This window comes from Dipodomys ordii, unplaced genomic scaffold, assembly GCF_000151885.1.
Source record: "Dipodomys ordii isolate 6190 unplaced genomic scaffold, Dord_2.0 Scaffold8, whole genome shotgun sequence".
Classification (NCBI taxonomy): Eukaryota; Metazoa; Chordata; class Mammalia; order Rodentia; family Heteromyidae; genus Dipodomys; species Dipodomys ordii.
The window spans coordinates 24,975,022-25,029,235 of NW_012267224.1; the positions used below are offsets into that span (position 1 = coordinate 24,975,022).

At 39.7% G+C, this 54,214-nt stretch overlaps 2 protein-coding genes across 2 annotated transcripts; both read right to left on the reverse strand.

Annotated features, from left to right (window-relative positions):
• Window positions 1-5,196: 5,196 nt before the first annotated feature.
• Lrrc66 (leucine rich repeat containing 66) lies at window positions 5,197-21,731 on the reverse strand. Its single transcript, XM_013008919.1, has 4 exons — window positions 21,133-21,731; window positions 14,666-14,835; window positions 9,086-9,275; window positions 5,197-7,729 (listed from the first exon to the last, which is right to left on the reverse strand). The coding sequence occupies exons 1-4, from the start codon at window positions 21,620-21,622 to the stop codon at window positions 5,949-5,951; spliced, it is 2,631 nt and encodes an 876-aa protein (XP_012864373.1). The 5' UTR covers window positions 21,623-21,731; the 3' UTR covers window positions 5,197-5,948.
• Window positions 21,732-26,670: 4,939 nt separating this feature from the next.
• Sgcb (sarcoglycan, beta (43kDa dystrophin-associated glycoprotein)) lies at window positions 26,671-39,169 on the reverse strand. The gene is made up of 6 exons (XM_013008949.1): window positions 39,118-39,169; window positions 36,583-36,792; window positions 33,125-33,310; window positions 31,680-31,871; window positions 31,289-31,420; window positions 26,671-27,794 (listed from the first exon to the last, which is right to left on the reverse strand). The coding sequence occupies exons 1-6, from the start codon at window positions 39,151-39,153 to the stop codon at window positions 27,594-27,596; spliced, it is 957 nt and encodes a 318-aa protein (XP_012864403.1). The 5' UTR covers window positions 39,154-39,169; the 3' UTR covers window positions 26,671-27,593.
• Window positions 39,170-54,214: the final 15,045 nt, after the last annotated feature.

Genomic DNA, 54,214 nt, shown 5'->3' on the forward strand with positions numbered 1-54,214 from the left:
TTTCCTTTTTCAAGATTTTAAAGTTTTCATCATAGAGGTCCTTCACTTCTTTAGTTAAGTTGATTCCTAGGTATTTTATTTTTTGTGGGGCTATTACAAATGGAGTTGCTTTCCTAATTACAGCCACACTTTTCTCATTGTTGGCATACAGAAAAGCCATTGATTTTTGGGGGTTAATTTTATAACCTGCTACTTTGCCAAAGTAGTATTGCTTATCTTAAGTGCAAACTTTACTGGGCTTCCTGGATTTTTATTTGCTGAATGTGGAGGCCATAATGAGAGCCTGTCACAGTGGCTCTCTGCTGATCTTCTCCCTCAGAAAACTGGGAGGGTTTTCGAGGAGGATTTCTCTTCAACATTTTTTCAACCAATCTTTCCTTGTGAAACACACAAGTGGAGTCTGGGAGTGGCTAAAGGGGGAAGGGTTTAGATTAAAAGGGGCACTGCCCGCTGGGTTGAGGTTGTCTTGAACAGGGGGCATCTTTCTTTATTTTCCTTTTATTACAGTTCTTTTTAAATATTTTTTATTGTAAAGATACTGTACAGAGGGGTTACAGTTACATGAGTAAGGTAATGAGCACATTTCCTATTGAGCATTGTTACCCCCTTCTTTGTTTTTCCCCTACCATCTCTTCCCTTCCCACCTCCCCAACTCCTCCCTCCTCCCCAAGTTGTAAAGTTTGTTTTCAACATAGTGTCTTATACATCTCATTGTTTCAATGGGTCAACCTGTATCCTTGTTTCAACATTTTGTTATTTCCCTTCCCTTCCCCAAATTAGAAAAATGTATATACAATATGCAGGGCACCAGAATCAAATACAGTGAAAACAGGGGTTATACCATGGGGGAAGAACATACAAAAGAAACAAAAAAAATCACATAATACATTATAAGAACATGAAAAAACAACAGCAATGAAAACCTCTTATGTCCCTGTCTTGGGATTCATTTCACTTAGCATCATCTTATCTGGTCATATGTACATAGCCTTTGACCTTTTCTGCTTGTCCTAGACATATACTAGTTATTGCAGATAAGGGAAACCATGAGACCTATGTTTCTTTGGGCCTGGCTTACTTCACTTAATGTAATTTTTTCCAAGTCTTTCCATTTCCTAACAAATAGGGTGGAATCATTCTTTCTGATGGAGGCATATTTTCTTTTCCTTAAAAAAGAAAAAAAAAAGGAAAGAAAACAAAAGGCATTTCAAGGCTAATTTTGTTGTCATGCCCCAATGGCTGTGGAGATCCCTTGCTGCCAGCTACAGTGCAAGCCCAGGTAAGCCTGAGGGAAAAACACAGGAAAGGCATTGTGGGAGGCAGGAGGGGACAGTGTAGGGTTCCTCTGGATCTGGAGGGAATGACAGAAAAAGAAGGTGGAGAAGGCCCTGACGTTTGAAGCTGATGGTGCAAAGAAGATAGTTCAGGCTGGGACTGTGGCAAGCACAGGGCTAAAGCCAACTGCACGACACCACCTGCTTTCACAGTGAGGGAGCAGTCAGGATCCAGCTGTGGCATCTGTTGCCGCAGGGGACCTGTTCTTCTGCGAAGGAGTCTGCAAGGCGTCAGCTTGCTGTGGCCTGTCTTGCTGACACCCATGATCCCATCCTGGTTTCTAGTCTTTAGTCCATGTACACTCATCTTTTTTGCAGGGCTTTGCTTTCTGTGATTACTCATAGTCAAGCATGGTCTGCTCTTTGTTCTGTAGGGAGACAGGCATGCTGCCCAACCATTCTTGAAAAGGCATTCCAGAATAGATGCAATCATTGGCTTTCCGTGTTCTTCCTTCACAGTCTCCTCACTCTCTCCTCACTCACAGCTGTCTATGGAAGACAGGGTCATCTGTACAAAGGTGGGTTTCTCAGGTGCTACTATTCCCCACATCAACAGAAACACCAGGAGAAGACCACTGTGGAGCCCAAGGCTAAGTCCCAGTCATGGGGCCACCATTTTCCTTGGTTTATGTGAATTTTCACTCTCTAAGATTGTAGTCCCTAGCCATGCCTGATGGGTCATCCAGGATAGCTTCTTAATGTTCTGGTGACAAGGTTGCATACTGTTTTGGTGGTCTCCTCAACTTTATTTGTCCCGCAAGGCTTTTGGCTTCTAGAGTATGATTTAGGACCAGGAGGCTTTTTAGTAACACAAATTTCTTATTACAGTAGCAACGGCTGAACTATGTATTCTCCACTAACTGAGAGCAGGGCTCCTTAAAGTAGGCTAATTTCTATTTTGGAGGTAATATTCTGGTCTGTCTTTGAATGTTTATTGCTAAAAAAAATAATGCTTTAGAAATTCTGGAAAAAGACCAAAACTAGCTTAGGGGAGATGGTATTCATCCAGCTGTAATGATTTGAGCATCTAAAAATAAAACAAAAATCTTACGTTGAGTCGTGAAAAGCCAGAGTCAGGAATGATATCCAATGAAAACAATGAGAATTTTCTTTCCAAATACAAGTGTTATGTGTAGGTTGTATTTATTCAAATGAACAAAGATGTTATTCATGTTTAACCCTATGAATAGATTCATATGAATCTATGAATAGACTCAAGATTATAGATACACACAGATACATACAGACACACACACACACCTACAACATACAGAGGCAGATGAAAAACATATGTGCCAAAGGCTAAAAAGATTGCACGCTTACATTTGGGATGTCTTTGTCTATTATGGTATCTGAGATCTATTCATTATATGATAAAATATTAAGAGTTTGAAAAGCCTTGAAATGCAGTAACACTTTGATTTTTCCATAACCTCTAGAATTTTCAGAATGTGAGTGAAATATTAGGACAGAAGTTTGAAAATAAAATTAAACTAGACACAGTTTGTGCAACATCTAGATTCCGCTAGTCAGAAGCCTTTTTCTCAAGTTCTTGGGAGCATGAGATTTCCAGATAACAAAAAAATGAGATCCACCTGACTCCTTACAAATTAGCAGGCTCCTGAGGCCCCAAGTTCAAATGGTAGTGTTTATTTAAAGATATACAGAAACAGGCTATCCAAAGAAAAAGACACATGTTACAGGTCATTTATGTAATAGCAGAATTTGAAACCTAATCAGCATAGGTGCAAGTAAAACAGAGGGAAAGCCAAAGAAAAGAGGCTTGCTAGAACTCAGCTAGCTTACAGTTTTGGGCAATTTGGGAGGGACTCAAGGTAAGATATTTTGAAAACCTGGAATCAGATCTCACCCATATCAATCAACCATCGCCAAACCAATAGTATGCATATTCAGAGGGGGTATAAAAATGTATTTTAACAAAAAAAAGTAATAGGATTGCTTACCTGCTGTCACCGTGACATTTATGCCACATCATCGGAAGTTTGTTTTGTTTGAAAGTCTGAATAAGAACAAGCAAATAAAATACTCAAAGCTTTATAAACTTCTTTCTCTGTGCAGCTGGAGAAACTGCTTTTCTTCTTAAGAACTTTCAGCTCTTACAGGAGCATCTTCATAGACTCCATGTTGGAACTGAATTCTACCCAGCTGCCAGAAGTTGACTGACAGGAGACTAGTAGGTCTGTCAGGTTATAAGAAGCCTCATCTCTTCCACTATACATACATGGTCCAGTGGAGGTCTAAAGAAATAAGTGAGCAATTCTACATGGGTGGAATGAAGGAAGAAAGGTTTACAGAGGAGAGGAGCTTATACAGATGTGAAATACAGAGAGTAGACAACAGTATGGGCCAAGGCACAGTGGAATGACATAGGCCCGTGTAAGGTACAGCTGGTTTGAATTTTGCATGTGAGAGAAGGGCAGGATATAGTGAAATGAGATCAGGGTCCAGTTATGGACTCTTTGTCCTACACTGAAGAGTTTGTGCTTTCACTATTTATTCAACAAATGCATGTGTTAAGAACCTATTAAATGCCAGGCCTTCAGGGAAGAGATCTATTGATTCATGGAGCTCTCAGTAGAGAAGGGCCAAACACTAAGCTAATAACTACACAAATGCTAATTGAACTCAAGATGAACTCTCCTATGTGAAGAGTAAGGCTGTGCAATGAGAGTTTGTACTAAGAATATTGAACTTAGTCTAGGCTCCAAAATTTCCACTTGTCCAAAAGTGAAGCTGAGGTCTTAGTAGGAGCTAGTCAGTTAATTGAAGGGTTGTTTAACAAGAGCATTTGGGGCAGATGTTGAACCAGGTGAAGGCTGGGATACAGTTATTGTGAGTGACAAATTACAGTGAGTGATGAATTTACCTTGTATGAGGTGAAGAAAAGTATTAAAGATCATAATAATCTAGACAAGAGGTGTGCCTTATTTGAGCATTGAGAACTGGTATACCAAGTTGAGGGTTACCGAGGAGCTAGATCCCTTAGGACTAATGATGCAATGAGGCAGACTGACAGACTCTTTCTCCAGATTCTATCACTTTATTTTCTTCTCAAACTCTGATCTGACACAGTTTGGCCAGCTCCTATCCCTACCTTTGTGCCTATTTCTCTGAATAGGCATCTAGGAACTCCCATTGCATTCTGCTCACAGGATTCTGTCTCAGAGGTAGGAAATGAAAGAGAAGGAATCAGAACACAGAACTTATAACCAACTTTCTTGGATAAATGTCTTAATAGTATTGACCAAGAAAGGGACAGGGGAAAAACAAGATGAATGAATGACCTATGTGTATTTGGGTGACTAGAGCTAAGGATTTGAATCTGGAACTTGGGAGGGAGGTTGGGCCATCTGTATGGCTGTAGAAGCAGCAGGGCCCATACTTGTTAGAACATTGTTGGCAGTATTATTTCCTTGCCATTCTCAGTGCCGACAAAATGGTTGTAAAGAAAGACTGGAGAGAAACTCTTGAGGAGACTGCCTTTATGTGAACATACACAGAAAGAGAGTTGGGAAAGGAAAAGAAGAAAATGTCAGAAAAGGTAAAGATAAACAGAACAGTTCATGAGAGGCCAGACTTGAAAGTTATACCAAAAAGAGCTTGTTTTAAGCTAATGGAAAAGAATCCTTATCTTTTACAGAAAGCATCATTTCTTCTCTTGAAGACTGATTATTTATTTTTTTTGTCTGTCGTGGGGCTTGAACTCTGGGCCTGGGCGCTGTTCCTCAGCTCTTCAGCTCAAGGCGAGCGCTCTACCACTTGAGCTACAGCGCCACTTCTGGTTTTCTGGTGGTTTACTGGAGATAGGAGTCTCACGGTCTCTCCTGCCCGGGCTGGCTTTGAACCTCGATCCTCAGATCTCAGCCTCCTGAGTAGCTAGGATTACAGGCGTGAACGACCAGCACCCGGCGAAGACTGATTTTTTAATCTACATTTTGTTCTAGGAAATGGCCACTCTTTTAACATAAATTATTAAAAATACTTAGAATTGATCTTAATTTTGTAGTGTCATAATTGATCTCCCAAAACATTGTAATCTTCGTGAAGAATTTGTTTCTGTTCAGCATTCACAAATAAGTGCTCCAATGATTACCAAGACGTTCTTTGGTTCTCAAGATGAATGTCCCTGTCTTTTGTCACAGTGGAGTTGCTCTTAACAGACACTCACATTCACCTCCCATCCCATCTCTGGGTCTGTGTTTGAGCATGAAAGTTAGAATCCTTTTCTTTCTACTTGTAACAGATTCTCCCCCTGAATATTCAACCTGCTCTATTTGGCTGGAATTGTTCTGTGTTCTTAATGAACTGCATTTATCTGGAAACTCTTATAATAATAATAGCATTTAGTCCTTAAAACTATCTTCAAAATATTGTCCTTTTTTTTAACCGAGGGCTTGCTTATCACCAGAGACTGTAACACTTTCTAGAATCATAGTCCTCTGGTGAGCATATAGACACCTCATTTATATCAGTGTCTATCTGGTTGGGACCTAGGTCACTCCCTTGAGAATCTTGCTGTGGAGGTCTTAAAGTCTTCCCCTGCTCTGACCTTGAAGGAATATCTTTTTGAGATGTGTCTGTTCCTTGAAATGTCTAAGTCCTTTCCATAGCAGGTTCCTTGGGATCATCAGTAGAAGGTGGTGGTGTCGGTGATAAATTGTCCACATTTGAAAACTGCAGGTCTCTAAGTGAGCATTGCCATTCCACTGCTCCAGGCTGAAGAACTCTGTCATAATCACAAGTAAACACACCAATTTCATCACTTAGAGGTGGATTGTCCAGTGACCTGGGCCAGATCAATGCATCCTCAGATACACTGATGTTAGAGGCACTTTGCAGATGTGCTTCACACAAACCAGAGTCTGCCCTAGAAATTGGAGGCTTTCCAAAGTGGTCTTCCTCCGTTTCATACTTCTCCAGAATCTTTTGGAAGGTGATGCTGTCTTCGAGATGTTCCACTGAAGTCACATTGTCCTTGTGTTCCTCTGAGTCCTCGATCTGCAGAGGCTGGCTGGCCCCACCACTGCCCTCACCATGTTCCTCTTCTTTAGTCACATTCCTTGTATCCTCTGAACCCTCTGAACTGAGAGTAAACAAAGACCCTTCATCTGAATCGTAGTCAGATTCCAAGCCATACTGAAGGCCAAAAGGGACATCTTTTTGCACGGGCTCATCAGGAGCAGGAATGTCCTGCAGGCCACTGCGCCATCTTGGCAGAAGGGTGGATGGTTCTCCATTTTCTGGTTCACTGTATATATCTGCACTGCAGAGGTCTGGGAGTTCTTTCTCAGTGTTGGCCCCAAGGAGTCCTGGATGCTGTGTGTAAGGCAAGCTGATAAAATTGTTCACCTGTATTTCCTTAGAACATTCCATGTGTGGGCCAGTGGTCTCCACAGACAGCTGTTCAAGACACCTTTTTTTACTCTCTCCAGATCCCTGTGTCCTTTCATTTGTTGCTATTCTGGAGGGAGAATCTGCTACTTTTCTTAGGTCTAATTCTTTCAAGTTGTGATGGATTGTGCCAGAGACAGTTCCAAATGTGCCAGCCATGGGAGATACATTCACTGAATGCTCAGGAGGAGAATATTCCTGGGCCACAGTGTCATAATCTGATTCCCAGATCATATCATTCCTATAAATGTGATCCTGTGCTGAGGAAATCAGTTGGTGATGATCAATCTTTGGATGCCTGCAGAGAGGGGAAAGGTCTGCCTGGCCATTTGGAAGCATACTGACACTTCTACTTCCTGCCTTGTTCCCACATTGTTCTGTGCTCTGCCATCTTCCAGGCTCTTTTCTGCCATTTCCCAGAGTCCCATCAGGAATGATAGTAGTGTGTGAGGTTGGCAGTGTCACCTGGGAAGGGTTCTGATTCTTACAGAGGTTCTGATGGAAAGCTGGGTGCAGATCTTTCCTTGGGTGCCGTGTGCTGCTTGAAGCTTCGATTTCATCATAGAATCCCTCATTTGAGTAGGTGTTGTTGGAGCTAGGACTTTTAGTGCATCTTTGTGCCCACAGTCTGTCAATACAGGGTCTGATGAAAAACCCCAAGCAGAAAGCTAAGATAAATGTGATGAACACTGAGAGACAGACAGCCAGGGCAAGGTCTGGGGTATTGTCATTATCCTCTTCACCAGTGGCCCGCACATTCCAGGTGTTTCTGATCCCTCTTGGCCACAGTGTCTGCTTCTCCCGCAGATCAGAGTCCACAGGTGCATCCTTCATCAGAGGGGAAACGCGCAGATACATTCCTTCCCCAGGCCTCTCTGCTTTGCTCCTTATGAGGCTTTTCACAGGATTTTGATTTATGTGAGAAAGGTGTATCTCCCTGAATGTTCTGCTTTTGGGAATCTCTGAATATGAGTCCTCATTGCCTGCAAGTGACAGATAAAAACCATACACTGAGAACAACGTAAGATTCCAGGTTTTCAAAGCTTCTGCAAGTTGTTCTCAGTCCTAATCTAGTTAAATTTTTAGCTGTGGATAACCTGGTGTCAAGTAGCTTCGTTTGTTCCAGCTTTCTTAATTCAAGATTCATTTGTGCATTCGCTCACCCATTCATACCCTTTTTCTTGTCTAACCACAGATGACTCTGGGCACAGGTACACATGACTGTTAGCCATACATTTGCTGCTCACAGACCCAGTAGTTGGGTTTCTCAGGCTTCCTCTCTGACAGCTGGACATGTGAGAAAAAGGCTAGACTGGGTGGGCAGCCTCATTGCTCCTCCTTCCTTCATAACCTTGGCTACTTCATATTTGCCAAAACACTGTATCAGTACCCCGCAAACAAAACAGCAACAATAAAACAAAACAAAACAAACCCCCTATCTCTGCCTTACCTCGGTCTGTACGATTGTTTCCTCACCATTCCAGATGCTGATAATGAGCAAAATATTCATTTTTCTCTTCTGTCCTCCACACTTGAATGCCAATGTGGATTGTAGAAAGGAACGAAACAAGCATGGATGACCACCTTCAACCCTTAACTGTTCTTTGTGGATTTCTTCTACACTGTCTGACAGTGCTGTGATTCTACTTTGATGGCAGTTCTGAACAGAACTAAGTAAGGGTGGAGCTCTGTATATTTATTTGTCTTTTTTTCCAAGATAATTAATATTGGGAAACAAAACCTTCCCAGATTGTTCAACCCCTGTAATAACTCAGGAGAGGGGCAAGAAGCAAATCAAAGGAAAATACACTGTGAAATGTGAGGGATTTTTGTGTGTGTGTGTGTGTAGAATGAACATGTATCACTTTGAGAAGGTTAGAATGAATTTAAAATACATTTCAGATCTTAGAAATTAAGACGTGGGATGAAATTGTGATAATTTGGGCAAAATTCTCTTTAGTGAAATTTCTGTTTACTTTTTCTTTCTTCCCTCCCCTTCCTCTTTCCATATCTCTCCCCCTGTTGTTTTTCTCCTCTCTCCTTTCTTCCCTCCCCCTATCTCTCTTTCTTTTTCCTTCCCTCCCTCCCTCCATCTCTCTCTGTCTTTTTTTCTTTCCTAAATGCAATTGAGGTGATTCACACTAGGTTTCTTTGACCACAAGAAGAAAATTTCCCATGAACTGATGGCACCATGATTGATGACACTAGACATTATTCTGTGACACAGCTCAAGGCTGTGGTCAGAACTCTTGCTTTCAAAGGAACTGTCACTGTCTCAAGCCTCAATTTTTTATGCATTAATGGTACCATCCCAGGGAAGAGAGACATTACTGACATACCTATAGACTTGTTGCAAATTACATCCCATGTTTTCCTCCAAGATTCAGAAATGCAGCTTTGGAAGACTGTGAAGCTATCATCACACTGCCATTTGTTATCAGCCACGTTGACCTCCAGATGGGGAAATTCTAGAGCAATGATCATCACTGGTAGGATGGTGGTCAGAGCATTGTTGCTGAGGTCTACCACCTACAGAGAACAAATTTAAGGCAGCCTATAAACCAAAACACTTTAGGAGTAAAGTAGGTTACAGAAAAATACATTCGTGGTATTCAGAAGTGAAACAAATTTAGGAATGATTTGAAAATCAACGAATAGTGGGTATAAATCTCTACTCTGCTTATAAAAACTCCTTGAGCTCACCTGCTCAAGAATTAAGTGCATGTGAAATCTTCCATTAAGATTTTTTTCCTTACTAGCTATAATTTGTACTGTTAAATAAATGTGGACTCTTGTGTTATCAGGGTTTAGGATTGTAACGGTTTAAATAGGAAATGTTCCTCATAGGCTCCAGTGTTAAAATCTAGGTCCTTAGCTAGTGGCACTATTTTTGGTGGATCTAGGGTGAGATCTAGTAGGAAGAGCTGGTTCCCTTGGGTGGAATCTTTGGGGGCAGGGCTTGCATCTTGCTCCTGGCCTCTTCCTGACTCTCGTCCTTCCTGTCTGTGCTGAGGTGATGAAACTCCTCACAACATGGCTCTGCAGCCGTGATGTTCTGCAGGCACATAGGCCCAAGCAACCATGGGCTAAAAGAAATATTTTCTCTCTTATGTTGTTTCTGTCTAGTTTTTTTTTGTAGCCATGATAAAATCAATTAATGTAACAAAACTGAAAGCAAAACTGGAGTGAGAAATGAAAACTAACAACAGGAAGAATGATTCCTGAGAAAAGATTAAAACAGAATAGTCAAATGTGACTGAAGAAATACCTATCTACCAGCATTTCAAGGGGGTTATATATTACAAAAGGACTGGAGAAACATATAATAGTGCTTCACAATTTACTGCATTGAAAAAGAATGAAATAAGATTAATACTAGTTTTGAAATGTTAGTGAAATTTATTTCATTCCCTTTAAGCATGATGAAGACTTTACACTTTGAAAAATCTATCTGGCCTCAGAAAATATCCCCACACGGAGAGATTAATAGAATAGTCAAGTATTAAATGTATCACTCAGAAGAAAAACAGTGTTCACTGTGATACATGAGTACTAAAAATGTTCATCAAGTTTCAAAGCTAGTTTCCCAGTTATTTTCAAACATGTAGAAGGCATATAGCAAAGGAGATCATGTGTGATTATTGGCAGTTCCAGGGGGTATTGAGAATTACTACTGTACTTTAAACATTCTCAGATGTGGAAAATGAACTATACAACTTGTGGAGGAGGGGGGGTCAGGAGGGAAAACAACTGGGAGAAAACAAGGGAAGACATGACAGTGTTCAAAAAGAAATTTACTTAATACCTGATTTATGTAGCTGTAACCCCTCTGTACATTGCCTTTACAATTAAAAAAATTCTCAGAGTAGATTCTTAGTTTGCCTGTGGAATCCATTACCTATGAGCTGCAGAAGACTCATAAGGAACAATAAATATGCACAGAAAGTAAAATAGGCATACAGCAAATTATATATAATCAGATCAGTATACAACGCACTAGATAAGGTTCCCCAGCACTTTTACATATATTCTTGGTGAAGATAAGTAGGCCTTCTCATTTGCTCTATTAATGTCTGTAATAGCAGACAGAATCCTTTGTCCCCAGGATCGCTTGCTGGTATTCAGACTCTTGAGCATTCCCCCACTGAAGTGTGGGCAGGACCTGTAACTTGTTTCTAGAACACACTGCAGCAATGATACATAACTTCAGGATTACATATAAATTAGCCATTTTGTCAGCAGGATCCCTGGCCCACTACTTCTGAAGCAAGCTAACTGCCAGGTCCTAACCAGTTCTACTGGAAGGCCACAGGGAAGAAACCTGAGGGCAGGCTGAACCAAACGCTGGTGAGGAGCTGAGCCTCCAGCCCAATAGCTTAGTAAGGAACTAAGTCTGCCAACAGCTGGTGAGCTTGGGAAGGAATCTTCTTCCAGATGGATTTCAGGTATGACTGTAGCCTGGGCCAACACTGGTGCAGCCTCTGGAGAGACCATGAAGTGAAGGCCCCAGGAACTGTGAGGCAATAGGCGAATGTGATTTAAACCTGTGCAAATTCATGATGCAGCAATAGTTAATGACTTCACCTATTCACTAGCTTTATTTATTCAGTTAAGTAAATGTAAATGTCTTAAACACTGGAAAACAAAGCAGACACAATGTCTATAAAGAGCGTGATGACTGTCATGTCATTGTAGGGTTAGGAAGCATAGACATTACCAAGTAGCCACAACCAAGGCTATGGTGCCTTTTTGTGTAGGGGTTGAGGATAAGTTAAAGCACATTAGAGGTGTGTTGAAAGGAGACCCAGGAGAATCTCTCTTGATAAAGTAACATCTGTTAAGATCTGGAAGGACTAATAACAGTTAGCTTTTGCAAGTAAAGGATCAGCAGCTAGGGTTGGCCTGAGGTGAAAACAGAAGGACAGCAGTAAGCCAGGGACAGATGGCTTGGAATGAGGCTGGAGAGGCAGGCAGGGGTCAGGCCCTAACTGAAATCTTGTAAGGGTTTTAACAAAGAAGTGGCATAATAATCCAGGTGGTATATTAAGAGAGAAGGCATGGTGGTCACTTTAAAAATTATTTTTTGTTTGTGGCTTCCTTCCAATTTCTCTTTCTTTCTTTCTTTCTTTCTTTCTTTCTTTCTTTCTTTCTTTCTTTCTTTCTTTCTTTCTTTCTTTCTTTCTTTCTCTCTTGTGTCAGTCATGGGGCTTGAACTCGGGGCTTGGGTGCTGTCCCTTAGCTCTTCAGCTCAAGGCTAGTGCTCTACTACTTGAGTCACAGTACCAATTCCGGTTTTCTGGTGGTTTATTGGAGATAAGAGGCCTTTCCTGCCAGGGCTGGCTTTGAACCATGATCCTCAGATCTCAGCCTCCTGAGTAGCTAGGATTACAGGTGTGAGCCACTAGTGCTGGCTTATTTATTTTTTATTGTTATCTTTAAGTAATTATAAAAAGGAGTTGCCATTTAACAAAGCAGTTTATGAATACAATATATCTTGATCAATGTCACCCATTTCAACACTCTTCTTAATTTTGTAGGATATACATTGAATTTGTGACTGCATTTCCCCCTTCTCTTCATTTATCTATTCCTTCCTCTTCCATCCACCCCTTTAAAGTCTTATTTTGCTGAGCTTTGATTCTGTAAGTGGCCCTTGGCTCACATTTGTAATCCTAGCTACTCAGGAGGCTGAGATCTAAGCATCAGAATTAGAAGTCAGCCTGGGTAAGGAAAGACCATGAGACTTTTATCTCTAATAAACTGGCTCAAGGGATAGAGTGTCAGCCTTCAGCAAGAAGAAGCTCAGGGACAGGCATGCCCCATGGCTGGCACACACACACAACACACACACACATACACAAAATTCTATAAGTGGTACAATGTTTACTGTACCCTAAGTACTGTCTTAATAAATTTTTGTGCATCAAAACATGTAGTCCTCATTAAAATAGTCTATAAGACAGGAACTAAGTTGTTTCTATTTTACAGATACGAAAACAGGCACAGAAATCTGGTAACTTGCTGAAGATAGTGTGACTGGGAAGTAGCAGTGCCTTGGTGGAATCTTAGCAGCAGGCTTCCTAACTTTCTTTCTGTGAAGCAGGCTTTCAAGCTCTATTGGTTAGAAGGGGGAGCTGGAGCTTTGTCTCACAGGTACACTTCAACAGTATTTCACACCAGGCAAACAGCAGCTGTTCATGTGCATGCTGCCTTAACAAGACAGCTGTGAGCCACATGTGGCTATCGGGCAATTCTGTGGGATGTAAGATACACACAAAAAAAAAGGTGTTGAAGATCGTAAAAGGGGGATGCAAAAAACCCCTCAGTATTAATTGATGTAATTTCATATGTAAAAAGCAGCATATTGGAAACAGCCTGGATACCCTACAATAGATGAGTAGGTCCAAAAAGTGTGGTTCCATGGAATTTCACACAGCCATTAGAAAAAATAATGTATGTCATTTGTAGGGAAATGGATGGACTTAGAACAAATTATGTTAAGTGAGGTAAGCAGGCCCAGAGAGACAAATGGCACGTTTTCTCTCATATGCAGAAGCTAGATCTAAGATATAATGGACTAGGATGAATTTCACAGGACTCTAGGCATTCACAGGGAGACTAAAGGAGGATATTAGGGCAGGAACACAAAAGCACAATGCTCATATGCCTCTGATCATATGAAGTAATATTTATCAAAATGAACTCCAGGAAAATGAAACAAGAGGATTTTTCTTTGTTGTTGTTTTCTATTTTTTTTTTTTGGTCTTGTTTGTTCATCTGTCTTTGGGACGCCCAAATGGAGGGACAAAGGTGAACAAATTGCAGCAGTGGTATTCACTAGACGTGATGTTGAAAATGAACTATGCAACTTGTAGGTGGGGACGAGAGGGAAAAACTGGGAGAAAGCAAGAGAATGGATCACATTGTCCAAAAGAGAAATGTACTAATTACCTGATTTATGGAATTATAACCCCTTTGTATATCACCTTTATCATAATAATAAATAGCTAGTGCATTGGGCTAAATAATATATTTCAATAAGATGAAATTTACTTGCTTATTTTTGTTTTTTACATTTGGCTTCTACAACACTTCAAACTACATCTTGCTAGAGAATAATATTGATCCATATAGAGAACAGTGGTGGGTGACAGAGGTTATGACAGAAGTTTCTACAAGATCATTTCTGGAGGTCCCTCTGATTGGTCTAAATGATTAGTGAGGGCATTTTACACTGTCCTCACAAGGGGGACGGTATGCTGAAAAGGGCTTGAAGCAGACTTTGGGGTTCCTTATACTCAGCTACTAGGAGTTTAGGAAGATTAACTACAATGTGTAGAGCTCCAGAATGTGGCACAGATTCCCCCAATCTGGTTTGATGTTTAGGAGAGTTGTGGCATTGGTAAGTGCCAACCAAGTATGTACGGTTACTATTTCATTGCTATTTTTCCCATGTCTAATTTTGGCAATGAAGCAGTATGGTTACGGACTCACTCTACGGTCTTGAGTTGTTCACATCTCAGTGTTGGCTAGCGATTCACAGCCACCTTTGAAATGTCCTAGTTTACATAGGACAGTGACTGATCTTGTAGCTTATAAAGACAGACTGAAAAATCACATATTTAATTTCTTGCCAACTGGTAACTGGGATTTTGGAGTGTGACTCAATTTGATTTAGAGGAATAATGTGCCAATTCTTGCTGCTAAGTAATATGTTTAAGCTCATGTTGATTATTGAACGTTTTGATTTTTGAGGCAAGAAATCAACTCTTTTCAGGGATCTTAAAATAGACTTAGGTGTTCAATCAATAGCTAGGAAGAACTTCTTCTATTGAAGAACTTCTTCAATAGAAATAGTCTTTTTAAGGTAATTACCCATATAGCTGCATATTTAAGATAGTATAGACATATTTCAGAACCTTTAATTTTTTGAGGTCCTTGAAGGCTTCTGGGTGGATTTTGAATATCTTGTTACTCTTTAAATAGATGTGCTCCAGTTGCAGGCAGCTATGAAAATCAGAAACCCCAACTTGCAGTATTCCATTGAAGGACAGATCCAAACTCTGCAATGACTTCAGTTTCCACAGACCTGTTAAAATTAAGAAGTAAATGAAAACTAAAACCAGTAGTATTTATAGCAGTATTATTCATAATGGTAGAAAATTGGAGACAACTTTAACGATCCACAAATGAAAAACTGTAGAAATGTGACATAAAATGGTACTATAAAATAGAAAGTAGTCTTTAAAGTTAATAGAGTGGGGTCAACCTGTGAACTGATTCAACAGAAAAAAAAAGTTAAGTTTTAGAACACTATATAGTTCAAATGTTTTGGGTAAAAAAGAGTCATACACAAACTTAACCATATATTTTAAGTTAGTCATTATTAGTAGTCAGTGCATTGAGAACTAGGGTGGCTGGGAGAAGGAAAGAAAGATATGAGAGGGAATTTCTTTTTTTACGTTATATACTTTTGGATTCTTTCTTTCAATCAGTGTGTTCTACTTTTAAAATAAAAGATTCAATTTTAAAAATCCAAACATTTCTTGGCAGTACGTAGGTTTGAACTCAGTGCTTTACATTTACTAGGCAAGCACTCTACCACTGGAGTTACATCTTCAGCATTTTTCTTTACAGACAGTATCTTAGTATTTTTTGCTCTAGGGTTGGTCTTGAACTGTGATCCTCTACCTCCACTGGGATCACAGACATATTACCACGATATCTGGCCAAACCTTGATTAAAGAAGGTGATGAATAGATAGTTATTGATTTAGATAAATGATTCTGATATATCAGGGAAAAAGCTGTTTTGATGCTTTAGTACATAGATCATTTTTTTTTTTTACTTTTAAAGTTTTTGCAGCAATGTCCTTTCTTTTAACTACTTATTGTTGGACCTATTGCTATTTTCTAGATATTCTTGTATTTTTTTCTGAAGTCAGTGCATTACAGCTAGATTTTGTTTTTTTCAGCACAAAAATTAAATTGCATTTTTGTCTCTGCCTTTGTTTCACTTGGTTCCAGGGAGTACCCAGAAGGCCCACTTGGCACTCAGAATGTAGGTTGAGAATAAGGTGCCAGTCAAAGCAGACTCCCAATTTTGCTTTCCCAGATGGGTCTTTCAAAGAAGTGACTTCAATTTTACATTTTTTTTTCTGTTCTGTTCACGCATGTGGGCTATGTCTTTAACTCACTACTGCATAACAGATCAAATTGGTTCAATTCCATAAGGGTTTATTACTTTTCTACTGTCTGCAGAGTACTGATTGCAATACTGATTATGCAGAGATGATGACTTAATTGAAATGACTGTAACACATAAATTGTCACATATTCATTTGTACAGATTAAGCAAGAGACTTTTAGGGCAATAAATCAATCAAAATATTATGAGCAAGGTACTTGGTGCTAAGGACAGAGTACAGAATCTTCACCTTAAAGCTTAGTCTGTTGGATTGGTAAAACAGACAAGAAAAAGTTTATTTATACAAAGTAGTACATCCAACTATACAATTCCCTATTAATTGCCTGTCTATTCATCAAATGATCAAGTCCCTTCAGGGCAGAATTCACATTTTTGAAATCTTGCATTGCCTCTTATCCAATATACATTCAATAGGCCAGAGGCAATAGTATTTGGCTTACATAGTGATTTAAAGGTCTTTGAGGAAAATTAAAGATTCAATAAAAAATCTGCATTTCTGGTTTCTCTCGAAGAACTGGAAGTTCTTAGTGGCATAAGACAGCATTAGCTAGAGCTGACTAAGAGCTACTTGCTTTAAATGGGGGGGTAATAAACTCATAGAAGACTGTGATTTCTTTGTACTCATGTTTGTATAAAAAGCAAGAAAACAGCAGATAGGCCAAGAAGACCACATGTCTAAAAAACAATGAAAGAAAACCAAAGTTAATATTATGTTGGCATAAGCTAGTAAGAAATACTCCTGCAATAGCAACTCCAAATGCTGGAGTCCCTGTGTACTGCCCACTGTACTTAGACTTGTCCTCAACTCTTCCCAATGCAGTTGGACACTGCACCAGTACCCTAGTTAGGCTGCATCCAATGGGAACTCACCATGAGGGCTAGTTATTAAGAATTTGAATATAAATTCTGGAGAAAATGTTTCTCTTTACAGAGGAGAATATCACTGAATGTGTTTTTCTTTCTTTTCTCTCTCTCTCTCTCTCTCTCTCTTTTTTTGGTCGGTTGTGAGGCTTGAACTCTGGGCTTGGCCGCTGTCCCTCAGCTCTTCAGCTCAAGGCGAGCGCTCTACTACTTGAGCCACAGCGCCACTTCCGGTTTTCTAGTGGTTTATTGGAGATAAGAGTCTCATGGACTTTCCTGCCCAGGCTGGCTTTGCACCATGATCCTCAGATCTCAGCCTCCTGAGTAGCTAGGATTTGCTCACGCCTGTAATCCCTGAATGTTTTAATATACAAATACATAGCTCTAGGAGAAAAGATGCAACAAAAGCCATTGGTATTCTATAGGTTTCCTAACATTTTCATGATACCTTTCTGGCCTACTTGGCGATGTGAACTCTTATTTCCTACAATACCTCAGTACTTAATTGAATGGATTAAGTACCCTAGTTGCTCAGTAGGGAAAGCTCATGTCCAACTCTGAAGTGAAAGAAAGAAACAATTTTAAATCCCTATTTATATTCTTTATAAATTCTTTATATTCTCAAAACATTTCACAATCATTTCAATTTTTAATTTTCACAAAATCCTGAGGCTTATCACTATTTTCAAAGGAAAACACCAAAACCCAAGAAGGATACAACAAAAAAGAAAATTATAGACCAATTTCTCTGATGAACATAAATGTAAAATTCTCAATAAAATATTTACAAATCAAATTCAATAACACATTAAGATTATTTATATACCATGAACAAATTGGTCTCATTCCTGGCATGCAAGGTAGCTCAACAATATACAAATTAATAAATATAATACAGTACATATACAAAATTGAGGACAAAATTATATGATCATTTCAATAGATTCAAGAGAAATTCTGACAAAATACCAAATCCTTTAACAACAAAAGTGATAAAGAAAACAGGAATAGAAGTACTATATCTTAACATATACTATAACAAGTACTATATCTTAACATATGTTAAACTTGTGCCAACACTGAATTGGGGGAAAGAGGGAACTATTTTCTCTAATGTCAGGAGAGACAAGAGTTTCCACTCTTATTTTACTTTGCTTGAATCCTTAGCCACTATAATAAGGCAAGAGAAAGAAACAAAGGAATGTAAAGGGGAAAGAAAGAAGTAAAATGATTCCTATTTTCAGATGTGATACCATACTAAAAAGACCCTACCAAAAACCTCTTCGATCTGAAAAGCACTTTAGCAAAGTAGTAGTAAACAACAACCAGTAATATTTCTATATATTAAGAGTGACTAAGCTGAGAAAGAAATCAGGAAAACAATTCCATTTACAATAGCCTGAAGAAAAATTAAGTACCTAAGAATAAACTTAACTAAGGAGGTGAAATACTTCTATAATAAAACTATAATACCTTAAAGAAATTGAAGGAGACACTGGAAGATGGAGACTTAATGTTCACAGATTGGCAGAATTAATATTGTGAAAATGGCTGTGCTACCAAAAGCAATCTACAGATTCAATGCAGTTATGTTGTTACAGATAATACAAGGTTCCATTTTTAGGACACTTGAATTTAGCAGTGACATTATCACCTACTATATTAGTTAAAAATGCATCGTGGCCAGGCACTGGTGGCTCATGCCAGTAATCCTAGCTACTCAGGAGACTGAGATCTGAGGACTGGTTCAAAGCCAGCCAGCCTGGGCAGGAAAGTCTGTGAGACTCTGATTTCCAATAAACCACCTAAAAACTGGAAGTGGTACTGTAGCTCAAGTGGCAGAGCGCTCACCTTGAGCTGAAGAGCTCAGGGACAGCGCCCAGGCCCAGAGTTAAAGCCCCATGACTGACAAAAAAAATGCATTGCGCCATATGAATATGTATACATAAAATGATGTTCATCAGGGAAAAAAATACCTTAAATGTTTGAGTAAACCAATTAAGCCAACTATTAAAATACTATTTGTAAGGCAGGTGCAGGTGGCTCAGGCCTGTAATCCTAGCTACTAAGGAGGCTGAGATCTGAGGGTTCTGGTTCAAAGCCAGCCTGGGCAGGAAAGTCGGTGAGACTCTTAACCTCCAATTAACTGCCTGAAAACTTGAAGGGGCCCTGTGGCTCAAGTGGTAGAGCACTTGCCTTGAGCTGATGAGTTCAGTAACTGTGCCCAGGTTCAGAGTTCAAGCCCTATGATTGACAAAACACACACACACACACACACACACACACACACACACAACCAACTATGTAATATTTCTCTGTTATCTTTCATCCATCTACCTAACATGATATAAAATAAAAATTATGGAACATAATAGTAATCTCTAAAATTTTGGAAGGAACAATATATAGGTAAAAAAATAAACTTGAGGGGCTGGGAAGGTGGCTCAGTGGTAGAGCGCTTGCCTTGCATGCCTGAGGCCCTGGGTTCGATTCCTCAGCACCACATAAGCAAAAAGAAAAAAGCCGGAAGTGGCGCTGTGGCTCAAGTGGTAGAGCGCTCGCCTTGAGCTGAAGAGCTGAGGGACAGCGCCCAGGCAGAGTTCAGGCCCCATGGCCGGACAACCCTCCCCCACCAAAAAAAAGAAAAACAAAACAAAAAAAAACTTGAGCTGGGTGCTGATGGCTCACACCTGTAATCCTAGCTACTCAAGAGACTGAGATCTGAGGATTGTGGTTCAAAGCCAGCCCAGGCAGGAAAATCCATGAGACTCATCTCCAGTTAGCAGCCAGAAAACTGGGAGTGACACTATGGCTCAAAGTGGTTGGCTGCTAAAAGAGCAAAAAAGCTCAGGGACAATGTCCAGACCCCAAGTTCAAGCCCTGTGACTGACAAAACAAAAACAAGAAAACCCTTGAAGAATGCATACTGCATGAATAACTTTAATTTCCCCCTCTTTTCCTTCAACTCCTAAATAATAATAGGCATTCCTTTTGAAATATGAACAATAAGATAAAAATTACAAAATAAGATCAAAACTAGTTTACACTCTACGTGAAAATGCTACACATGGTTTTATGGAAAAGTCAGGAAGGGAAACTCTCACCTTCCACACAGCTCTCTAACACAGTGACTTGAGGACTTACACTACCTGTGAGGCTGTTATTGTCAAAATGATGCTTATGGCATGGATAGATGCTATTAAGAGGCAAAAATAAAGATGTGAATAGTCAAAACTGAAAAATGAGGAAAAATGGTGATTTGTGATAGAGAAAAGATACAATCCTTTTTAAAAAAGTAAAATTGTCATATAAAGTAAGTGCTTAGCAAATAGTGAAGGTTAAGAACAAAGAGAAAGTGAAGTGTCTAGGACTCCAGAATGTTTTGGCAAAGGAAAATCCCAGTGCTGGTGGCTCATGCCTGTAATCCCAGCTACTCAGAAGGCTGAGATGTGATGGTTGCAGTTCAAAGCCAGCCTGGGCAGGAAAGTCCATGAGACTCTTACCTCCAATAAACCACCAGAAAACCAGAAGTGGTGCTGTGGCTCAAGTGGTACAGTACTAGCCTTGTGCTGAAGGGCTGAGGGACAGTGCCCAGGCACAGAGTTTAAGTCCCACAACTAAGAACAGCAACAAAAAAAGGCAAAGGAAGTCTTGCTTCATAAACCTGATATATTTTCTAAGTAAAATCTGGCCTATTTGTGAAGGAACTCTAACATGTACACTATTGGGATCAGATGAGTATTTATTACAATAAGAAGAGAGGTAAAGCATTCTGTTAGAAGGTAGGACAAGAAATTCTGGTTTTGACTTGATAATAAAAAGTGAATGTACAAATTCATAATACTGATTCATAGTACTGATCTACATTTGGAGTACAACTAAGTAAGAAGAGACAAAATGTATTCCAAGAAGAAAAAAATCACAAATATGTCAACACAAAATTGCATTGCTACATATTAAAATATCCAAACAAGTTATTTCTCAGTGTTTTTTCTGTATTAATATACAACACTCAGAACAAATAAGTTAAAAATCATACATTATTATTTAGTACCTAGATACTTTCTAGTATCTCTTGACAAGTGTACCTAACATTAATGTGAGTCATACTAAATGGAGATTAGATTGGATTTCATATCGGTTCCACACTATATATCCTAATTTCCACACGTAGGACCTTTCATTGTATTTGCTCCAATCATATATTGACATTCGGCTGCTCCCTTAAAACTGAAAATAAGAATTTGGTTGACATAAAATAGTAGTTTTCCATAAACTCACTGTTTCTCTGATTCATTCGACTTTTAAAACTACTCACCCGTGGGTATATCTCTGAGTTTATTTCTTTGAAGACTGAGCACCTTTAGAAATGGAAGCTCATGTTGAAGGCTGCTTCTATGTAGTCTCAGCTGTGAGGAGTGAGGTCCTGGCAGATCCAATGAGATAGAGTGGATTACACTGTCACTGAGGTTTAATATTTCCAAAGCATGTACATGCTCAAGAGGGCATGAGATTATTTTCCATATGATATCATTACTGGGGTCCAAATGCTCTATTTCCTGTCCTTGTTTTGTAGGAGAGTGGAAGAGAACTTTAAGGAAATGGAAGCTCACATCCACTGTGGCTACTATCTCTGATTCATCAGGAGGTGGAAAATGTTCTTCAGTAAAAGAACAATTTGTCAGAAGATACTCATTCCATTGGTCCTCAGAATTGGAGAAAATGCTGCTTTCTCTTGATGGCTCTGCCATTATTCCAGTGAAGACAAGACTTGTAACTAGGGTAGCAATGCTGAGGTTCTTCATCATGCCTGAAAAAAGTGAAGTAAGATGACTTACTCAAAATAAATTGTGTAAACACTAACAGCAAATAAGAAGCAGGAATTTAAAAATTTAAGAATAAAGAAAATGATCTTGACTATCATTTTAAGTGAATGAGTTCTTAGAAGTCGGGGTATTTTAATGTAGCTAACAAACTGAAAGCTATAGTATAAGAATTACACTTCTGTGACATTTTAAAGGACCCCTTGATTTTTCAGAAAATATACATTCATTAAGGCCTCACCTGTGCATCTGTTTTTCCACTATCATTCACCCAGCAGTCTGCTTCGGAGTGACTTAAACCTACTCAGACTAGACTTTCCTTTGCTGGTCATTAGCACAGGGTAAAGTCTATTGCGCTTATCTAGAATACTGTAATCATCTGTGTGGTTTATTACAGGAATGACATCCAGTTTCTCGAAACTGGGAACCTCCCGTATGAGTAGAAAGTTCAACTGACAAAAGAGACAACTTGATTTTTAAAAAAATGAGTCAATGAACTAAACAAAGTTCATCTTTGTGGCTTTGACTTTCAAACCATTTTGAAATAATTTAAGTGTAAAGAACATAAAGTAAAATGGGTCAAGAAAAGGATTCTCTGCCTCAGAACATGAAGATGTAATGAGATATAGAAACATGTATCTTTTTTCACCAAAAATTCCAGGAGAGCAATAAAGTTCTTGTAAGTATACACAAGTTATAAATATTAAATGTAAACACAAAATAACCTGAAATGATTTGTTCTAAGTTCTATTTTAAAAACCAATGTGTACACAATCAGTAATATTATTCTGTATTCTCTCTACAAGTCAAATAAATGGCTCCTTCCTTTTTGGTCTAATAACATGCATACTAGTCTTTATCACTACAGTCTAAAATATGAAATGGCTTAACTGCCTCTTCTTGAGGCAGTTAATCTACCCTAGGTAATTCCAAGGATACTGTTTTCTGTTTTCCTTATATAATTTCCTCATTTAAAATCTTTTAAGACCTTCCTTAATTATCTATAGCCCAACTCCTTTGGGTTGCCATTCAAAGCTTCCCATTATCTACCTAGTCTTATAAATTAAATTTGGTAAATTCATGTGGAGCAACTGCTCAGATGTGACTTGGGCAAAAACAGTTATGTTTCAGCCAATAAAACATTGCTTATTTTCAAGTCCAAGCAGAATCCTTTTCTCTACTCAGCCTAAATCCTACACATACTTTCAGACTTACCTAAAATCTGATGGCCCATTGCCTCCTTTCCTGCTCTAGTGTCTATTTTGTCTGTTTCCACCCATCTTTCAGTCAACATTTACTGAATGAATGGATGTCAGTAACATTTAGAGTGTCAATACTATGCCTCATTGCCAGTATTTTGCCTTATAGCTGTTTTTGAACTCCCCAAAAGATAGTAAGGACTCTCTCTCTCACACACACACTATATATGTAATATATATTCTATATAAATTAAAAATATATATTATATATAACATATATATATATATATATATATATATATATATATATATATATAAATATATATATGGAGGGGGGCTTGAACTCAGGCCTGGGTGCTGTTCCTGAGCCTCTTTTTGTGCTCAAAGCTAGTATTCTACCACTTTGAGTCTCTGGTTTTTGAGTGGTTAATTGGAGATAAGAGCTTACGGGGACTCTTCTGCCCAGACGGGCTTTGAACCATGATACTCAGATCTCAGCCTCCTGAGTAGCTAGGATTAGAGATGTGAGCCACTGATGCCCAACACATTTTATATTTTTAACAGTCAATACTCTCATTGGGATACCTGTGTGCATGCATGCAGAGTGAATTAAATTCACAACATACCTCTTACATTTGTTTCACAGGTCAATTCTCCCAACAATTGAAGGACACCTAAGTTCAGGTACACATGGTCATAAACTTCAAGGTGCCTTACAGCAAGGAGGAGATTTCCACTGTGCCCTATGTGCAAGACTCTGAAATGGAATTAACTTGCTCAGCTGGAAGATATTTGTTTATACACTCAGAGCTGCAATCATTATCTATACAACTGCACTCCAAGCTTTGACTATAATACGAGCAACCCTTCAGAAAAAAAAACCCAATACAGTCATTACTTTGCAATATTTAACAGAGAAAGCTACGGTTCAAAACGCCTTTTTAAAAGGAGATTTAAGTTAGATTTTTTTTATTACCTGGTTTCAAGTTGAAAAGACTGACAACTGAAAGTCTGAACTCAACACAGTAGGTAAGGATAAATCTAAAGTTAAAAGCATTGATTTTATTTATACTACATTCAAATTTATCTGTACTAGGTAAGAAACCACTGAGATCTCTTAAGTTTCTGAGGAAACTGTAAACAATTAGGTAAAATATAGTCCTTAGGGTGACAAATTCCAGCTGAAGTATGAGGAAGCAGTTAGAAATACTTGGATATGTATGTATCAGAGTGAGTCAGGGGAAGGCAGAATTAACAATGCAGAAATAAGAATTCATTCTTTCATCAAGAGAAGTTGGAAAAAGTCAGGAAAAAACAAGATACTGATGACAAGCTATGGAAAGACACAATGTTACTACTTGCACCTGAAGCATACCTTAAGATCCTTACAGATCCTTACCGGTTGGCAAGTGGGTTGGTCTACAGCTGGGTCACGCCAGGTGGAGATCCTAGACCTGAGCCCTGGAGGCTCCGCCCATCCCATCAGCTTTCTAGGTGGAGCCTTCACTCTTTCATTTCCAAGCTCTTGCCACAGTGACAGTGCACAATCCCCTGGGCCATGGAAGCATACAGAAAACTCTCCAGCTGGGACTAAACAACTTTTCTAACTTTCATTCCATAGAAACATAATAAATATGGGTCCAATTCATCTCGTGTGTGTGTGTATGTGTGTATGTGTGTGTGTGAAAGAGACAGAGAAAGAGAGATCAAGCAGAAAACTTTTAACCATTAAAAAACAAAGAGCAAATAGTTTACAGAACTTTTATTGTAAAAAGAGGTCATTAATCATTATTACAAATGAATCAACTAACACTCAAGTTAGCAACCAGTAACACATTTATGTTTTTTTTAATATGGCATAATTTGAAACTTTTGCCTTCTCAGCATTTTAAAAAAATTAATAGAATTATCAGCATGTCAATGGTCTCTTCAAGTGTAGCACCTTAACAACAGTTTTACTCCTTTAAAAAAACAGTCATTCAGAACTGGTAGAAGTTCACCTTTTCATCATTAAAACAATCATACAGCTTTATTTTGGTTTTGTTTTCATAATGCAAAAAGAATACATGTAGGTAGACTTCCGAATATTGCACACTGTGGATAGTCTCTGTTTTGTGATATTTTCATTTTTTTCCCAGGTGCCTGGTAGTGACTCCCTAAAGTCTTGCATTTATTTATTGCGCCCCTCTCTGCCATTGCAATCACTTCGAGAATGCTGTCCTTATTTAAACAAGGACCATCATGCCTCTAATGGGGTCCTTCCTTTGTCACCTACCTCCACGTGGCTGCTTGTCCAGTGGAGGTCAGTGCAAAGAAATGAGCACACAGCAGGAAGAGACAAACTTCTGTTTATTGGAAAGATACCATCTGGTGGAGAGACTGAGTAGCTACGCTTTACTGGGAATCAAAGTCATGGGTAAAATGGATGGTTCATGGTTGTTATGTTTCTCAGTGAATTTTCCAGTTTCCCATTCAATGGAAAAACTAAGACCCTGCAAAGTACCCAATAATACTATACCAGGAAACAATCAGCTCTATAAAAACATCAAAATATCTTCTGTCAAAAGCATTTAATGAAGATGTATCAAAAAGACAAGTATTTCTCAAAGAGAAGTAAAAATAGATTTCATGAATTATATATTCAATAAATAATATTTTGTAATATAGTGTTATATAGTTTTAGTAAAAAATATTTACTGAAATTCCCAAAGCAATTTAAATAGAACAGTAACAAATGCACAATTTAAAAGTCTAAACAAAAATTCTATTGACTTAGTTTTCTGAGCATCATTCAGATATTAATGATACTGAATATATCCAAATGGTTCACATACTGCTATAATTAATAATACTCAGAGGTCAAAAGGCTTTCTCCCTTTCCATTTAAAGACTGCACTCAGTGTTAGTCAATTCCTTTTTTTCAATATAACTTTTTGACTTTATAATCTTTTAGGTATCTGGTTTTCCTATCAGAGCCAATCATGACAATATTGAATATGAATTGCATTTTGTATTGATTTTCTTAAGAGTTTCAAGTGACTATAACAGAATGTGGTTACATTTTGGTGCAGTTGGGTTTCTGCTACATCCCTACTTCCTATTTTACACCAACCTACTTTGGGATCCTAGTCTTTGATTTTCCATGTATCTTAATGCCAGAGTTCCTCTCAAATAAAATAGGAAATACATTAAAATTAAACTGATTTAAGAGTTATAAATAATTACAATGAGATAATAATATTAGAGGCAGAGATAGTCTTATACTTATTTAAAAATTACTTGCACCAGGTGCTGGTGGCTCATGCCTATAATCCTAGCTATTCAGGAGACTAAGATCTGAGGACTGTGGTTTGAAGCCAGCCTGGGCAGAAAAAATCTCTGTGAGACTCTTATCCCCAATTAACCACTCAAAAACTGGAAGTGGCATTGTGGCTAAAACTGGTAGAGTGCTAGCTTTGAGCAAAAGAGCTGAGGGACAGCACCTAGGTCCTGTGTTCAAGCCCCATGACCCCCCCAGCCCCCCCAAATTATGTGCATTATCTCCTGTATTAGCAACCTTTGGTCCAGTGCATCCTGGTGCACAGGGCATATTTAACAGGGTGATAGTTGTGTGGCACACAGAAGTAAATGCATCCTATCATTCCAGGACAACAGAGCTTATCTGGACCCACTGCCTCCTCACTTTCCACTGGGCTATAAATATCCTGGTATCTCTTTAACCCACTCAGGTACTTGTATGCAGAGGACAACTGTGTAGAAAATGGGTAAAAAGTCCAATTAGATCTTCCCACTGAATATTTTAAGTCTAATAGTGATTGGTGGGTTTTTTTTTTGTCTGACATGAATTTTACTGTTAGAATAGCACAGGGTTTTTTTTTTTTGTTGTTGTTTGATTATTACTTATTACCTGCTTAGCTAAGTTTAGTCTTTTTATTCAATCTTTCAGGAGGTTTAAATAATTGAAAATTAGTACAGATTATAAAAGAAGATGACATTTGAAATCCCATATCTACGATGTGCTGTGAGACAAATTAACTTCTCTGTTCCTCAGTTCCCTAATGGGAAAAGATCGAACAGTAACACCTACTTTACAACTGCAGTGCAAATTAGATTTTAAACATGCAATGCCTAGGACACTATCTAGGAACCGTAAGGTGCTCAGCGAATGGCAGCTATCATTGTGTTTTAGTGGTTAGTGTTTTAGTGTCTAACACTTTGTGAGCACTTAATATTAACCATTATTTCAAATAAACAATATATTGCAGAACAGGATCTTACATGTATTAGATTCCTTAATGACTTCACTTGCATGGAAGGGTATGGCTCAAGATTAATGCACAAGATTAATGTGCATCTTCCCTTTTAGCAGCCAAAACAGCATGGACCATTGATGGACTATCTTTTAAATGTCTCTTAGGGTCTATCCCCAAAAGCTGACTGATGATGAGTCTAACTAGTTTGTTTCAGCCCTTTATCTTTTAGATAAAGGATAATAAAATTTAAAAAAATACTTCTTTAAAGATTAATTTTATTAACTAAGTTACTTAAAGAACTATCTTTTGAAGACCAGTGCAACTTAATAAAATCTATTAGAATTCAGGCACTGAAAAATGTTTTAATTAAGGAGACTACATAATACAGTAGTGACCTCCAGGTAAAATAATTACGAGTTATCACAAACTCTGTAAAAACATGATTTGCATGCATATTTTTTAAAAAGGCAAGATATGAATATACTGACAACCTCTAGAGTTCTTCTAATGTGTGTTTCCACAAGGATTGTCTGAGATCTGGCAGCCCATGTTGTGGTTGGTTACTTGCACCTTGAAGAGTGTCCCGTCAGCACACATGCAGAGCTTGAAGCGCACCCAGTCACCCACTGGCTGCTCTCCACTGGACGAACTTGGTAGACGGCTTGTGCTGACCATCACAGTCCCATTTAGGATGATGCTGTTTTCCTGTGGGGAGGATAATGATATGATTTATTTACCTTCACAAATATCTACACAACAAAGGTAACCAACAAAACTTACTGGAATGTTAACAAGAAAAGAAGTGAGAGAGTAATGTCATGACCAAAATCAAGCACAGCTGACAACAAAAACCAAAACTAGTATCAAGATTCAACTGATGACTCTGCGACTCATTCTGTCCTTACTGTATGTCAACAAAACAGCACCTAACTTATAATTACTAGTTAAAATGACATCCGACTCCTAAGTGTATTAAAAAAGTGTTGTTGATGAAGTCTCAGATCATTTTCCCTTGCTAACTTCTAAGAGAATTAAGTTACTAGTTGATAAATTTGTGAAAATGAGAAGACTATCTTAGAGGAAATTAATTTTAATGGATAGAAATAAGTTAATAATTTAGAAGGCAGCCACTCAAAGAACACAGCCTGGAGGTTCTCTTTTTCAAGCTCACTGCTCAAGTAACTATTTTTTTCTTTCTTTCTTTTTTTTTGGTGTGCCAGTACTGGGGCTTGAACTCAGGGCTTTGAGCTTGCTCAGCTTGCATTCTACCATTTGAGCCATGCCTCCAGTCCAGCTATTTGCTGGTTAAGTGGAGATGAAGTCTCTTGCAGACTTTTCTGCTGCCCAAGCTGGTTTCAAACCTTACTCCTTAGACAGGATTGCAGATCCTTAATACTGTCTTTTTAGGTAGTACCAACCTGTTTTCTTCTTCCTTCTCCCCTTTCTTCCTTTCATTCATTTAACAAATATTATCAAGTACCTACTATGTGTCAATTCTAACTGTAGGGTACACTAGTAAATAGGTTAAGTAAAATCTAAGTTCTGATATAGCTGATGTTGAATGGGATGGAAGCAGATAATAAACAGATGAACGTGTAGAAACATATAGAACACTGGATGGGACAAATGCTATGGGGAAAAATAAAACATGGTTATACGCAGAGAAAGGCTGGGGGGATTCCATTTTCCAGAGGGTTGTCAGGGAGGGTCTTTCTGATGAGGTCATATCCAACAGGAACTGGGAGAAGTGAAGGAGCAGGATATGTAGGTAACTGGGGAAGGGTGCTCTGTGCAGAGGAAACAATGCATGCCAAGGCTCCACAGTATGTGCCTGGTTTTCTAGGCATGGTACGGGGCCAGTATGGATGCAGCAATGAGAATAAGGGGGACATCTGGTGTAACTGTAACAAGAGACAAAGAAATAACTAGGAACCATAGCTCTACATCCAGGGAATGGATTTTGAATTTTATTTGAAATTGGATTGGAAGCCATTTAGAGGTTCAAATAAATAAAGTGAGATCTTTTTAACTGGTCACTCTGAGCCAGGAATGGTGGCAAATTACAAGTACACATTTATAATCTAGAAGTCTGTAATCCTAGCAGTTGGGAGAAGATTAGGAGTTTTAGGCCAGCCTGGGCTATAAGGGCTATTGAGGTTTTAGATTTAGGCCTGTTAGATTTCAGACACCTGTTAGGTATGGAAGGAGACAGGTAAGCAGGCAATTGGGTGAGTGAATAGTAGTTCAGTGGAAAGGTTCAGGCAGCAGCTCTAAGGCAGTCATCAGCTAACTCACGATGTTTACAGGAATTAGAGAAAGTAGGTTATAAAGCAGTAGAATTGATTCACTTATTATGTAGTGGTAGTCCAAGTTGAATACCCTTTATCAGAAATGACTGGGACCATAATTTAGATTTCAGCCTTTGTACTTTGGAATATTTCATAAACTTCAGTGGCTGAGAATTCCTAATCCAAATTTTCAGTTTAGGAATAAATCTGTGTAGAATAAATGTAATTCTTAAGGGTCTATTTTTCAAATTTTGTTCCAGTGCTGCCATCTTGTGGTCACTGAGTTTCACTTTCTTTAGTCTTGCACAGCAGGATGACTATGGTGAATACTACTGTTTTGGTGATGAAAAATTTTGAATGTTCTCACCACAAAGATAAATATTTAAGATGATTTAAGATTCACATCTGATCATTGTACATTGTAGCTACAGATTAAAATATCACACATTACACTTCATAAATATGTACACTGCAAGTCAATTAAAAAGAAAATGTAAAAAATAAAATTTAAAAAGTAGCTTGATAAAACTCTTCTAATGATTAGCTTATATACTTTCACTATTGGTATTAGCTGAGTTATAAAACTAAGTCTCTTTTCAATTCTGGCTCCTTTTCCCTTAATAGTATATGTATATGTGTATTTCCATATTTTAACATTTCTCTTGTTAAGAACAAGGTAGAATGGCATGAGAATCTTCCTGTGGAAAGAATGAAAGGTTTAGAAAACTTTCCATAGTCTCTATGCAAACGGCACAGAACTGTTGCTAATTTCTAGTGCAGATAGCAGCCCTGGTCCCTGGTCAGGCTGTTTATCCACACATCTCTCAGAACAATGGCTTCATATACAATGCAAGTGACAAACTGCTTAGCACTGATGTAGAACTGACAAGAGCCACACTGGTTCATCATTATAATTTAGAGATGGAAGTCTCTGCTGTTTATGAAATGGAAGTGACTACTTCACTAATTATTTGTAAGAACTGTAAAACTGAATTTTTTTACAAAAGGAAGAATTACTTCTAACCTTAGGCTAAGGGGCTAATGCTTGGCAAGGACATCTCTAATTAGCTTTAGATATGTTGTATACAGCATTTGCCCAAAGAAAGGCATTTCAAATAAATGTGTTTTGACCAGAATTGGGAAGGGTATAAAATGTTTAGACTTATGTCTCTCTTGTACAAAGTAGGTATGGAACCTGCTAAATTCAGATGTAATTTGTGCAACATAAAGAATATTTCACTTTCAACAACACCAATAAAGGCAGAGATATTTTTCCTTTTAAATTAATACATGGCTAAATACAAACATATTTTATATATTTACTAATTGTTTTTTCATATCATTAGATATGAAACAGAAAAGAATATGAAAAATCTTTATTTAAAACAACAACTTCAGGGCATAGTCTTATCTTTCAGAATTCTCTTTTAAAATTTTTGGATTTTACTTTTGTGATTTTAAAATGAATAAATATTACTGACATTTTTGACAAGTCTTTTAGGTTATTATAAATATATATGTCCTGAAAAATAAAAATTAATATATTTCACAAATTGATTTATAATTCTTTCACTACATAATATATTTTGAATATTTCTCCAGGATGGAAAAATATACTCACTTTTAATAATTGCAATATATGAACTTATCTATTCAAGAATTTAGTATTCTCCTAAATTTTTAAAATAAGTAAATACTCACAGCTTTTTTTTTTTTTTTTGGGGTCCGGTTGTGGGGCCTGGCGCTGTCACTCAGCTCTTCAGCTCAAAGCTAGTGCTCTACCACTTGAGCCACAGCGCCATTTCCGGCTTTTTTCTTTTTGCTTATGTGGTGCTCAGGAATCAAATCCAGGGCCTCATGCATGCAAAGCAAGCACTCTACCACTGAGCCACCTTCCTAGCCCCTACTCACAGCTTTTAATTCCATGTTTCCACCCATGTGAAATTCAATGGTTTTTCCCATGATGAATACTCCTTCATTTCCACGCACAATAGCACGCCCATCAACTTTTATATTTAAATCACTGGTAGCATTGCTGGTAATCTAGAAATTAAAAAAGAAATACTGAGAAAAATTTCTAAATTAATGTGTGAATTATTATCATAGATAGAGAAATAAGCTTTGAAAAGACATGCTCTAGATAAGTGATAATTCTCACACAAGCTAGTAATGACAGGTCTAGTACTAACCCTTTCCAGAACACATTCTTTTATGCCAGTAAAAATGGTAAAACTCTCCTCTCACTTTATAATTTTAGGCAACAATTCTCTTTTATTCATAAAAAGAAGAAAACAAATCATACCCTTTCAGTAGATGCTTTTTGAACGTTCAAACTCTTCACTCCGCTTGGCAAATGAAACTCATGAGTTTCATAGTCTGTGCTGAACAAGATATTTTGAGTCCTGGGGTCGAAAAACTGCATTCCAATGTCACTTGTGATAGAAGTTTTGTTCTTTTCTACACTGAGTTTTGTTGTCCCTTGCTGAAAAACAATCTTCAGAAAAACACTTTATTACAAATTTTCAAAGAATATGGCATCTCAGATTCATGAACATTATTATTATTTTTTTTTGTCGGTCGTGGGGCTTGAACTCTGGGCCTGGGTGCTGTCCCTCAGCTCTTCAGCTCAAGGCGAGCACTCTACCATTTCCTTTTTTTTTTATGAACATTATTTTTAAAAACTACAATAAGACAACTTCAAATATTTTAAATTATAGCTCCAATCACTTTGGAGAAGAGTTCTTTAAAGTGAAGGCTTACATGCTTATTTGCTTATATAAGAGCCCAAAAGTACTGATAGGAGAACATAGGTCAGTAACTAAGATGGCCAGGGGAGGAGGTAAGAACACTTGCTTGAGATTTTACTCAGTTAAAAGCCTACGTGAGGCTGGGCACTGATGGCTCACATCTGTAATTCTAGCTGCTCAGGAGGCTGAGATCTGAGGATTGTAGTGTGATGCCAGTCCAGACAGGAAAGTCTGTGAGACTATCTCCAATTAAGCACCAAAAAAAGCCAGAAGTGGAGCTGTTGATCAAGGGGTAGAGCACTAGCTTTGAGCACAGTGCTCAAGCCCCAGGATGAAATTAAAAAAAAAATTCCTATGTGATAGCAGTTACTTATCCTGGCTTGCCACTGAGTACAGTGGCTGGTTATCATTTAGAGTCTCATTTAAAAACAGGGGTTTTTTTTTTTTGGGTCCGGTCATGGGGCTTGAACTCTGGGCCTGGGCGCTGTCCCTCAGCTCTTCAGCTCAAGGCGAGTGCTCTACCACTTGAGCCACAGCGCCACTTCTGGCTTTTTTTTTTCTTTTGCTTATGTGGTGCTGAGGAATTGAATCCAGGGCCTCAGGCTTGCAAGGCAAGCGCTCTACCACTGAGCCACCTTCCCAGCCCCAAAACAGGGTTTTCTAACCTAGGAAGATGCTTTTGCAATGCTTTCCTCAGATGTAAGAGAAAAGAATATTCTATCTATTTTAAATACTTCTGTATAATGACATCAAATTGCATCTGTCAAGGATACCACTGAATGTGATCTAGAAAGCATCTATTTTTAATAGATTATGAAAACAGCAATGTTAGCAAATGATGAATATTTATGACAACTAATACAATGATGAACATATGTATATAATTTTTTTCCTAGCGGAAGACATATAGTTCTAGTACTCAAGTCCAGATTTTTCCAAAAATTGTTTTCTAATGCTTTGCTTCTATTCACATTATACTTCAGATGATATGGTGACTTACAGGCTGGTTGTTGCCAGTGATGACCAAGTTTTCATTTCGCCTTCCTCCTACTGTACTCTTATAAAGAGGATGAATAACTCCCATGTCAGATACTTGTTTAAATCGAAGAAGACCACTTTCATGGAACTCCATGCTGTCACAGCCATTTGGTCCAATGCGAATCACAGCCCAGATGACAAGAGTTATCTGAAAAAGAGCATCCAAGTTCACTGTTAACAGGCAGTGTATACTTGGCACACCTGGGAAGCAAATAGAAAAGACAAGGGCCAAGACATTAGAAGTGTTCAAAAGTATTTTATCAGTGAGATGAACATCAATTGATTTTCTACTGATAAGATGTATTACGCAAGGTGATTATTTGGAGATGAGTCTCATGGACTTTCTTGCCCAGGCTGGCTTTTAACCATGAGCCTCAGATCTCAGCCTCCTGAGTAGCTAGGAATGCAGGCATGAGCCACCAGCACTAAGCTAAAATGATCTTTAAGTCTAAACTTCTCAAATAATATATTCCTTTTTCTTTTCTTTTTTTTGCCAGTCCTGGGGCTTGAACTCAGGGCTTGGGCACTATCCCTGAGCTTCTTTTGTTCAAGGCTAACACTCTACCACTTCAGCCACAGCTCTACTTTGGGTTTTTCTGTTTATGTAGTACTGAAAAGTTGAACCCATGCTAGGCACTCTGCCAATAAGCCACATTCCTGGCCCAACATAATTATTTTATTTTTCTCTTTCAGCTAATCTTTCTGGAGTCCCCATCTTTCCACTGCCATTTAGCTCCATTAGGCTCCTGCACAGGTATAACTGAATTTTTCCTTCACTTTCACATTGGAACTTCCTTCTTTCTCCTGTGTAAAATAACCAGTTGCCTAAATCTTTGTCTTTTTAACTTTCCTGGTTTTCTCTGGATAGAAAACTAAGGCTCCTTTGAAACAATGCATGAGGAATAAAATGTTTTGGAACATATGCATGGCAAGAACATATCCTTAATCTCTGACATCTGACAGTGTGGCTAAGTATAAATTTAAAGTCTTGAATGATTATTTTTTGAACATCAAGCCATTACTTTATGGTCATTAGGTTTTCAATGCTACATCTGAGAGTCTGATAACATTTTGATTGTCCATTCTTTATATGCAGACTGTATTTCTCCAACCTAGAAGACTTGGAAATTTACCACTATTCTGGGTTTTCTTAGATTTCATAGTAATGGTCTGGATATGAGACTATTTTAATGTATTATGTTGGACCTCAAATAATAGTTTTCAATCTGATCTAGAAAAATTTCTTCATTTCATTTGATAACTCTCTCCAATGTTTCTTCCACCTGAACTTTCAGAATCTCCTATAAACAGAAAGCTCCCAGATTCTCTAATTTTGTTGAACCTTCTGGAAGATCTCTTACTATTTATCTTCCAGTGTCTCCCACTGCCTATTATTTCCCTCCCTCTTTCTCTTCCCCTTTCCTTTCTTCCCTCTCTTGCCTATTTATATGAGTTCTTCCTTATTTCCTTAATCACTTCTTTTAAATGGCATGTTATTCTGGTTTCATGGGCATAATATCCTCTATTTCTCTGAAGATGCTGATTTTAGATTTTCTGTCATTCGTTCCTTTTTCTAAAGGGAAAATCCAATTTGGATACTTTGGTTTCTATCATTTCTCAAAAAAAATCTATTGATGCCTTGCTGAGTGTTCATACTTAACAGTGAGGTAATAAAAATGCGTGGACAATTCTCTGTGTGTGGGTGGGGCTTGTGAACGGCCTGCTTTACAATAGGGAACAACAGTGGGCTTTTTCATGGGCACCTGCTAAATCTGACAACCATCACCTGTTTTCTATAGGTGCCTCAGTCCTCCTGAGAGCTCCTCTATCTCCTGCCTGCTGTCAGGGGAGCTGGAGGTAGAGGATGAGGACAAGGGCGAGCTGGAAATGGAGCTTCAGTGCTCCGCCTTCAGATTAACCTACAACCCACCCTGTTGTCCTTTGCATCAGGCAGAAAGAACTCTACCTGCTCTTGGGTATTCTGACTCTCACCGATTTGGGATGGGGTTTGGAGGGGAAGCTTCCTACGTGCTGCCTAGAAGTGGGGCAGCATGGGCATCTGACTATCAGAATTTCCAAAGTCCTGTTTCAGTTCCTGACTACTCTTGCCTTTCCAGGCACTTCCAATTCCTAAGGCTACTCATCAACACAGCCCACAACCCTTCCGCAACACACTGTGAAGTTATTTGCCAGATCTCTCCTCTTTTGTCTTCAAATATTATGGTTTAGTCTTCAAAGATACTTGTATTTCTTGACATTGTTACATTAGGATAACCTTTTTAAGAAAATCCTTAAAAAAGGATAGAAATGTCTTTGTTCTGACGTTTTATACCCAGGAGTCTCTTATAAAACACATTGATAAAATAAATTCAGAATACAAGGCTGTTTATAGTACTATGAAATCTATAGAAACAGTTCTTATTTTAGTGAAAGCATAGACAAATGAGTTTTAGATAAACATAAAATAGAAAGGTTGGCTAGAAAGCATTAGAACAAATAAAATAAATGGAATCACTTTTCAAGCTGCTCCACATTGAAATCCAATCTGAAAATATTGATCTACACATACAGAAGAGGGTTTCAAAATCAACTTTTAGAGATCACAACCTCAGATTCAAAAGCATCTACTATAATACTAGTGACTCAGCAGGCTAAGATCTGAGGATTGCTGTTTGAAGCCAGCCTGGGCAGGAAAATCCATGAGACGCTATCTCCAATTATCAGCAAAAAGTTGGAAGTAAGGGTCAGTGCCCAGGCCCCAAGTTCAAGCCCTGGTACTGGCACAAAAAAAGGAGTATATCTTTGGAAATGGTGACATGCCAAGTCCACAACCTCTGTATGCAACAGCCTAGCATATCTTTTCCCTTTTTAAAAAAAGGCACTTATGACTACAAAGTACAAACTTTTCCCTTTTTAAAAAAAGGGACTATGACTACAAAGTACAAACTTTTACCATCAAAAAGTTTACAAGTTTAAAATCTGAAAAGGAAATACTGACTGTAGGAAATGCTGAATAAAAACAGAAAACATTATTTTTAGAAGAGGTAATAAAATCATGACAAAGTTTTTCTCTATTACAACTTTATCTTTACTAATAGTCACATCCTTTAAAGGGAAGAACCAACCAACATTTTTTCTAAGTGAGATTAATTCATAATATTAGTCTACTAGGTTTAAAATTTAAAAATGTATCTTTTATTTACTTATTTTTGCAGTGTTGGAGACAGAAGCTTTTTAGTTTTTATTATATAAAGTATTAACTAAATCCAATAGAAAATACACATGTATAAATTAAAAGCAGAATATAAGATGGTCCCAAAAGAAGTTATAGAAACAAAGTTCAAATTATCACTGTTAAAAAAAAAAGATGAAAATTCCTCATGGTAGTCAAAAAAAGAATATTTTGCCTCATATACTCACAACTAGATTGATGACAGCCAGGATAAACAGGAGGACAATCACACAGATGGCTAGGTTGCCTTTTCTCCCCCTCAATCCGGTTTTATGCAGCCGATCTTCATCAATTGGAATATACCCGGCTTTAAAGTTACTGTTGTGCTCTTTGTTGACATTTCTTCTCTCAACAGCCTTCTCTCGCATGGATTTCTTTACAGGCCCATTGGAACTCTGCTAAAAATCAAGCAAAATGGAACAACAACCACTCTTTTTAATGCATTCATGAGGCTCAAATTCATAATGAAGCAGCTGAACTGGTGAATGTCCCACTGAAAACCCGAAGGTTACATTGAGTTGTGGTTTCAAGTAAGGACATTAATGAGCGTAGAAGGATGGCACACAGACCCTTTGGGTGACTGATAACATGTATTTCCTCTTTGCTTTCAATAGACCTACTGTCAGTAATGTGTACAGTTCATTTCTAGACACAACTGACACTATAGTATGTACACTATAGTTTTTATTAATTATATATTTTTACTTAAATGTATTTTTTCATTTATATAGGAAGAATTTGGAATGGTTGACACAGTTTGCTGGTCATTCTGAACCAGCATACAGATTTGGGAATCCTGAGCCTAGAGCATATTGTAACTATGAGACCACATCACTGGGAAAAATAGGATAAAAGGAAGAGAAGAGCTAAGAATATAGTTAGTTTCAGGGAACCTTAAATGTGCAAAAATACTGGAAAATGAGATATAATGAGATATTGTACAGAGATTACAGTACCATTTTAAAAAAGTAACTTCATGTTTGTTGTCAGAGCCAGTGGCTCAGGCCTGTAATCCTAGCTACTCTGGCGGCTGAGATCTGAGGAGCACAATTCAAAGTCAGCTTGGGACAGAAAAGTCTGTGAGCCTCTTATCTCCAATTAACCACCAAAAAGCCAGAAGTAGATGTGTGACACAAGTGGTAGAACATCACCCTTGAGCAAAAAGCTAAGGGACAGTGGCTATCCTCTGAGGTCAAGTCCTGGTACGAGCACACGTGAAAACAAAAGTACCTTCATGATTGTCAAAGATGATTTTTTGATAAATTGGTAAGAAGGGAACAGACAGCTCTGATACTAGTATGTGTACCTCTATGCTCATGTCCAAAAGGTTGCAAAAGGAAAGAGACAATTAAAGATGCAGAATTAACTGTCAGAGAAAGGCTGTGATTTAAATCACCCCTCCTCTAACTTGGAAAAGATTTGCATGTATAATAGCAGAGGGTAGAAAAAGCCAAGGTGAATTGCTGTAGTTTAGATTTCTTAAGTGTCCCCCAAAGGATCACGTGGTACAGGTTTGCTGCTCAGCACACAACTATAACTGGGAGATAGGCCTAGTGGGATGTCTCTCAGTAACTGAAAGTAGACTCTTGGAGGGGAAAGTGGGTCCTCCTGCTCCTATTTCTCTCTTTCTCTAGCCATAACTGAGCAATTTTGTTCTATCACACATTCCCACCAGGCCTAAAACCATTGGAGAAATTACTGATGGATTGGGAACTCTGAAACTTGTGTAAGCCAAAACAAACAAACAAACAGTTTTCCTCCTGTAAGTTGATTATCTCAGGTATTGGTTATAGCAACCGAAAGTTGACTAACACAGGGTAAAGATAAAAGATTTCAGAGAAGACCAGTACAATACGAAAGACAAGATCTTTCACGAAGCAGGAAATCACTATTGAATAAATGGCCTCTGAAATGTCAATCACTTAGAAAAATCTTTCCCAAGGTCAAACAGAATATTGACGACTCGGCGCGTGTCTGCTTTTCAAACCATGACGAATGAGGCTTTATCCAGAGAAACGATCCTACTCCTTATTTTAAAAAAAAATCACTTGAAAAGGGATTATGAAACTTACTTTCATCAACATAAATCGCGCCCAACAGTGCATGCACCTGCGCGCACACGAGCATGGATAGGCATGCATAAATATACCTTGATGCATTTTTTTTTCCTGGAAACAATCTCTAAAACGGCTGTTACAAACCGACAACGTATTTAAAGCACGGGCTCAACATGCACTGGACAAGAGTTTGGCTCGGGTAACTAGATCTCCGAGGAGTGGCGAGGGAGGGGCGGTCTGGGCGGGCCGCAGGCGGGGGCCCCCCAGCGCCACACCCAGCAGCAGCTGACGGCTCCTCGCGGAGTCGGCCGAGCCTCGGGCGGGGGCCCGGGTTATTTTTATCCGCCTCTCCGCGGAGCGCGGGGCTGGGCCCGGCCTGGCCCGTCCAGCCTGACCCCGCTGCCTGGGCCGCAGGGACGGCGACCCCCCGCTCGGCCCCGCCGAGGCCCGCGGCTGGCTCGCTCTCCCGGGCCGCCCGGCAGCTCTCCCGGCCTAGGGCAGCATCCCGGCTGCGGACAGCTCCTGCCGTTCTGCCTTGCGGAACCCGGCCCCCCCCCGCCGGCCTTGGAGTCCCGGTCTACGAAAGCCTACGGTCAGTCGGTCCCACGGGCAAGACCTGGCCTCTCCCATGCTTCCCCGTCCTTGTCCACGGCGGGACTTACAGACCTGCTCGGCCGCCGCCGCCGCCGCCGCTGCCGCCATCTTCCCGCGTCTGCCGCCGCCGCCGCCGCCGCCGCCGCCGCCGCTGAGGAGATCCCGCCCCACTGTAAGGCACGCCACGCCTTCCGGGCCTGGCTCCGCCCCTGATTTGCAAGTGCGCCTGCTCCTCACTTCTTTCCCGCTCTCACTAGTTCCACCTCCATCCGCCCCCAGTCTCAGCCAAGCCCCACCTCTTTCTTACACCTCCGCCCCCACCCACTCAACCCTCACCCAGCTACTTGCCTTGCCCAGGCCTCTGCTTGCCCCGCCCCTGATCACACCTCTGCCCCACCCATGCCCGCATTGCCCCCGCCTCCTTCCTCAGGCCCCGCCCCTCGTGGTCACGCAGGCCCCTCCCACACAAGGCCCCGCCCATTCCCACAACTCCGCCCCATCCTCACCCGCTTTATCCCCGCCCTCTCTTTGCATGACGGCCCCATCCTTGTCCACAACCTCATCCCTCTGCCCGAGGGAGTTTCTGGCCACTTCTGGTCATCGTCTTCAGGTAGGTGAACCATCAGGGGCTGGGGAAGACAAGAGCCCGCGGGCCGCTCCCAGAGTCCCTTGAAAATACAGAGCGTACCTCTCCTCTGTGGCCCGGCCCCCAGGGTTGGGGACATCCTGAGCTGGGAAGTTCTCAAGGCTTCCTAGGCCCGGACCTCCTTGGCTGTGGTGTGGAGAGGCCTCCGCGGGAGGATGGGGTTGAGGAGACAGAAGTCAACAGTTAGGATTAGCTAACATCTTGAAAACACTCTCAGCGTGCGGGACCGCTGCTTAACTTTGGAGGGCTTCTGAAGTCTGCTGGTGGCGGAGGTGTTTTCCTGTACTATATAGGGGCGGCTTGTCAGTACAGTGTGGGAAAGTGTTAATGGAGCTTAACTTCACAGACATTTACTGCACACAAAGAAGCCACCATTGGTGCTAGTAACTTGAGTACAATTTGGTTGTTCCTTGTGAATATGATCCAATATATATTTTCAGCTGAAAGGAAATATAGTGAAGTGAGATTCAACCAGGATTCAAAAGGTGTTCATGCAGTGAATGACTTCTAGAAAGCACCGTCAGGCCCCAGGGCTCTCTAACTCAGCAGGAAACTTCCTTTCTTCTGGAACAAGGTAAATTTTACTTTTGGAAAACCAAAAGGCTTATTTCATTGCTCTGCTGTGAAGTTTAACTTAGTCTGTCACAGTCTGTAAAATGCCTTCTAGTCTTGTTTTCATTCTCTTCCCCTGATTTTGGCAAAAGTCATGTTGTGAGCTACAGCAGAAACACAGACTGAGGTGCTTGTATCCTTTAACAATGTCAGAATGTATTGAATATTAACAAAGCCACATGCTACATCAATTTCATTGGCTTTATTTGCCAAATACCACTGAGTTCACTTGATAGCCATGAATCATTGGCAGGTTTCTTTTGTCAATTCTTTCCTAATATTGGTCCTCAGATTATATATTCAACATTTCACACAATAACAGTGTACAGGTCACCGAATGTCTGTGGAAGGGTTAAAGAAGCTATAGTGTTCAGAGGGGCTGTACTGAACTCAGAGATAAGAACTGATACCAACACAAGGAAATATCTCTGGAGGGGACCAGGTAAGTTTTAGGAACTGCAGGTTCACCCCTCAAAGCACAGTTGTCAAATGCAGGTCCAGGCAGCAGCCATTTCTAATGTTGATTTGAAGGGGGCTGTGTGTCATGGGCACTCCATCTGGAGCCCAGAGACAGAGGTAGAGGTCCTTCACTTCAGCAGTTTTATTGGGTCCGGCTTGTGGCAGGTGACCAGATGACAGGTCAGTCAGTGCTCCTCCTTTCCTAGTCCCAAGTGAGTGTGTAATATCTAGTGTAATTGGTAAGTTCATGTGTCTAGTGGTTTTGATGTGATTTGATACATAGAGAATTATTTGTTGACATAAATGATCAGTTTGTACATTATGGTGTTCTAGCAGATGACAGGTTACTTTATAAAAAGATGTGCTGTCATTCTGGTTTTGCACTTATATTCAAAATGGAGTACTTCATATGAAGATTGTTTTATAAACTCAGCTTAAGGCTGCTGTTCTGTGTGATATAGAGTCACCTAGAATAGGTGCAGACTGTTCTCCTTGGGTAAGTACTTAACTGATCATCAATCTCCACATAGGTCCTTTGCCAAATACTGGAATCACCTGACACCCACCTTAAGGCTTGTTCCAACCTTGGTTGCTAGGACAAACTTGTATTTTAATCAGGTTGACTATAAATTATACCTCAAGGCTTCGGGAGGAGATGGTATGCTTTTGTGTTAGCAATCTAGCACTGATCACATTTATTAGATTAACTGGGCTTTTGACTGATTCCGAATTTCTGTTTCCAGATCTGGTAAGGTAGTATTTAATTTCTGTGCTTTACTTCTATCCCTAAGCCTGGAGTCTCTCTTTTTCTCTGGTAGACAAACTTTTGCTCATCCTGAAGAATCTATCCCAATATTATATTCTCTTCAAAACTTTGAGGCTTTCATGGGGTATTTTAGGTGCTCTGGCCTTTATTCTGCTCCTATCCTTCAGGACATCTGTTAAAGGCCTTTGTCTCAACCCTCACCCCTTCGTCTCAACCCTCACCCCCTTTATCCTGAGTGTCTGGCACAGTAATGGCACTTTTAACTGTCTAGCATCCCTGCTTGATTTTACCAACCTCTCTCCATTTAGGTACTACAATACCTGACTTTTTGAAGCCAAATGCCCCTTTGCTATATGCAAACCATTTTTCCTTAGACTCCTATTGCTAATTTCCATTGCTGACAGGACATCCCATTATTCTCATTGATGCCAATTTCTGCCTTTTTATTAGAGATCCAGGGCTGGGAGTGTGGCTTAGTGGTAGAGTGCTTGCCTAGCATGCACGAAGCCTTGAGTTCGATTCCTCAGCACTACATAAACAGAAAAAAAAGCTGGAAGTAGTGCTGTGACTCAAGTGGTAGAATGCTAGCCTTGAGCAAAAGAAGCTCAGGGACAGTGCCCAGGTCCTGAGTTCAAGTCCCAGGACTGGACAAAAAAAAAAGAGATCTGGTTCATTCACACAACCACAACTTCAGTGTGAATCATTCTGAATTGTTTTATCTTCTAGATTTTGTCTCTGAAATAATAATACTTGGAGGTCACTGTGTGCCTGACAATTCTTCCAGAAGTCTTATGAGATAGGTCTACATTTTACTAATCAAGGCTCACAAAGGTTAAATGACTTTTAACCTAGGTTTTCATCTAGTGCAGAACTAGGATTGTCAGAGTTCATCTGACACAAAAGTCTTTGAGTTTCCTGCCACATGATGAATTCAGCCTTAGTTCTGTTTTGCCAGATGGATATTATTAAGCATTTGGAAGCACAAGCAGACCTTGCTAGGCTGCAGTATAAGTCAGAACATAAAGACATTTATCCCTTCATTGACTCTGTAGTAGATTGTACTGTGTCCTCCAAAAGATGTATAGAAGTCATACCTTTCAGTACACTTGAATGTAGTCTTTGAATGTGAAACGCAGATCTTTTTAAGTGTAAGCTGAATAATTGTGTCCTTCCCCTATCAATCCACATGTTAAAATTCTGAACTCCAAAGTGATAGCTTTGGGAGCCAAGCCTTTGAAATGTGGCTAGGTCTTTGGGAAGTGCTTGGTACACTTTGTGCTGTTGAACTTCTCTGAGTGCATAAGGAGCAGGGATTTATTTTTTACAGTTCTAGAGACTGGAAAGTCCAAAGTCAAGGGCTGTACCTGGTAAAAGTCTTTTGCTGAATTATCCAGTGGTGAAAGGCAGAAGGGTGAGAGAGGCAGGAGAGCAAGAAAGGTAGGGAGCTATGCTCATCCTTTTATCCAAAACACACTTTCAAAATAATTTACTCCTTAAAGATAATGGCATAAATCCATTTATGAGAACAGAGCTCTGATTATCTAATCAACTCTTAGACATCCTCTTTTGCTGCTGTGTGCTTCTGACCTACCACTTTGGGGAACACACTTAAGTCCTAGTAGTGTTACTGCAGCCCCTGGCCATAAGACCAGGCTCTAGGTCTGAATGCTCACTTTCATTAAGAGATAGAGAATGAAGTAAGGAGGCCAGGTCTGGCAGGTGCCATATTGGCCACATGGTGGATTGTAGGGTCTGGCATCTTGTCTCTATGCTGGAGGAAGAAAACCCCCTGCTCATCAGCTGCCTCCCAGGTAATGGCCATGCCCAGATCCCTGGAGGCAGGGGCAGGCACTTGACTGATAGGTTACTGAGTCTGTCAGTCCAGTGCCTGGGACTGGGAATTTCCTGGAATCTGCCCCCCCCCCCGTGCCAACCTATTTAGGCCTAAACCAGCCTAGCCAAGAGCAGGCCATGCCATGTGTGTCTCTGTGATTGTGTTCTGTGCCCTGTCTCCTGGCTCATCTCCAGTCATTAATTACAGTATTCCAATTCAGCTCTCTACTGAAGTTGAATTGGCTTGTTGGTATTGTTTTTCTTATTTCTTTCCTCTTTAGCATGTTTCCTAGCTGTGTTATGTGTATTTGCGTGCTGCAGGCCTTTGTAACAACTGGATACCTGCAGCCTGTTAACTGTATAATAAAGACTCCAATATTCTATATTTTAAAATGTGGCTTCTGGGATGGATGATTCACCTTACAACAAGAATATTCATGAAAATAAGTTTATTTATGGTTTTGACCAAAACTGAGGAAGAAATTCTCAATCCATCTCTTACTTGCTCATAGCAATGTTGTAAGTTCCAGAAAGAGGGAACAAAAATTAGGACATGTGAACATGTTGAGTTAGATGTGTGCCCACTTACAAGAGCTGGTAGATTATCTTTCTTCTAGGAGTTGAGTATTTCTCCTGTGGCTAGAGCTCTTGAGTGGGCTATTTACATTAGAACATGAGATTTCTTGCAGGGATTTTAAGGTGCCTGTTACAGTAGGAAGTGATTAAGTGACTATCTCTGCCCTCATGGATGCTGTCAGTCTCTTGTCTCTTGCTGTGTGAGCACATATATCTATTATTCCTTTGCTCTTCACTGTGATCTTCAAGCACACTTCCTCTGTCATATTATGCAACACTGAAGTTTATGCGCTTATAAATTAATACTACTACAAATGTTTCCATCTTTAAGGACCAACCTTACTCCTATTTCTTGACAATAGCAAGCAATCCTTGCCTTTTTAAAGGCAAGGGGTTTCTATTTCACATGCCAATTTATAATGTCATCCCTTTCATCTCTCCCATCTCTTCCAAGCTTTCTTCTTTTGTTATTCAGACAGTTCACTATGACACCCATTTTATGACACACCAATATTATCATGTTATTTTAATTTTTCATGTACAGTTGGCTTCGAATTAGACTGTGAGTGCCTTAAAAACACAAAGCTGAGTGCCGGTGGCTCACACCTGTAATCTTAGCTAGTCAGGAGACTGAGATCTGAGGATTGCAGTTCAAAGCCAGCCTGAGCAGGAACGTCTGTGAGACTCTTATCTCCAATTAACCACCAGAAAACTGGAAGTGGTGCTATGGCACAAGTGGTATAGTGCTAGCCTTGAGCTGAAGAGCGCAGGGACAGCATCCAAGCCCAGGATTCAAGACCCATGACTGACCAAAAAACAAAAAGAAAAAAACAAAAAATAGACATACTGTGTTATTCCTTCTGTTTTGTTCCAAGTACTGAACATATTAGGAACCAAATATATAATACATGCTAAAGAACTTTCATGAATGGATACTGTGTCTTTATTGGATAAAAAAATGTTATGAGGGGGCTGAGAAGGTGGCTCAGTGGTAGAGTGCTTGCCTTGCATGCATGAGGCCCTGGGTTCGATTCCTCAGTACCACATAAGCAAAAAGAAAAAAAGCCAGAAGTGGCGCTGTGGCTCAAGTGGTAGAGCGCTAGCCTTGAGCTGAAGAGCTGAGAGACAGCACCCAGACCCAGAGTTCAGGCCCCACGACTGGACCCCCTCCAAAAAAATGTTATGATTGCTTTGGTATCTCTGACAAGTAAGTATCCCCTGTAATATGTACCACATAGCACTCTGGAAAAGGACCTCATCCCTATCACTCTGTTTCCTAAGTGCTCTTCTTAGGTCTAATTCCTTCCCTGCTAAATGTACCTGTAGAACTTCTAGTGTGATAGAAAAAAAAAAAAGAGATCGAGCCTCTCTCATTACCCTTTATTGCCTCCCATTGTCTATGAAGTACAAGACTCCCCAATGCCTGATATGTAAGACTCATTCGAGCCAAACCCAGGAGACTGCTTCCAGGCTTGTCTGTCATAGTTTGATTCCTTCATTGTCACACTGGACTAGTATTCATCATTCCCTGACTCTGCATTGTTTCACACCTCAAAACTTCAGTTCCTCCTGTTTTCACTTCTTTTCTTCTGGGGGACTATTCTCCTTTCTTCCATAACTTTCCCTGTTCCTTTTTTCAAGAGGATGGAAGAATCACTGTTTGTGTCTACTCTGTTAGAACTTGTCACATTGTACTATGATTGTTTGTCTCTCTCTTGACTAGATTATAAGGTGCTAGAGAGCAGGAACTCTGGCCTTATATTTAAAGTCTGTGGTTAAAAAAATCCAGTAAATTATTAAATGGGCTGAAAAGGATCCATATTGTCCCACATTGCATGCCTGTGGTACACAGAGATATCTAATAAGGTTGACCATTCCCCTCTGCACTCTGCAGTTTCCCAGTATCCTGAACTTGCCTCTTCAAGGGCCATTTTTGCAGAGCTGTTTATTTGTCTTTGCATTTAGCTAGCAGAGCTGAACACATTGAAACTAGGGATGCCTTCCATGTTGAACTAAAATGAAAACCTAGGTAGCGATAGGAAGGATATTTAGGCAAATATACATCATTTTGCTGTTTCCTTCTGATCTTGTATTTGCTGTAATTTTTTTAGGGGGGTACTGGGGATTGAGGTCAGGGCTTCATGCTTAGAAGGCAGGCACTCTACCACTTAACCCACACATACCTCCAGCCCCCTTTTGCCTTGGTTATTTACTTATGCCAGTCCTGACGTTTGAACTCAGGCCTCTTGTGCTCAAGACTAGCACTCTACCACTTGGGCCAAAGTGCTACTTCTGGCTATTTCTGAGTAGTTTATTGGAAATAAGAGTCTCATGGATGCTAGGCGATGGTGGCTCATGCCTGTAATCCTAATTACTCAGGAGACTGAGAACTGGTAATGATGATTTGAAGCCAGCTCAGGCAGGAAAGTCCCACTGAGACTCTTTATCTCCAGTTAACCATCAGAAAACTGGAAATGGGGCTGTGGCTAAAAGTGATAGAGCATAGCCTTGAGTGAAAAAGTTTAGGAACAGTTTCCAAGCCCCGACTTTAAGCTCCATGATAAAAAAAAAAAAATGCATAGACTTTCCTGCCTGGGCTGTCTTCAAACCATGGTGCTTAGATCTCAGCCTCCTGAGTAGCTAGGATTGGAGGCATCAGGCACCAGTACCCAGCTGCTTTGGTTATTTTTAAGGTAGGATCTTAAATTTTAGTGCCAGGGCCAGCTTGGGCTGATTCTTCTACTTGTGTTACTCAGGTTGCTGGGGATGATAGATAATTGTCTCTGCATCCAGCCATTGTGCCTCCCCTGTACCTGTGATAAAAGGTGCTTGCCATCACAGCTAGCCTTTGAGTGAGATAATCTAATCTCAACCCACGATAACTGGATTGCTGCCTCTCAAGTAGTAAAGATTACAACAAGTGTGAGCTATCATGCCTAGTGCTGTAAATTCTCTATAATTTATTTAGCTAGATGAGATTAGTTGTGATATACTACCAATATACACTTGTTTTTAGAGTTAAAGCAATAGTGAGCATGAAGTAACTGTATAGAAGAATTCTGATCTACTTCATGGAGTGGAAAAGGCTTATTATTACTGGTATTACATAGAAAAATCTCATCTTTGCTTCTGTCCCTTGGGGGAACCAAGCTTCAGGCAGATTCTAGCCAACTAGTTTTTCTAATGGGTGATTTTTTTTTTTTTTTTTAGAAAGAAACCTTTCCATTTCTCCTTCTTTCCTCCTTCCCTCCCTTCCTCCCCTCTTCCCTTCTTCCCTCCCTCCCTTCTTCTCTCCTTCCTACTTCCTTTCCTCCCCACCTTTCTTCTTCTTTTTTTTTGGTTCTGGTCCTTGGGCTTGAATTTAGGGCCTGGGCACTAACCCTGAGCTTTTATGCTCAAGGCTAACACTACCATTTGAGCCACAATTCTACTTCTGGGTGTTTTGGAAGTTAATTGGAGATAAGAGTCTCACAGACTTTTCTGCCCTGAGTTGGCTTTGAATCATGATCCTCAGATCTCAGCCTCCTGAGTAGCTAGGATTACAGGCATGAGCCACAGGTGCCCAGCTTAATCTTTGCATTTCAATTTGGCAGAGAACAAAGTAGGAAAAAAAATGAAGCTCCTGAAACGAGAGCTAAGTGGTCCAGGAAGTATTTTTGTACCTACAAGAACCTACAAAGAACCTTTGAGTACACAGAAGTTTTGCTTTTCTTCAAATAGCAATAAGGCTCTGATCCAAAGAAACAGGATCTTCACACAAACAGCACAGCACAACCAGAAGAGATGGGGCCCTTCAATTTCCGACCCAGAACACAGAGATGTTTACATCCATCATGCTGGCTGAGGGTTTGTACCTGCCCTGGTAAGGAAGCACTGAAAATCAAGGGAACCAGCCACAGATATCCCTGTAGTTTATTGCACTAGTTATGTCTATGGTAATGTGAACAAATATTCATTGCTTTCACTTCAGTGAGTGGGTGCAAGTAGACTCTTTTGTAACTTCTTAACATCTCAAGTTAAAAATGTCTCCAGCCAACTGACATAGGTAAAATTCATTGGGATAAAATTAAGGCCTTTCAGGAAGCCTTTGTCATGTAGATGCTTGAGACATTGCACTTCTGGAATGGCATCTGGCTGTTATGGCAGGATTATGACAGCATAGAACTGATTTGCCTTGTTCTAGCCCAGTGGTATTATGACATCAGCTATTAAGCAGCCAATCATTCCCTTCTTTCCTTCCTCTAATTTTTCCCCTGAGTTGGTTACAATGCTGAATAAGCCTCTGTCCTTTCCTTAAAGAGGCTCAGAGGTCTTTATAGGAGGCAGATAAATAAGTATTACATAGTGTAATAAATGCCCAAAAGTTAAAAAAGAGAATAACGAGTCCTAAGGGTTGAGGAATTAGGAAGTCTGTCAGTTTAAGCTGGGTTTCAATTCACTAAAAGTGCAATGGTACAGAAATTCCTTGTTTACTTGAGGTTGGGAATATTAGTTATCCTAGCAAGCTTGAAGAATAATTGAACTAAAAAACAGTGCTCAATTTTGGGTGATTGGTGAATGCTCCCAGAATAATTGTGATCTAATGGTGTAAACAACTGGTTTTGCTTAATCCTAGGCCTAACCAGTATGTTAACACAGTGTTAATGTCAGGCTGTAAGAGATCTTAAAGCTTATGTAATTCATGCTTTTCATTTTCTAGATGACAAAATATGGCTCCAAGTTATTAATGATTTCCCTAAAGTCATTTAGAAGTCACTATAAAGCATGAGTCAGAAAGTTTAACTGCCCCAATTATATTCTTTCACTTCTCCAGAAAATTACCTATTTGATAATATCCTAAAATAATCAAATTGGAACAAAATTAGGCCATCATTCCCAGATAGAATTTTGACCCATCGGATACTTTCTCTTCTATATTATAACAAGTGGACTTTAAGATAGAGCTTCAGCTATGTTGGCTGCATGCTTGTAATTTAAAGTACATGACAGTTCTTCAAAAAATTTTTTTTGGTGGTTCTGAGGTTTGAACTCAGGGTCCTATATTTTCTAGGCCGGCAGGCATGCAGGCAGACACTCTACCACTTGAGCTATACCCTCATCCCTTTTTTTGCTTTAGGTATTTTTCAGATAGGGCCTTTTGGTTTTTCCAAATTCAGCCTCAGACCTTGATCCTCCCATCTACAGCTTCCCTCATAACTAGGACCACTGTTCTGTACCACCATGCCTGACGTATGGAGGTAGGGTTTGGTTTTTGTTTTTTGTCGGTTGTGGGGCCTGAACTCTGGGCCTGGGTGCTGTTCCTCAGCTCTTCAGCTCAAGGCTAGTGCTCTACCACTTGAGCAACAGTGCCACTTCCGGCTTTTTCTGCTTATGTGGTTCTGAGGAATTGAACCCAAGGCCTCATGCATGCAAGCAAGGCAAGTACTCTACCACTGAGCAAGCTTCCTAGCCCCTGAGGTAGGTTTTTAGATAACTTTTAGGCCTGTGGTGTCCTTGAACCACAGTCCTCCCAATTTCTGCCACCATTCATACCTTATAGGCTCTTTATTCAGCAGCATAACGTTTTACCCTCCAGACTCTTTTAGTCACTTAAATTGATTGCAGATAGCATCCATCAAAAGTTCTGCAGAAGGGGAAGTTAAGTGCATTCAAGAAGATATCCACCATTTCTGTAAGTATGAAAGTTCTAAACTTGTGACCAGTGACACCACCTGAGTAAGAAATGGTGGAGTACCAGTTGCTTGCTCTTTGATGACATGTGTTCTACTGTTACCCCTTAGCCATTGATCAAATTGTCTTCTTCAAGAGAACAATCAGATCAAGTTTGATTTTACACTTTCTCTAAAAATTGAACCTCTTTCACCTATGTTGTTCTATATACTTTAAAAAGGGATAAACATAGTTTGGGAGAGATACCAAAAAGTGTATTCCTATTCAAAGAAACGGCATTATACTTTAAAAAGCCAAATAATCACAATCATTAAAGTCCTTTTCCTTTCTGCCTTGGCTTCCACAAAGCCAAGCAAAATGAGGTTCTATCTTAGTATGTAGGCATCGTTTTTTTGTGTGTGTGTGTGTGAAAATACCGTACAGAGGGGTTACAATTACAAGATAATGAGTAATTTCTTCTCAAGTATTGTTGCCTCCTCCTTTGTTTCCCCTTCCCATTCCTTCCCATCACCCCCCCAAAGTTGTAAAGTTCGTTTTTCTTTTTCGGTGTAACGATTTGTACACATCTTATTGTTGCAATGGGTCCACCTGTATCCCTATTTAAACTATTTGTTTTTTCCCTTCCCTTCCACAAATTATACCAATATCAAATACAGTGAAAGCAGGGGTTATACCGTGAGGGAAGGACATACAAAGCAACAAAGAAATCATCTTATAAATATGTTAGAAACAATTGCATGAAAGCAAAAGCATTTGAATACTTATCTTGGGGTTCATTTCACCTAACATCAATTTTTCTGACCTTTTCTGCTTGTCTCAGACATATACTAGTTATTGCAAATAAGGGAAACCATGGGACCTATGTTTCTTTGGCCTGGCTTGCTTCACTTCAAGCATTGTTGCCTCCTCCTTTGTTTCCCCTTCCCATCCCTCCCTCCCCAAATTGTAAAGTTCGTTTTTTGACATAACGACTTGTACATCTCATTGTTGGAATGGGTCCACCTGTATCCCTATTTAAATGACTTGTTTTTGGTCTTCTCCTCCACAAATTATACCAACATCAAATACAGTGAAAGCAGGGGTTATACCAAGGGGGAGGGACATACAAAGCAACAAAGAAATCATCTTATAAATATGTTAGAAACAATCGCATGAAAGAAAAAACATTTGAATACTTATCTTGGGGTTCATTTCACCTAACATCAACTTATCTGACCTTTTCTGCTTGTCTCAGACATATTGTAGGCATCATTTTTTTTTAGGGAATATTATGAACCTTTTTCTTTAAAAGTAAAATCTAACAATGGTATTTTCTACAAGTTGTTTACTGTAACAGCCATCTTGGATACGTTTTTGGAAGTAAGGAATGAATAAATACATGCAGCATTGCCTTTGTTTTGGATCACTGAGTGGAAGGCCTATGCCTCTTAATAATAAAAGCAAGGGTCCTGTGCACATCCCATGCCCCTGCGATCTAGGGATACCAAGATGTACATATAACTGCAGGACTTGAGGTTCCTGAACAGCTTTTTAAGACTAGAGGATCTGTGGAAATAACATCAGGCATATATTCTAAGGTGATTTCATATATCCATTTTGTCCTCAGAATGTGTAATTCTTTTTTTTTTTTTGGTTGTAGGGCTTGAACTCTGGGCTGGGGTGCTGTCCCTCAGTTCTTCAGTTCAAGGCAAGTGCTCTACCACTTGAGCCACAGCGCCATTTCTGGTTTTCTGGTGGTTTATTGGAGATAAGAGTCTCACTGACTTTCCTGCCTGGGATGGTTTTGAACCTCAGTCCTCAGATCTCAGGCTTCTGAGTAACTAGGATTACAAGTGTGAGCAACCAGCACTGGGCTAGAATGTGTAATTCTTAAATTACATATAGGTATTTGGTCAAAACCTACTCTGAACCATTTGCTTAAACATTAATATTTTGCTTTGGAATAGTTTTTTAAAATAGTTTTTTTGAAGAAGCAATTCATGTTTAGGGTGGAAATTAGGAAAAACAAAATCATAAAGGAACAAATTAAAATAATCACACTATAGGGGACATATTATAAAATTCCTAGATAATATTATTCCCAAGTGAGAATTCCTAGGTATTATTCTTCAGTAATGTTTGTATTTCAAGGGTTTTTTTAAGCTTTTTTTTTTTTTTTGGTGGTGGTGGTACTGGAGCTTGAATTTAGGGCTTCAAGCTTAAGCTCTGCTTTTTTGCTCACAGCTGACAGTCTGCCACTTGAATCAAGCCTCCAATCCAATACTGAGATTTTAATTAAGCAGTATTTCATTGAATGATTTACTAAACCTTACCCTATATTTGGGCATTTAAATTATTTTATTAATACTGTGATCTACATTCTTAATACCAACAATGATTTATTGAGTATTTACTATTGTGTATGATAAGCACTATACAAATTGCGTTGTCAACTTTTTTTTTTCTTTTTGCTGGTACAGAGGTGTGAACTTAGGACCTTGAGCTTGGCTTGCTCACTTAGTGCTCTACCACTTGAACCACAACTTCAGCTCATCTTTTTGTTGGCTATTTTAGAGATACAGTCTCAAGTTTTTCCCAGGCTGGCTTTAAACTGCACGTTTCAAGCTTCTTGCATAGCTTGGATTACAGGTATGAGTTATCAGCAGCCAGTTGAACTATCTTTAGACTTAGAACAATCCTGTGTAGTAAGAATGATTGTCCTTTTATAGATGAAAAAACTATGGATTATAAGCTATTATAAGGTGGCTACAACAACTGTTGTAATTTGGCTTATGTAAACATGCAAGGTTAAACAGGACTGTTCTGATTCAGATAGCTTATCAAAATAGGCAAAATAGGCTTTACTTCTTTTATGTATAAATATCTACATATATATGTATGTGTGTTTGTACATATATATGCATACATTAATTTTTTTAGGAAGGAGAAGTCTAGTGCAATTTTTCTACTATGATAAAATAACATGTTGGATATCATAGTACTAATTTTGTGGTCTATAGGAATGTAGGCTCCAGAAATGAATCTTGCAGCTAGGGTACTGGTGGCTCACACCTGTAATCATAGCTACCAGGAGGCTGAGATTTTAAGATCACAGTTTGAAGCCATCTTGGGCAGGAAAGTCTGTGAGACTCTATCTCCAATTAACCACCTAAAAGTTGGAAGTATAGCTGTAGCTCAAATGATAGAGTGTTAATCTTAAGCACAAAAGCTCAGGGACAGCACCCAGACCCAGAGTTCAAACCCCAGGATCCTCACAAAAGAAACCAAAAGACAGAAACAAGTCTTTCATTCAACAGTGAACAGAAAAACCACTTATTTATTAAGAGAAATAAAAAAGAGAAGTAGTGCAAATTCTGAATTTTACAGTAATGGATATGCAATGTTCATATATAAGTACTTAAAGCAATGAACTTGAGTTAAATGAACTAGCTCCTCTCCACCTTCTATTTAATGAATAAATGATTTGTAGCCAGCACATCCTGTGATGATACCTAAAACAAGAGATTGTTTCTAACTGCTTAATGATGGTTGGGATAGTTTAGTAGTTTAAACTATCACCATGTGGAAATCAACAATGCCAAACCACGTGGGTGCTTTGGCAAAGTCACAATTTAAAAAAATTCAGAATTAGATGGAATGTTATCAATTGAAATGAAACTTGTCAGCTGTAATGTGCCATGCCAATGTATAATATGTAAACTCAGGTTCATATATATATATATATATATATATATACGTATATATCCATATATGGATATATGTATGTGTATTCATGTATATGTATACTATATATACATACATATGTGTGTGTATGTATATATATATATATATATATAGTTGGTCGTGGGGCTTGAACTCCAGGTCTGGGCGCTGTCCCTCAGCTCTTCAGCTCAAGGCAAGCAAGCTACCACTTGAGCCACAGCGCCCCTTTCGGTTTTCTGTTGGTTAATTGGAGATGAGAGTCTCCCGGACTTTCCTGCCGGGGCTGGCGTTGAACTGCGAAGCTCAGATCTCAGCTCGTCGGTAGGTAGGATTAGAGGCCGCGGGCCCCTGGCGCCCGGCTCTCAGGCTCCTCTATTATAATTGGGGCACATAGGTACATAACTGTGGAGCTAAAGCCTCCTGACCCCACCCTCCCCGTGGCCCAAGGAATAAAGCAGAAGACAGAGGTGGGAAAAGCTGAAGTTTTAGTTCCAGCAGTGTTCTTGCGAGGTAAACCCTGGGAACGAAAGGCAGGCGAGGCGGAGTCGCCGGGCGGGCCCATCAGCTTGTCCCTGGAGGCCGGGCTTCGGCTGCTCTAGGCCGCGCTGACCCCCGGGGCCCAGGTGGCGGGGTGGGTGGGGGTGGTGGTAGTAGTTCTAGGCCTCCGGCTACCCCCCGACCTGCACCTCAGACCGTCTCGGGCCCTCGAAGGGGCCCCCGGACGCCATCCGGGGTCTGCGCGCCCTCCAGTCCCCGGCCCAAGCCTGAGACCCAGGATCTTTGGCGCCCTCGCCCTCGACCAGCAGCAGCAGCAGCAGGACGAGGAGCAGGAAGAGCAGCAGCAGCAGCGGCAGCGGCATGGCGCGGGCGCAGGGCGCGGCGGGTCCCCCCTCCGCCCCCGGCGG

What these genes read in the sequence shown, in the direction of transcription:
- Lrrc66 (XM_013008919.1), bottom strand. Translation starts at nt 21,622, where the DNA reads ATGATGAAGAACCTCAGCATTGCTACCCTAGTTACAAGTCTTGTCTTC. An exon ending in ACTCAGAGATATACCCACGG is followed by an intron (nt 14,836 to 21,132) that starts GTGAGTAGTTTT and finishes TAATTTTAACAG; the next exon opens with GTCTGTGGAAACTGAAGTCA. An exon ending in AGGACCTCAAAAAATTAAAG is followed by an intron (nt 9,276 to 14,665) that starts GTTCTGAAATAT and finishes TGTTCTCTGTAG; the next exon opens with GTGGTAGACCTCAGCAACAA.
- Sgcb (XM_013008949.1), bottom strand. Translation starts at nt 39,153, where the DNA reads ATGGCGGCAGCGGCGGCGGCGGCGGCGGCCGAGCAG. An exon ending in TCACTGGCAACAACCAGCCT is followed by an intron (nt 31,872 to 33,124) that starts GTAAGTCACCAT and finishes GTTTTTCTGAAG; the next exon opens with ATTGTTTTTCAGCAAGGGAC. An exon ending in GAAACATGGAATTAAAAGCT is followed by an intron (nt 27,795 to 31,288) that starts GTGAGTAGGGGC and finishes TCCTCCCCACAG; the next exon opens with GAAAACAGCATCATCCTAAA.